We start from the raw sequence: 62,228 nt of genomic DNA on the forward strand, positions 1-62,228 counted from the left end.
AAGGAGGATCTCTTTTCCTAAGGAGATTTCCTAAGGAGAGTAGACAACCAGAGCCTTTCCTTTCGAGAGCTGACTAACCAGCCTCAGGACATGGCGAATGAAAGGCTGACAATAAACACAGAACCAAAGATACTTCTCATCTCCTGGGCCTTAATTTTACCTGTACCAGGCTGTTTAAGAAGATATCACAGCCTCTGGAAGGCAGCAATAGGAAACTTTAAACTCCAACAAGGAGCTCTTTCTTTTCTGTCAGAGAAAAGGGCAACTTAATTACCCTGTTCTGCTTTGCTCAGCCATCATGGTGTTCCTGCAGAATACAAAGTGCTGAGCAGGAGTGAGGGCTTAATAGAAGAAGCAGCACTGAGCTGATTCACTCTGAGAAATGGCTTATTATTTATTTGCTGGTATCAGTTTTGCCATTGCCTCTCCCTAAGGAGAGGAGTAAACAATATTTTTGTAATGCACCCATCAGTCCTTCCTCAAAATGCACAATTCCTCTGTTCTTAACTGGAGGTGTTTTTATTGCTGGGTTGCAGGCATTTTAGCTGCCCTGCTGCCCCTTTGCCTATGGCCAGTCTCTGATACTGTTGAGACTTTACTGGGCTTAAAAGTTTGTATTTTTAATGAACAAAGGTTTGCTGGTTATATCATTAATCTTTTATGTACCTTTCACCCTATTTTCTTCTCTGTCAAAAGACTCTGTAATCTCTGGCAATGATTTTAAAAATGCAAAAATAGCAATTTTCTAATAGCTGTTTCTGTGGCTAATTTGCCGAAATGTGTTTTTCAAAGCTTTGTAATTTTTTTTGCTTTTTTCTTGGTTTTTTTTTTTTTTTTTTTTTGTGTTTTTGAGGGGGGAGGGCTTGTTGTTGTTTTGGTTTGGTTTTGGGTTTTGGTTCGTGGTTTTTATGTGGTTTCTTTTTTGGATGATGTTTTAGGTAGAATTCTCTATGGTCATTAAGTCCACTGCTTTATGCAGCAAATATAAACCAGATTCTTGTTGCAGCACACCCCAAGTAAACTGAATGACTGCCAGAGAGGTTCAGCCTTTTAAAGGGAAATTGTACAATTTTATCAATGAACATGTTGGCTGAAAAGCTAACTTCTAAATATTTAATTTTTTTAAAAAATTGAAGGATCTTAGTCTGCTATCATTGTTTTTCACCTATTCATAAATAATGTCAATCTTCATAAGTTTATCTAATTCTGCTGTGGACATTTTCTTATCAAAGGGAAAAGAAAACAGAAGTCCTTTATGCATGCCAAAGAGCCATTTACAGAGAACCATTTTCTTTATCTCACTGAAACTTCAGACAAGGGAGTTGAGTCACTCACAAAAGGAATTCTGATGTCACTATTGTAAAAATATACATTTTTCTACTGGTGAAAGTTCATAAACTGGGAAGTTCTTAAAGCTTTTCTACCATCAGAGAAAAACCTGTGAAGAACTCCTGGACCGAGGTGCTTATTTATTATTCTTCACTTTTGACATTTTATGATCCCACACAGACTAAATGAGTAATTTTATCAGTGCTAATTCTGACCAGATAATCAAACAAAGTGTGAGTAAAAACATTGCCACTGTGGGACAACATCCCCTCAGAGACCTCACTTACATTTTCCTTCCTCTGAACCCTTCTTCTGGCTGTCATCTCTGTCCTCCACATCCTGTTACCACTGTAAACATATAGCATGACAAGGCTGGGGAATAATCTTTTATGAGAACAATTTCTGTATTTGAAAGAAGCAGATAAGCTTTCAGGAGCACAAGTCCTTCTTCGGATATAAAACTGAAGCACTGAACTCCAGCTAAATCCAAGCTACTTTGTGTTTAATTAGATGTGTAAATCATTTAAGACAACTGAGAGTGGCTGGGCAGCTTGAGCCTCAGGAATAGCATGGGGGATGCTAGATAAGATAAGAAGGTGATTATCACTTTGATGCCATGAAGATTTTTGCCTTTTCTTTTATACCCCTGTTATACCCCTGTTATACCTTTTTACAGCTTCTGTATTCCTGGTGCTTTTTGCCTGCATTCTTGGACTTGTTTGTTAGGCTAAGAGACTAAACATTTTAGAGGCTTCGTAGCCAGGGATCAGTGTGCCCCAGACCCCAAGGTCCTCTCCAGAACATATTCTGTAAACCAAGATAGAACCATCCAGGGGAAGGTTCCTTGGGGAGGGGGGGCTCACTTGAACCTCTCATTGGGGAATCTTTGATAGATATGCTAATTGATAAAGCCTATAATGTTATACCCAAGGTTGGGGGGGGGAACACGGGAACACACGGAAGAAGAGAGACACAGAGACACAGGGAAAGACTCGGCGGGGTGCATCTCGATGCATATGACCTAGACCTGTACACCTAAGGATCCTTAAGAATAAATACCAAGGTAAAATCCCTTTTCCCCTTCTAACCGTGTATGCCTCTTGATTTTAAGACCAGGAAAAGGCATCAACTTACTGGAGAAAAAAACAGAAAAGAACCGGTAATGTATTGCCCAAGGAGGAGGAGAAGGTTGATGGTGGGAGGGAGAAGAGATACCATAGCGTTCCATTAAAAATGTTCCATTAAAAAGTCTGATGACTCCCAGTTTTATGGATTTGAATTCCTACCATCATTTTTTGAAAGTGGTTTGTTTACTCAGTAAGGAACACAACAAAAGAGGAAGCAGTGAAGCAGGGTAAGAAAGCACTTCTGCTCTGCGGCCTCAGGGTTGGAAAGCCATGCTCCCCTAGGGCAGGACTCAAAAAGGATATGCAGTGCCTAAAGCGTAGAGACAGAACAATAATGCAGAAGAAAAAGGAAAATAAATTTTGGCTGTGGAATGAGCCATTGTTTGAGGTGGAACCAGCTCCACAGCTGGGAAGCTGCAGGACGAGGTGCAATACAATGATTTTCAGTTACAAAAACTTCTCACAGAGCTCTTTTATATGACATTGTATGCATGTACCTAAAGGAGAATTGCCAAGAACAGCTAAACGGGAAAGAGGAAAATTCTTTATAAGAAAACAGATATAATAAAGATTATGAAGATGTGTCTTACCCAGAAACCATCATTGTAGGGAGGCTCTAAGTGAGATAAACAGTAAGACAGCTTTTTCATTATAGCACACTGTGCATTGTATATCATAATAACTGCACCGTACCGATATTCCAGTGCTTCCAAAAAGCTTTACATTGTTGTTTCTCTTTTTTCTCTGTTGGCTTCTGATTCAGGGATGAGATCTTCCTGTGCTAATAGAGATTTGAGCATGCGATCCTTGAAATTATTTGGATGGTTACAATGCTGTGGAATGCCTTGTCACAATAATGCCTATTCTATAGTTTATCTTCTGGCTGTAAATAAAAGCCATTAAAAAGCCTTACGAGTCAACACTTTGGTACAGCTCTATTTTAACACACCTCTCTATATGGAGATTGTCTGATTATGCTTTATATTCTGACATTTAAAAAAGCAGAGGCTCCTTAAGAGCTTAGAGCACAATAGCACAAAATAATTTACTGTTGTTTGAAGAAGACTTTCAAATGCCCCTCCAGATGCCTCTGAAGTGACTGTTGACTGTTTGCCTGCTGGTGTGAAAGCTGGAGAATGGTGATACCCAGTGTCATGAGAGCTCCTCAGCATGTGGGGATCAGCCTACTTCCATCAGACCACATGAGCCATGGGCTTGGCTTTTTCCACGCTATGTGAGTTATTTGTAACTACAAAGAGTGTCATGTTCAATGACCAGCGGCAGAGACAATAGATAAAATTTGTAGAAATTTCATCTGGATCTCACTCTTGCGCAAAAAATGCCCTAAAACAAACTTAACTTTGGAAAAACAGAGCTGTCCTGTGATAGCTCATATCTGAGGATATTTCTCCAGATTATATTCAAAGACTTCTGGAGTTTTCATGTCCTTTATTGTCTCAGGGGTATTTCTTGGTGGAATCTTCCAGCAAGAGTTTGAGTACTGCCAGAAATTCAACGGAAGAGTGGACTGAAGTGGACTGAATACCAGATCCTGGACTGTGTAGTTTCACTGCAGTTTTCTCCAGTATCCAAAAATTCTAATTCTACAGAGAAAACTTACTTTTCCATGCCAGCAGGCCTAGGACTGAGTTTCGTTACTCCTGCAGCCGGTATTGCCACATCCCCTCCAAAGCTTTGCCCTGTGCTTTAGCATCTCTGTCCATCAGAACAAGTAAGACCCACTGCTCAGTTAAAATCCTTCCTTGCTCCACCCATTCCAGGCTGAAGGCTCTTCTCCAGAGAACAGACTGCACTGCATCAACACAGACCCACTGGGAGCAGTGGTCTTCACACAGTTTGCCATCACTGAGCCACCCACTGGGAATTGGTTGATGGACATGAATCTCACAGCCACCATGGGTCATTCTGGCCCAGGCAGTCTTGCTTTGGGAATTTAACCTGGCCCTGAGCAACACCCAAATGGGATCTGTGCATCTCAGCAACTCCTTAACTGTGAGAATTGTGCACCAAAGGGTCATCAAGAGGGTGACAGTTTTACAGCAAAAAGTAAAAACAGAAAAGCAGAGTTACTTCAGCAGTGTCAGTCTACACAAAGTCTTCTAGTGGTGTTTGAGCTGATCCAAGACTGTCTTTTATTCACAGGGTATTTGACAGGAGCTACAGCTCTTGAGCAAGTCCCAGCTGGAGTCACTTGGCACTCTGCTCTCAGCTGTGGCAGGTGTATGTGCCACCTCTGGCTGGCATTGTTCCCAAAAATACCCTGGGAGTACAAGTGATACTGAAGAGAAACAGTATTTGTGTTAGGTGCTTTTTCCCAAATTGTTTGGTTCTTAAGCTGTATTTACTAGAGCCCTCCAAAGCTGTCATGGACCTTAAAGTTATTTCTCTGTCACAGAAAACTTCCTACTGGTTGTAAACTACTTCTGAGTTTTACTGGGGTCATCAGTCACTATCTGCAAGAACACAGTTCAGCAAAGTGCAGCAGGACACAAAAATTATTCCTGGCAGAAGACACCAGCATGAAGGGTGATTCACCCATAGGAAGATTACAGTAAATTACAAAGGAACCTGGAAAGCTGACAGCAGGGATGAACGCAGGAAAGCAAATATGATTTTATGCAGTAGGAACTTGATATATGAAGGAAAATGAAGATCAAGTTTAGAAAATGATGAGTGAGCATAATCAAACTACATCCATCTCATTTAAGCAAGTTTATTTTCAGCTTGTTACTTTGATATAACTTTCTTATGTATTCATGCTATATCTTTAGTCTTTGATGAAGGAACCTGAATAAAACTGTCCATCAAAGAAGGTTTATTTTACTCATCTTTTGAGACGTGTGAGCCATATGTACACTCAGGCAGCAGGGGATCTTTCCCAGAATACCATGACCTAGAGGATTTTCTAGCCAGCAGTAGCTGCAGATGCATGCCTGTGGCTGCTGCAGGGGCAGATCAGGGCATCCTGGCAGCTCCTCCAGATGCAGAATCACAAAACGCACCATGATTGAAAAGAAGGGCAGGAGCAAAGGCTGTGCCTGTGCGCATCAGGAACACATCAAGGAGAGTGGTTTGGATAAGAAAGTCTGTCTTCTCCTTCATGTGGTTATCTACAGATACATTCACACTGTGGGTCGCTCCATGAATCTTACCTACTTTCCCAGAAAACTGCTATCAAAAAGGCTTTGCTCTTTGAAAGCTAAAGAAAAGAACAGGGTACATAGACTGAAAAGTCTTTGTTACAAAAGGTGTAAGAAGTAGGCTCAAGTCTCACCAGGGAGTTTGCTTACAGAGGAAACACTAAAAACTCTCTTCAGCTGAGTGACAATACAGTAAGATGAGAGAACACTGAAAAACCCACATTTTGTGGCTACAAAGCAGGTATATGTTTCCTTCAGTTGTGGGAAGTAGGTTTATACCTTTTACTAGGTGCTGATGATGCTCTAAAAGAGGATTTTAATAGAGATTTACACATGGCTGAAAATCTGGTCTATTTGGCCAAATATTTTTTTAATAGAACTCCTCCTGCTATTATTGAGAATGCCATTACCAAGAATAAGCAAACTTGCTTTAGCTTAAGAGCTAGCCCAGGATCACCTATCACTCGACTGCTTTTATGACATCAGGTGAATGGAGGGGAATTGGATGTCCACCAATGGCTCTTCTGAATTTGAAAATCTGTTTGGCTATTAGTGCATGGGTATAGAAACATCAATCACAGTATATACCTATACAAAAGTGCTTGGAAAAAACACAGTCAGGATGTTTCTTTGTTCCTATGTATATTTAATAGTAATACATTCCCTCCCTCCTGAGTTGCCTCATTTAAATAGGAGTATCTGCCTGCAGAGCAATGTGCTGTTGGATTAAAGCTACAAAACATGCAGATGTCAGCAATATATTTCTTCCTGGCAGCAAGGGTTTGTTGCACCTTGTTAGTTAAGAATTTCATTTTCAGCCGAGCATATTGTGTGCAGGATGGGCTGGCCCCTCGGGCTTTAAATTAATGTTTTAAATGAGACAGAAGCATTCCAGGGAAGAGAAATTACCTGAGAATCACACATCTTCTGGCATATAATTCTACTCCATAATTTTGACACCTGAATTAAATCAGATTTGTATCTCTATTCCTATTTCAGGAGGAAATTTTTCTAGGTTTCTGATGTAGGAATGAGGGACCAAAGGAAGGAGAGATGCAAAAGGAGCCAGAGAGGACTTCCATTTGCACATAACAAACATGTTATAAATACCCAAACAAAACCAAGGTTCAGTAATTATGCTAGAATAATCACCAGAACTTAGAGGCAAAACCAGAGCCTAGAACACTGATCCAAATACTTAACAAGATGAAAATTTCAAAATCTGGGTGTTTTTGCATTTCAGAAACTGTGTACTGAGAAATTTTAAATGAAAGTAGCTGATTTCTTAAACCTGCAAATTTACTGAAGGAAAGGTGGAAAGTAATTGTTTAATAATCATTACTTCCCAGGTTTTCTTGTTATTTTTTCCTTTAACCAAGGAGAAACAGATGATTCAGTGCAACCGTAGGAACTTTATCATTTTTGTGTGCTTTATTCCTTGAGAGGACCCATGACACAATGAGTAAATTTTCCATTGTCAAGGTTTCCCACAGACTATGTCCGTCCACATTAAAATAGCATGTCTGAAGATTACCATGCAACAAAAAAATTCAGTTACAGACAAGACTTTAATTACATTGTGCATAGGCCTCTAACATCTTCTTTATCAACTCTGATTTTGGGCCCACCAGAGCTTGGCATCTCCGTTTTAGAAACACACAAATGACAGTGCACTTTGAAGGAAGACAGTCTCTTTTGTTAAACTACAGGATCATTTAATTTTACTGGAATAAAGGGGGCATTAAAAGAAGTAGGATCTACAGTCATCTAGGCCTCATGAAGAGCAAAACCCAAATGTAACCCAAACATAACCCAAACAGCTTCATACTGCTGAAATTTTGATGAAAACAATCATTTTAAAGATTTTATATTTCCGGACCATTTGAAAATGCAGAAGGCCTGTGTCAGTTCTGTATTCCACATTCACCCTTTGCTTTTATCTCATGTCTTTTTGTAGCATGAATTCTGATGTGGTTGGATTGACCAAATGCAGCTGATGAAACAGATGAATTCTGTCCCTGACTTCAGCCTTCCTAACACTGGGTGCTGGAGTGACTGATCAAAAGAAAAAGTAATTTATTTAAATAATGGATTTTGGGGTGAACAGCGGTCACACTGCTTGTTATGGTTTTCAGTCCCACTTCATATCTCTTTGGGAAATGAACAGTGACACAGTACAGGGTGGGAGAGGATGTTGATTCTAGTATACGTTCACACAAAATAATTTGGCTCTGCAAAAATAATCAATCCAAGTTCCAACTTTATAACATGACATTACAGTATAAATATACTTTTTAATCTTACTTTGATAGGAGCTTGCTAGTGGATTGCCTGGGACAGGTCCACAGTTAGTGTGAATGAATGGAACTGAGGGGGACTCAGAGCTCCTGTTGTAGCTGATGTTTACATATTTTTCACTTTCCACCCAGAAACATCTTTATTTTGCTATTTCTGAAATGTCTGAATGAGGTACTTTCCAGTACCAAGCTGGGAGAGGGGAAAAAGGAGTTGGAGGCCAGTGGTGGTCCAGGAGGCAGCGGACAGATGAGGAGGATAGGGGTGTGAGGATGGATTAATCTGTTTAGGAGAGGATTTATAAAGTAAAACACTTGGGAAAAATCCAGTTTTCTGTATTATGTACAGTCACATTTTCTTCTTGTGGGTTTGCTACATATATTTCAGTCCATTAGACTGGAATTTTGTGAACATGGAAGGCTTATGTTTGATTGTACAGTAAGAAAGTAATCCAGATAAGTTACTTCTGCCTTTAACTCAGTCTGGACCACCATCTTGTTGTTTACAGTCAGAGTACAGCAGTTCATTATCAACTTGTACACACAGACATGTTAACTTAATTCATATTTCTGACTACTGACCACTAGCCTTGATTTTTACCAAGACTGCCAATAGCTGCATTTTCATCTGACTGAAAATTATTTATACATATGGTGTTTTTTATCTTTACTTCTTGCAGTTCTTCAAAAAAATTGCAGAAATAGGTAACATTTTTTTCTCCATGAGAAATTGTATTACTTTCAAAGAAATTTTAGTCCTTATAATGAGAAATACAGGGAAAAGTCAACCATTTTAAAATGCTACTGCACTATCAAGGTTCCTTGTTCTACATATTCTGAATACACAGGAATTCAGACTAAGGAGGTGTTAAAATCACTTGTTCTCACTTGGGAATCACTTGGGAGAAATGAGGGTTCACTGGGGAAAGACAGCAGCACAGGGCAGGAGGGTGAGGCCAGGACCCCAATCCAGAAAATTTGCTTTTCAGAGATTTTAGCTGCAACTGCAGGTGAGCTTAGTTGAAACGGTGATTGTTCATTACTTCTTGTGAGTCTTCCCACAACTTCAGGAATGCTTTTTGAAGGTTAATTCAACATAAGTAAAACTTGTGGGACAATGTATTGGTGTGTCCACTAGAAAATATGAGAAGCACTGCAAAGCCCAGTTTGATTTTATGCAGTGTAAGCATACATTTCTGTGACTGTTCCTCAAATCCTGCTGTAGTAATTCTTCACATGAGTTATAATTAATTTTCTTCTTGTTTCATGTGATTAATCTTTTAGTGAAAGAAGAAAAAAAAGATTTCTGTCCACATTGATTGTCATCCAAAATCTTAGCACTGTGATGCAGATGAATTACCATGAGCTTTATTTGTAGATGCATGGTCTTGGCAAACACAGCAGCACGTGAGAAGCTCAAGGTCAAACAGTGAGGCAGTACTGAAGGAGAAAACATGCCCTGCTCATCCTGATTTCTGTTCCAGTGCCTCTCTGCTGGTTCATCATCCAAATTAGTGTGGGCATGAAGAGAAGGCTTAAGAAAGATGCCAAAAATCAGTGTACCTAGGCAGATGATAGAAAGCAGAGGAGAATGTACCATGTCTTTGAATGCCTGCCCCTGCCCAAAGGCAGGTTTATTTGTCTCTGGCTCTGCCAGTTCTGTTGCTTTTTTGTCCAACTTGTTCTTAAAAAACAACACTGGCAATCCCCTCCCTTCATTAGGCAATCTCTCCTGGGAACTGGGCTGCATATCCCGGGTGTCCAGATTTGCCTTTCATTGCAACAGTTCTGGGGAATTGGCATTCACATGCTGACTTGTTGTGGCTAGTCCTCATAGAACTCCACGAGATAAGACACTGTGTGGGCTGCTGCCATCCAGGGCATTTTGTTGGTGGGTGAGGGTTGGAGCAATGAGGGAGCTTTCGCATCGGCTGGTGAAGGGTGGGTGTAAACTGTGAGTGTGCATGAAGAGGTTTACAGATAGACATAAATTCTGGCAGCCATAGCCCTTTAGCAAAAATTGTAAGGTGCTCTGACCCAGCTAGAGAGCTGGGCTAATGTTACTGTGGGTAGGCACAAGTCAGCAAAGAGTTTCAGGACTTTCTAAGAGAGCGAGAGCCCCAGGAGCTTTGGAAGCAGGGGAAGGGCAGCCTGAGGAGTGAGCAGGGAATGGAAGAGAAACAAAATATTTGAAAGTTTGTAAATTTTTAAGATGCTACTGTATAGATATGATAGGGCTTTTTGATAAAACCTAAGGGATGGTTTTCAACCTTGCAGCTCTAATGGCAGAGAATAAAATATTAATACATAACATTTCTTTTTCTTTTTTTTATTGAGTCTAAGTGGGTGCTTTTCTAATTCCACTCCTTATATACCCAGTACTTATTCTGTCTAAATATCAGTACATCAGTTAATATCTGTCAATCAAGACCAACATGTGTCTCTGAGCACATTAGCCATTCCTAGTGTCTACATCCATTGTAATGAATATTATATTTTAATAATTGATGTTTCATATGCCCTATTTTTCTCTTCTTTGCACTGGGACTTTCTCCAAATGCATCTGAAGCACTCCTGGTAAATGGAAGGTAATGATAAAGGGAAACTACAATGTAATCTTTTCCTTTTTGCGGACAGACAGAATTTACATGTTAAATTCAAGTCAAATTTCAGCTCAGTCACTCAATCCCTGTTAAAATGCTAAGGAATTGAGGTTTTGTGATACCTTCCCCAAATTCACTGGAAAAGAAGTCATGAAACATTCATGTAAGTAAATTACAGCTCCACACCCTATTAGTCATAGAACTTGAAAGTAATTTGAAATCTTGAGTATATATGAATTATTGAACAACAAGTGAAAATGAAAGAAAATGGGGACTATAACTTGTGCTTCCACCATTTGTGTAAATTGCTACTGTGGTACTTCTGTTCAGTAATTTCAGGGCAGTGTTGAAAGAGCAGCAGAAACCTGTAATATTTAAAAACAGTAGGATACTTATTACATAGCAAAGCCAGAAGGCAGCAACAGATCAAAGATGAGAAAGGACTTAAAAGGGAATGTGGATGGTTCCAGTTAGTCCCACCTGAGCTCATGGCTGGGTTGGGTTCTACACCTTTTCTGGTTGCCCTCCTTCCATTTGCCTGGTGGAGGAGGACACATTAACACATTTTGTTAAAGACAGCTGGGGCAAGCTGAGAACAAAGTTATGCCTCAGCATCATCTCTGGAAGTGGATGTGAACTCTGTCCAAGAGTTGCCGGCTATGGCATGAAAGGGTGAAAGTTTTTTATAATACAGGGTTAAGCACTGCAGAAGAGCTGTGTAGAGGTACAGATTCAGTTTTTAGAATTGGCGTATGAGTAAACTTGAATTTTGTAAAAGGTCTTTTTTCCTGGTATTTACGGTTTTTACACGTTCCCTGTTTTTATCTGACTATTTACCTAAATAATTTTAAGACCCTTCTTTAAAATTTTCTCCTTTTCTTGGTACGAACGTTTGAGTAGAACTTTTTTCATATCCAACACCCAAATCTCATTCAATTTTCTGAACTCCTCAACAACTATGCCTTTACTCATTAGCTCTTCCTGTATCCTACAGATTTCTCTTCTGGAATAATTTTTAATATGGGTGCTTTTTGTTGGTCCTTCTAGTTAATTTAACCCCACATGAGGCAAGACTACCTTCTCTGGCCAGCACTTTCATGATAGCCATATGTTTTAACAAGACCAGATACAAAACTTTTCTTTGTTCAGGAATATGTTTCTCAATTGCAAAAAAGTTTCATGGCTATCAAATTATAAATCTGATTTTAATACCTAATTGATATCAGCGAACTAAAAACCTTCCATTGTCTTTTGTAGTATTTATTTTCCTTTTTGTTAATATCTTCTCTAGTGATCTTAAGGAATCTTTTTCTATGCCATCACCACTACCGAAGAGATTACAGCAGTCTGCTGTTTATTCTCTTTTCTCATTATCATTTCAATCTCAGAGATCAAATCTTGATTGCTATTTGATTGTGTTTTGGTTTTCTCTACAGTATTTATTTTTGCATTCTGCATAGTAGTCCCAGTTTCCAGATTTTCTTTTCTGGACTTCTTGAGCTTCTTGTACATCAATTTCTCAGTTGTTTCTCACTGGTACCTCTTAGTCTCCTACATGGAAACTCATTAACAATACCTGCTATCTGATGACTTTTACAAGAATCATTCTTTCTCCCAGTTCTGCTTCTTCTTTGCTCTCCCTTCCTTCTCTTTTTTTCTTCTTTCTGATCAATAGCTGAGGTCTCCAAGATCCTCTACCAATCTTCTCCCTTTAGTCCACAAATTAAAATTCATAGTCATGCACAGACCTCACACACAGACTTTGATAGAGTTCAAGAGGAGTCCTTTGTCTACAGGAGCTTTCTGATGCTTTCTAATGAAAAACTTTCTTCTACTATCAATCTTTTTGCTCGTTGAATATTTATTGTTTTGACATGTCACTTCATTAAATCCAGCCAAGCTACAAATGTCTGTTAGTAAATGAGTTTTCTAACCCTGTCTATATCAGAAGAGTTTCTTTGGTGTTTTCTCTGAGAGTATATGATCCTTCAGTTTAAAAAAAATTTAGGCTGGCAAAAGGCAAAGTTGGAAAGGGCAGACAAATTGTGCATTTGTAGTCAATTTTAGAATGAGCTGAAGAACCTTCTGGCAAGTACAAGCTGTACTTTCACGATGGCCACACTGGCACAGCCTATGTAGCACTGGAAGGGCCAAGTGGCGAGTTCTCTCTGCAGTGGTGAAATGAGATACTGGCCCTTGTCTGCGAGAGTGCACATGAACCTCGGTGTGCTGTTTGCTCACTGTCACAGGAGCCCTGTGTGAGAGGGTTCCAAGCAGCACTTTGGAGACAGGCCCGGCAGCTCAGTTTGCCAGTCGAAATCAACCGTTCACAAACAGGTTAGTTCGTGTAAGTTATCTGGCACCTAGACAATAGTCAGTCTGACAGGAAACAGGAGTCCTTTGTGAATGTCTCACAAACAAGAAAAGAAACTAATTTAATCAAGAACTCTAGAAAACAGATAGTATGATCAGTTTCAGTTTTAAGCCAGAGCAGTCTTACTGAACCAGCTGTAAGAATATGAATACATTTACATAGTGACAACTTGCTAGCTGTCTTTTGCAAAACCATTGTGGCATTTTTAGATAGTTAATTAAGTCCTTTAGGTATCAAGGCTCCAAGAAGTGATAAGAGAGCTTGTGAAAAGGCAGCTTGGGCAGTTCGAGGGCTTTTTGCTTGGTAAAGTATTTATAAGATACCTATGGTTATTCTAGGTGAGATGGACAGCACATTGCCATGCACACTATGGCTAAGGTAGGCCAGGACTGGCAATTCCTTGAAGAAAGGTGAGAGCTCTAAGAGTCCAGGAGAAAAGGGGGAATCTTACTTCTCCTTTTACCTGTGTGAATATAATGCATGACTCCTTCTTGATTTGTAACATGAAATTTCTATGCATGCACTTCTGGTGTGACTGAAAACACAGATATAAAAGCTGCTGATTAAAAGTATAACCTCAAAAATAAAACTGTACCAGTGGTTTTACCCCCCACCTCACCAAAGACATTGATCAATACTCAGCAAAGCCTCTTCATCTCACCTCTCACCTCAAGTCTCACTGTCACCCCTGGAGAAGTCATGGAATAACAGAGTAAGTATCTGGCTTCCTCCTTGTTTAGGCTTTTAACCTCATTGTGCAAGACCAGGGAAGAAGCAGCAATGATGTAAGTAGGTAAATTAAAGACTGAGAACACTTCTGGTCTCTGTCCCTCCTCCTTTTTTGTCCACTCCCAAATTATGAAAACAAATACCAGGATTTTTAATGAGAATCAAGTGGTTAAACCAGAACATGACTTTTAGATGTGACAGGAAAGGGACTTGCTGTTTTCTGTTCACCAGACTTTTAGGACCTCAAATGGGGCTGCAGGAATTCAGTTTGCTTGCATGGTAAGTGACATCTACAGCATGAACTTCCTGTTATTTAATTTAGCACTGCGAAGGACCCACCAATTCTATTTGAGGTTCCATCAATGCTTTTAACGTTACCACTTTAGATAGACTGTTTATTTTAACAGCTAGTCCTCAGAACCTGATAAATTTAAAATGCTGCTGCTAGTGTTTGATGTTACACCAGCAGTGCCAAGCCAAAATAAGATCGAGATAAGTGCCTATTCAAGTATATGAAAGAAAATGGGCAAAGTGAAGATAATATGAAGAAAAGGAAACACTATGCAACCATCAATTCTATGGGCCCTTGCTGTGACATACACAGTGCATAGTTTGGTGCTGTAGGTCCACCCTTATTTTAGCTGTGATACACCAGGAAACTTTCCCAACTTCGTTCTGCAACCCCCCACTGCACGTTCTTGGCAGCAGCTTGCTTTTATTGTGGTTACATATCACTTTACACAAAGTGCCCAGGGGCACAATGGAACATTAGTCTCTACCAGGAGACAAGTATTAAATACCACGCATGAAATAGTAGTCGACAGTACCCAAATGGATTCCCGTGGGAGAGGGAAGCGTTTCCCTGCTTCTCCAGTGCAGGTGTAGGCACAGCAGTACCACCTTTCTGATTCTTCCTCCATAAAAATCCCCAAAAGCCAACCAGTTCCGTTTTCTCTGGGAGAAGAAAAGCCCTTTCCTCCTCTAAAAAGGCATCTGATGCTTGCTGATGGAGAAATATCCAACTCAGTCAGTGACCGAACCTTTGAAAGCAGCCCTTTTTGCCCTGGAAGTTAATTTAAAATGAGCTGCATTTTTGATGCTGTCAGAAAGCTTGGCTGGTTAGTCCTCAAAGGTTACAAACAACAGGAGAGAAGGGAGGGTTCCTGTTGTGCTATGGCAACTGTCAAATACTCGTGTACACATTAACAAGATCAAACGTTTGCTCAGCCTGGGAAAGAGCAGGTAAACACCACACTAATCCCTCTGGAGCTGTGAGACACACGGGCTGCCAGGATACAATGCTTTCGTCAGGAGATGCAAGAAGTCAGTCAGGATTCGTTTCTCTCCTTGCAGTTTATTTATTCAAGGTTCATGCTTTGCAAGGCTGCCCCACTTGTTCCTTGTCATGCAGCTGTGCTGATTGAAGGACAAGGGAGTGTAGCACAAAGGGAGAGGGAAGCTTCAAGAGGTCAGCTTTGCAACAGAAAAGCAGAGAGCAAGCTGATTGCAAGGTACCCCTAAGTCCTGGCTGCAAGGTCAGTGCTTCCTTAACCACCAGACCTATCTGGCTCCGGCAGTATGTTCCCAACGAGCTAAACTAGGTGTTGAGGATGCATTTATAGCACACGATAAAATGCCTTTGAGCTGATGTAGAAAGTACACAGTCATCATAAGTGATTTGGTGCCTGAATCAGGGTTTTCCCATGGACACCTTCTATCCTTTGGGATCCAGGCTCCAAATGCTGGGTTTTGGTTTGATCTTCTTTAAGAGAAGCTTAAAATGATACTGGTTAACCTTAGTGAGAAATTACCAAGGCTAGGTTTATTTTTACAGCCTCTTAATAGTACTGAAAAAAGACTGTGAATCTGTACTAAAATGTGAGGCAGTACTACAGGCTGTGCAGAACACAAGCACAAAATTTTTATTAGCCTTGGATGCATAATTATTTTCAGGCCATGTGAATTAAAGGAAAAGACTCTGATTCTGAAATGTTATTAAGTATTGAGGTGGACATCTCAGAGGTTCCTTCACTTTGAATCAAGCCAAGTGTGGACTACGGAGGAAAAAAGTTCTGAAGAGCTAAAAGGCAATGAGAGGTCCTGGTGGCACTGGAAAGCTGTTTCCTTGTTTATCCAGATCTATCAGCATCTTAGGAGCAGTGTTTTGGCTTAGCTACCTTGGAATATGCTAAGAGAGACTTGACTCTGTGTAAATTGTTTAGGTTTTCTTTTAAGTGTCTTTCCAAACTTGTTTTCCTAAAGCCTTAATCAAAACTTATAATAAGGTAAGGAAAGATACATTTAGCAGAGTTTTCTGGGTGTTCGTGGTTGGTGAGGCCTTCTATACCTGGAGGAAATGCTGCTTCCAGAAAATGAAGATGAAACATGAAACAGTGTGTGCAGGGGGAGGGCTGCCCCCTCCACCCATCCATCTGAGCCTGACAGACACACAGCCAGGGATGCAGGACAGGCAGTGGCAGTGGAGCTGTTGTCAAAGCTTAGTGGCCAGGACATCTCGACAAGGTACAGAAGAATGCCAGGCTGCATTCCTGTGTCCTGCAATGTTTACAAGTGCTTCCTGAGACCACAGAGATAAAAAATAATTTGGGTTTCTTAATCTGAAGGAGAAGATACAGACACTGCTTCACCCACACAACCCAGGTGAAGATGCAAAATGGCACATTCCCAGAGCTATGGGGAGTTGGGCCTCTCTGTGCCTTCTGCATTGAAAATGTGTCCTCAGCTGAGGGGCAGCCTGGAGACGATAATGAGGAATACTCTTCCCTGTCTGTAACTAAGGGAGTTTTGGATTGGAAGTGCAGGGATGTGTCTCAATCTGTGAAATTTCTTAAACTGCATCAAAGGCATTGATCAAAGTCCAAAATTTACTTTTCTTCCCTTGAATTCCATGGTCTGTTGCTTGTGTGGAAAAAATTATGGTTTTTGTGCTCTTTAGGGGAGGAGATAATGAAAAATTCAGAGGGCTCACAGCCTGTGATAAGGTTGATAAACTGGCTGCTAATGAACTGCCCGTTCTGAGAGAAGGGAGTGAGTCTTCATGCTGCAACCTGTGACTGCAGTGAGTCTTACTCTGTGGTGCTACAGCCACCTCACATGGTAAGAAGATGGTAGATGACTCAAAACAAAGCAAAAAAGCTTCAAATTTTTTTTTGTTTATTTTTTACTTTAAAATGTGAAAGTCTCAACTGCAACTGTCAAATTTTTAACTTTGTAAGAGCTGGCCTTTTTCTAAATTTTTCTAGCATATAGCAAGTAATAGGGACCTTAGGCTACATCACTTTTCCATTACTTCTACTACAGCTTGAATCCAGTGAAATTGGTGAAGGTTTTCTGGAATAAAACGTCTGAACACCCTGAAAAAACAGACATATTCCTGATATGACAGGTAATCCAGTTTATATTTCGCTGTTTACTTTGTGAGCAGGGAAAGCTTTGCTCTTACAAAATTTTTTCCTTACAGTTCTTAAGAGCAAGATGAATGTATGGCACTTTGTGAATGTGACAGCTGAGTTCTGTTTCACTGCTCTTTAAAATATTCTCTGCTTTCTCTCTGTTTAAGAAAAATCAAGGAATTATCAGGGATTTGCTTTTTCACTACAAATGCAAATGCACAGGATGACAGCTGAGCCTCACTGATTTAAGGCTTCACAGACCCATCTTGTAAACATTAATGGCATTTGAGTCATCTTGTCTGCCTCCTCACAGTCATACAGAAAGTACTGAATGTTGGGGCAGTGGGGGAGGCAGGGAAACCCTTTGGTTTAAGATGCTGTCCACAGTATTACAGCTGTCATGAAAGTTCAGTCTAACTTAGAACATTTATAGAGTTTGGAGACCTTTATTATCTGTTTCCTGCCTATATAAAGTGAATAAAAAAACAGACAAGGAAGCTTCCTAATAAGGCAGCCTAGATCTGAAGAGCAAATTAAGGTCAATTCCTGAACAAAATTGAAGCGTGAGCTACTTTTCTTTTTCAAGTAGTTTTACTTTCGTTAATAGCCATGGTTCCTTAGTTTATGAATAATTCATGTGCATGAGTCTCCAGAAGACCTGAGCCTGCAGGTTACAAACTTGTTTTAAGCACTGAGTGGCTTAAAAATACATTGGTAAAGAAGTACAGAAGAACTTTTATTTGGTGCTAAAGACAATTGCAATGCAACAATTAATTATTGTGAGTAAAGATGGTTAAACCAACACCATCTACATAAGCAGAAGGTAGTAAATACCTTCTATATCTTTTCAACCTGCTGTATTGTATATTATGCCTTCATTTTATGCAGGAAAATTTTAAGAAGGGTATGGCTACGTTCATCCAAAGGAAAATACACACACATTAAGCAAATCAGACAAAGGTTTTGGCAGAAGCATGATGACTCCAATTTAAAATCTTATTTATTTTCTCTTTATATCCACTAGTGTGTTCTCTACACTTCTGAGCAAGGTGAGCCACAGTTTTGGGGGCTTTGTTCTTGTGATGTTTTTTCAGTGGTAGCAATTCCTGGTGATCCCCAGCACCTCAGTGACAAATGGAGAGCAGTGTCAGCCTTCAGGACCCTGGTCCCTACTCCCAACAACTGAAGTCTGTTGGCATCACTCAGGATATGATACAGCTTGACAAAACAGTACCTTCAGCAAGCATGAGGAGTCTCACCTGGAAATAGCCTCCTAGGAGGTCCTGTCTTTATTCAATCCAAAGTTCTCCTTAAAGTGAAAGAGGCAGCTTGCAAGACCACAGATGACCTCTTCCATTTTCCTTAGCAGTCAGTCCACAGTCATTCCCCTCTGCTTGTAGGGTTTTCCCACCCGTTGTTCTTCCATCTGCTGCACATAGCAGGGATCATGGAAGCAGGGGCCCAGCAGGAGAGCACAGCATGGAGGCAGAGGTCAGGCAGGGAAGGGAGAAAAATAATGACAAAGTGAAGAATAATGAGGAGGGTTACATGTCAGGGAAGAAGAAGCAGAGACTGTAGGAAGGTGGGAAGGGAAAGTCCCTGTGCTTGCGGGAAGCCTATGTAGTTCCATCTGGACATGGACATGCTGAAAAGGAGGCTGAAATGGCATCTCCTCCACACTGTTACTGCTACAGATTTCAGTCATGAATTGGTGAGGCCTCTCCATCAAGTAATTTTTGTACCACCTTGGCCCTTGTTTGTTGGGTTTGTTTTGAATAACTGACATGTGACAGACTCATCACATGCCAAACCTCTCCAGGAAGAGCTGAATGAGTGTTTGTCTGGGGGTTTTTTAATCTATATACCCTATCTGTTACACACTATGTGCCAAAAAAAATATTTAGTACTCCACAACAGGATGCATGTTTTGGAATTAGAGTGAGTGAAGGAGGTCAACTGCACTTAGCAATGACAGGTTGCAGTGGATATAATCCAGTCCTTTGCACTCAAGAGTTCGTGCTTTTGAAAGGCAGCCGCACTCAGAACAGCACTGGGAAATTTCCAAAAAAGAAAAAAACCCTCTGCCAAAAGACAGGTTGTTTCTGTCAGCTTACTGAACTTGGGAATATGAATACACATTCAAACAGCATTGCAGGAAGCAATGCAGCTCCTTGGGTGAGAAGGCCGTAGCATGGTGGAGGAGAAAGCAGGACGGAAATTGTTTGTAGTCTCACCTCAGTAAGCTTTTTTTAACCCTGGGTCCTTGCCATGAGTCAGGGGTTGGGGAACACTGTACCCATCAGCTGCAAAACCTCTGCCCTGGTGGCCCCAACCAAGGGACCTCTGGTCTTTTGCTCCATAATTTCTGCTGAAACCATTTGTGTCTGTCCTCTTTGTCTCGGTAGCTATATCCCATTCTGTGCATCTTATTCCACAAGTTGAAATTTGTCTCCTGCCAGTTGCTGCTGTTTCAGGTGTTCACCCTGAATGTCTAAAAGCTCCCTCTGCCCTTGTGACCTGCTCCATTAAACAGGTGTCCCTGGACAGTAGGGGCAGGCTTTAATGACATTTGGATGCTTTCTGCTCTGAGTAGTGGATAAGACATCAATATATCTGACGAATGATCAGGAGGGGTAGGAGGGATCTGTATGTGCTGGATCTCACTAACAACCATGAAGTAAAGAGCTGAGCTCTCCTGCCTGTTTACCATCAGGTTTAAAAGGTCAGGCTAGGGATGATGTCTATGAAGGGGTTCAGAGACTTGAGGAAGTTGTCACCAAATTGTAAGCATTGTTTTCCAGTACCCATAGTTTAATTTTAAGAGCAGCTATCAGTGTATTCTCCCCATTTGCTGGGTGCTTTGCTGACCTCTCTCCTCCCTCTGCATGTTCCATAGACACACAGGGGAGATAGGGTATGTGAGTGCATGGCTCATCAGGGCGGTACTGGGAGACTGTCTCCACCACAGGTATTTTTCTGACCTCAAGTAAGTTGCATAGCTTTCTTCATCCAATCCTTCCCCTTTTAAACAGTAGTTTATGGCTGCCCAGCATATTGCAGCAATGTGCTGAGATACCTGAACTGCCTTCTAACCCCTGTGAGACAGAGGTTGTATTAATCCAAGTGAAGTATGGCACTTATATGGCTTAGGACTTCTTGGCAAATCTTTGATACATGACACAACACTAAGCCATATAAATGCTTCTTGTTACCAGTGTTTTAACCTTTTTCACTTTGGAAGCCCTGAAATATTTCAGAAAAGGTACAAACAGCTTCAAATGTCCCAGATGTAGGTTTTGTGTATGTATTCCTTAGCCGTCACCCCCTTCAGTTCATGCACAGGTCAAACCCTCCTGCAGTAAGTACATTAGAACAGGCAATCTCTTTCTTTTTTGCTTTTGTTTTTTTTCAGTGAGCAAACCATACATGATATTGAGGCTCTAAACAGCTTAGCACAGGCAGAGAGAGGGAAAAAACCACAGCAGTGGCGGGGTCTAGGTAATGTTAGTTGTCCTGAGCCTGCCCAGCCACCTGCCTGGGGCTGTGTGCCCACACTAAGCAGGGGAAGGCTGGCTCAGGGCTGTGCACTCACAGTGCTGCCATACAGGCACAGACATGGGCACAGTGCTTGTGTGCTTCTCCCCATACAATTTACTGTCCCTGCGACACTAAACTGGATCACTGTGTGAATCTTGGATTATACTATCCATCTTTCCTTTCTGGAAGCATGCTTTCACTCAAATACCATGTAAAGACTTTTTCTTCTTTTTATCTTCTGCTTGATCTTTGTGTTGATGGGTCTGTTGCTTCTAACTCCAGTGACACTCAGAGTTGTGCAAGTGCTTTGCAAACATGGGAGAAGATGAGTCTCTGCTTGAATGAGATTATAATCTTTGAAGCCAACAGCAAACAGTGAGCATGTGGATAACTCCTGAACGCACGTCTGAGAAAAACTGGCTGAAAAACAACATTGTTGTTAGGAGCAAAGTCTTAAAATTCCAAACATTTAAAAACAAATTAAATTTTCTGATTTCTCTTAAATTAGCATTTATTGTGTTTATTATTCTTTGTGCTTTCTTGTGAAGATGTCACAGTGTCTCAATGTCTTTTCCATTGATTTATCACAGACTGACATTTTAGCAAGTAAACATTTTAGTAGCTATTTTGGTAACACTATGTCAAAATATTGGATGAAAAACAATTAAGCAGCTCAACACGTTCACAAAATAAGAAAAATATTATTATTGTTGTTGTTATTATTATTATTATTATTATTATTATTGTGTTGCAAGAAATTTTGTTTTGTGAAAAAGTACCTCTTGCCAAAGTCATTTATTGAAAAAAAGGCAGCTGTCTTTTGTGGGTCATGTGTCTCAGAGAGCCTTCAGCCTGCGCAATGCAGAACCTGGCCCTGAGGTATGAGGGCTGATTTCCACACTGTGATTTGAGCTGCCGCCAGGCAGCTGCTTGTACATTGCTCAGTGTTGGTGGGGCAAGTCCACCCCAACCCAAGGCAGAGAGACATTTCCTATAATACCCAAATCCTGGCTTTTTTCCCCTGCTGTGTAGTCTGTGACATAGAGCACAGTTTATTCATGTGTGTCACTTTATTTCCAGCAGGGAATTTACAGAGCAACCATATACTTCCTCATTGGGATTTAAGGCTCTGCCCAGCAAATTAAAACAGGTTTGGAAACTGGTCGTAGGCCTGGAGGTTGGGAAGCAGCTCAGGCACTTTACACAGTGCTTGACGTGCATCTCCTCCGCACTTCATCTTGGGTCCCTGTGCCATCATTATTATACTCTGGAAAGCTGGGGTATTTTCAGCTCAAACTGCCTGAAAAAAATTGTGATGGTTTTGTGAGCTACATTTTTTCCTGTGGTAGGAGGGTGCTGGTTAGTTTGCAACACCTGCAGTGCAGGGTGCTGGCATGTGGAGGCATTTGTGGGTGCAAATCCCAGGTTAAGTTGGAGGACAGAGCAGAGGGAGCCAGTCTGATGCAATCACACCCATCCTGTCTGCTGGGAACTGGGCCTCACATGTGGCCTCTCCCAAACCTTGCTCAAGCAGGATTTGGGAAAATTTTATCTGGCATGTACCAAAACCGCACCTGGAAGCATGTTAACCATTCAGCATTCATATCCAAACACTGGATAGTTGGAGGGCCACTGCTCAAACCTGCCTCCTGGCCTTGTGAGCTGTTGGTGTGGATCCTGTGATGCCTGTGTTGAGGAACAGGATGGGACTGCCCTTGGCACCAGGTGTTGGCATGGGTAAGGAAACTCAAAATGTCTTTCAATTGTTATTCATCTAATTATTTTTAAATTTCATTTTGTTTAGTTCATCTGTTGTTATCCATTGAATCTGATGTTTTTCTTTGAAAATTACCAATTTTCTTCACTCTGAGCCTTCCCGAGTGCTCAATTCTTTGCAAGCACCATTAGCCCACAGGCAGCCTTTACTCTTTGCTACTCTCTTACCTTTAAGAAGATTATCAGCTGGCTAATGATTTTATTTTTTTGTTCCTCTCTAGACATTTTTTCTGCTACTCTTCAACACTAGGAAAGTGCTGCAGGGTAAACTTGCTACCCTAACTTTGTACCACATTGGAAAATGGATGGAGAATATGAACAGTGAGTACCTTTCTGATAGGGAGAAAGTGAACCTGTCTCTAACAAGCCCTTGGCAAGAGCCTTTCATTCCTTTTACCTGTCCCACTGGAAGCAGGGTGCTCTTTCTAGGGGGCATTTTCCTTGACCACACCAGCCCCATGCATGGTCTATCACTGCTATACCTTTCTGTAGCTGTGGTGGATTTACATTAGCTGATGCTCTGCCCCATTGCCCAGGACAGAGGATAACCAGGCAGTGTTTCTCATACACCATTTAGATGATTTAAACATTTAGAAGTTTAAATTAGCCTTCTTTTGATGAATTCCTCATCTGCATTCCAAAAAGAGCCTCATTACCTTAGGACAGAAGCATTATTTACCTATCATTTGTTTCTCAATATTTTGCTCTCCTCCAAGAGCACACTAATACTTCCCACAGCATGAGCTTCCACCAGCGCTGCCCTGGTGAGCTGACAAATCTCAGTGACCCTGCAGCAAATGGGACGGGGGCTTTGGAGGGTAAATGAGGGCAGTCTTGGAGAATAATGTGGCATTTGGTGGCACTTAGCCATAATGCAACAGAGCAAAGGAGGCTTTTTAAAAAAAACAGATTGAATAAATAAGACATTATTAAAAAATCCTTAGCCAAGACACTTGTTGTTATTATGAAACTGAAGATCAGTGTAATCCTTAAAAGGTTTTTAATTTCTGTTTAGAAGCACCTGCCCCCTCTCATGGCACTGAAAGGTAATTTTCCTTTGAAGACAGATTCTAGTTTTTCTGCATCAGTGACAGTCTAACGCTGTATCTACATCTAGTGGATTTCCCACAACATTGCCACTGGCTTCAGTGTGGGTGCTGGGAGTGTGCAGCTTTGCCTAGGAGAGTGAGGTGCCCTGGCTATTCCTGCCTGGGAATGCCCTGGCCACACCAGCCTTTTTCCAGCCCATCAGTCAGCAACCAAGTCTGATAAATCTACAGGTATTCACATGTACAAATTCTAACTCAAATAAATAGGTGTGGGCATCTCTGTGCAGAATAGCACCACAGGAGTTCACCTGAGCCTATGCAGTTATGCTGGTGGCTTACATCTGGTTTTCTTACACATTATCAGTATTGGTACAGTTATTAGCTCAGTATCACCTCCATGGTGCAATTAATATTCTCAGTGCCTTTATATGTGCACAGCAGAAAAGAGAAGACAGGAGGAGACAGAGACAGTGCAGCTCAGCTTAATTCTTATATTTTCTTTTTCAGAGAACATTACTATTAAACACCATTAGAAGATCTGTGTCCCACTCCTCCCGTCTACCCTACCTTTAGATACACCACTCTGGACATTTCTTGTTCCCCTTCCCACTCCTGTTTTCCACCCTACCCCAGCGCAGCTTAACTACTTATGCCATGGCTCTTTGGGGCTGGTGCATCACAATGGATAGCTGGAGGGCTTCAAACATGGACAGATAATTGTTCCTAGAGGTGAATTTTTGTTTGGATAATTGTTCCTCGAGGTGAATGCACTACACAGCCACTGCATGGAGTAGGTGCCACTCTGGCTGTGCCACAGACCTGTGGGAGGGGGCACAAACCCCTTGTGCCAGCAAATGCTGGCTCCATCACTGCAGTGCAATGACTTTCTTCTCCTGTATCACCCTCCTCGCTGTCTGTGCTCCCTGCTTGACCCTCCTGCTTTCCATGTCAACCAGATGCATGCGACTGGCTTCACTCCATCTCTCAGGTTCAGGAGAGGACCCTCATCCTTGCCCCCCACCACTGCTGGGTAGGTATGGTGCTGCAGCCCTGGAGCAGCGTCTCTCCCAAACACCAGCACTGCCATTCAAGAGCCAGGGATGAGCTGCAGGTCCTCCAGCACTCTAACTGCCCTATCCAAGACGTTCATCAGCATGGCCCAACAGCTTGCCAGAGCTGCAGTGGATGTCTTTGCCTGTTTGGATGGTGGCACAGGCCCTGCAGGGTGTGAAGAAGCCACTCTTTCTTGAGGGTCCTTCAGCAATCAGGGCAGGCTTTGCTAGAAGTGAAGCTGAAGGAAGAGATCCCAGGCAGACAGCAAGACACAATCAGCTGGCTGGGCAATTTTTGTATCACTGTCAGATCCACACGTTCAAACAGCAGGAGGCAGACCCTCAAAATCATGAGGCTGCACAACCCTGGGATTTTTTTTTAAAGCCCTTAGTGCCTTTCTTTTTAGTTCCTGTGCATGTTCAGAAAAGGTTTTCAAGGTTTTTACTGCAGCCACCAGCCAAGACTTGGCTGTTTAATTCAGATTGCATTTAAACTGTACTTGCTTAATGAGGTAATTCTCCTCCAAAGTTAAAAGCCAAGCTCCCCGTATAGGTGATCAAAAAAGGGGCTGGGGCTTCTGAATGCCGCTGCAGTTCACTGCAGTCCCATAAAAAATATTACCCCTCTCCAAAATCTTGCTTTTCTTCGTGTTAGGCACAAAAGAAAGACATACAAGAACTCTCACTGGAGGTCTAAGTACCTCCTTCTCTACACTGACTATATGGAAAAATCCAGGTGCTGCCTTTAGAGGAAATAGGATTCTTTTTAATGTTCATCTGCTGGAATTAGGCTAATAAGGAAGTACATGAAGATTCAGCATAAACCTGCAGAGTAAAAGAAACCAGTAGGTTCAGCAGCTGCAGATAAATGTTAAAGAATCTAATATTAAAGATATCCAGAAAATTTAAATTGCATTCTATGTTTATTTATAATTTAAGTGTCAAAATTATGTGATAGGAAGTACAGTGTACAAGACACCTAAATATGTTATAAAATTAAAAACTAAATCTGAATAAAGTTAAAAAAATGTAAAAATCTTGTATTTGAAATGAGAGAAGAAATGTGTTTCTGTTCTGGTTTGGTCAAATATAGAAATACATCCTCTGAGAGAAGGCAGGTTACAATCATCCCTCTTCCACCAGGTTCAGGAAAAAATAAATTTTCCTCGAAGGAAAGTGAAAGAGATAAAAACTATTCATTTAACAAACACACAGGAAAAACATAATGATGCTGAATAATAAAACCCCTCACCCTGCTGAAAGAAACCTGGGAAAATTTCAGAGTCCTTCTGTAGATCTCTCTCTCCCCCTCCTTGGAGCTGGGACGGGGTGGTGGGCCCACCTCCAGGGCCAAGGCCTCGGTAGAAATTCCTCCCAATGTATTCTGATGTTGAAACCATCCAGCAGAGAGAAAAGGGAAAAAAACAAAGTCCCAGGAAAACAAAAGTTCAACTCTCCAAAGGAAAAGGCAAAATAAAACTGCCGAAAGCTGGCTGGAAAGAAAAGCAAGCCTGGGTGTTTCCCTTCCCTCCCGCTCTCCTGCCGCAGCTGAAAAAAAAGTCTCTATCTCTGTGTGACCTTGAACAAGCTGCAAACTGCTTTGAAAAAGTTTTGCTCAGTTTTTCCTCCCCCCTCTCAGGCTTAGTTTAAAGGCATAGAAAGGTACAAAATTAATTCCTGAGCATAGAGCAGCGATATGGGATACACATCATAAAGTCACCCCAAGACAGTTTCTTAGGCCTTCTTTACCTGAGAATAAATTCTCTAAATTAACTGGGACCTACAAAACTTTCTCCTTGGACACAAGGTCATTTTACAATAGAAAGTCGTGTTACTAAAAAAGAAGACTAAGTGTAATTGGTACCAATAAATAAAAAATCCTACAGCTATTATAAGGCACAAACAGAAGAGACTCATTAAATACAAAATAGCTTCAATAAAAGGAACACTGAAAGAACTGCACTTATCTCCACCAAGGTCTCCTTTTACCCCCCTCCCCCCCCCCAATTTCTGCAAGATAGATGTGGAGCAGATGCATTCAGACAACAGGGAAAATTATTAAGGTGGTCCTTAACCAAATCCAAGGAGAACTAACATCTAGCTCATTCACTATGGACAAAATAATGTGTTTATCATAAGCCCATTTGAGTGTAAAGAATTGTGGAAGTTCTCCAAAACAGGAGTCCCTTTCCAGTTCATCCTCATCAAGAGATCAAAAGAACCCTCAGCAACCAATGAAACAAGTAAGCAACTATTCGAAACAAACATGAGCCAGCCTCAAATAGTGGTCATAGGGGAAAAAAAAGATCAGGTGGTGTTTTTCATGTGCTCCTCCCCCTTTCCCTTCCCACCCCTGCTCCAAACTCACGTGTTCAGCTGTAAATCTCTAACTGTATGCTTTTGTTCATAGATTGTGTTTGTCGGGAGTTGAAAGAGTTTTGAGGAAGTTCTTTGTCAATCAGTGTTATTAATGACATAATTGTAAATCTCACTGTCATAGTATTGACTGAGGAAATACGTACTTTGTGACCCAAAGGAATATTCTCCCAGTGAGGAAAGTGGTGGTTTGAAAAAAAAAGTGAGTGGTTTGAAAAAAATTGCCTAATCTTTGTTCCGTTATACCTCAAAGTCATGCGTGCAACTGGGCACTGATTCGAAGATGAACTCAGACTGCCTGAATCTCACAGCATCAGTAGTGTGCAGATTTTCTAGATACATCACTTAGCCGGAAGTCCAACAAATTGTTCAAAATTCATATGTTTGTTAATTGCAGTGGAAATAAAAGAAAGTTTTGTATTTTTCCTAGAATCCCTCTCTTTATAATTTTTATTTTGCATATCTGTGCTTCCAGGTAACTAGGGCTTGCCCGGAAACAGACCAGGTTCAGCCATTAATTTCCCCTTTTCAAATCAGTATTATCAGTAACCTGCCTCAGTTTCCTTTTCTGTAGAGTCACCCTCCACAGTATTGCTGGTGTGACAATTTGCTCATTTAAAGCCAGCTACAAACCATACTTATGTGAGTGGTATCCCTGCCCGTGTCTAGACAGTAGCTGTGGAGGGACGGGCAGAGGCAGCAGGAGGAATTTTTATTGGCAGCCAGGTCCAGAGTACAACAGCTTCTCCCCTTGAGTCTCAGAGCCAGGCAGAGTCAGGTCAAGATCCAGCAGATAGAAGCCTTTGCTCTCCGTCCCTGGTGAGATCATTCCACTTTCCCTGCTGCTGTGGTCCTTCAACAGTTGTCTCTCTCACCCCATTGAAGCCCAGGCTGCTGCTCTGTGCTCAGTGTGGTGCCTGCACCTCGGAACAGCCACACACCTGTACTGTCACCAAAGGCTGGGGCTGCGTGTGGAGCTAGGCTGATGGCACAGACACACTGCTGTGCTGACACTGGCTGGGCCCTCTGATAAGCTTTTTCGTGGAATGCAGAGCATTAGCTTAAAGCTGTGGAGCCTTAAACAGTTCCTGATGTAGTCCTTGACTGAGCTGAGAGCAGTGGAGCTGTTCAGTCTGTGCCTCATCAGCACAGAGCAGAGGAAAGCGGTCCCTGGGGTGATGCCTGCAAGGAGTCCTCAGATGAGTGGCTCTTCCCTGCTCTCATGCATCACCTCTTCCTCACCAACAAGCCCCACCAGCTGGAATGCTCCTGGCATCTTTGCACCCCTGTGCCATCATGGCTGCTCAAGGGGGTGAGCAGAGTGCACCCACCTTTGCTGCTGGAGGCACCAGGCCTCCACCAGGTCATGGAGGTGTCCAGGGCACTGAACAGGTGCCTGGTGACCTTGTGTTGAGATCAGCTGAATAAATAAATGAATTATTTTTTACAGAATCACGCAATTTAAGATGCAAAGGTATCACTTCAGATCATCTGGTCCTATCCTTACAGTACTCAAATTCAGATCCATCTTTGATATTAGACCATGTCACTCAGGGCCACATGTAGTCAAGTAGTGAGTATTTCCAAGGATGGAGATCCTACTAGAGATTTCAACAGGTTTTATGGATTTTATGCCGGATGAGACATCATCCACAAGTTAATTTGTGACCTTGGATCTCACATAAGGAACTCTGAGCTCTTGGGTATGCAATGGGCGTGGGAGCATGCTTTTCCTTCCTGGAAGCCAGCTGAACCCACAAGATACATGTTTGCTCAACTCTGTTTCTCAGCTAGGCTGTCTCTCTTCCCTCTCCTCCCCTTAGCTTTGTCCTATTTTAGTGAACTTCAGCAGGAAGCTGTCCAGCAACAGAAGTTATTTCTTTCTGGTTTTGGAAAGTACCTGGTACATTTGAAGTGCCACCAGAAGCATGATGAATACTAGCTGTACCTCTGAGAAGAGATTGTTTTACCCATGGATCTTACACAAGCAACACCATGACCCTGCTATTGCCTTAACAATGACAGATATATTACTGAGGGCCAGATTCAATACAAATCCATCTGAGTTATCCTGAAATCAATTTTTTAGGTCTTTTGTGGCCTTTCATGGGACCATAATGATTTTTTTTATTGAATTGAAATGTACCATGTCCTCTGAAAAGTAATTAAGGTATTATGCAATGTTAGTTAGTGTTCCAAAACTTGCACAGGATGTTTTATAATGCAGTGTTTTATGTAAAGAAATGATACAATAGAGTAAATGATTTTGCTACTTTTTAAAATCCTACATATGAATAAGTGCCAGATACTAACAAATTGATTGCATTTATTACAAGAAAAGCCTAATCTCTTTTGTATACATGTACTATCTGTGTAATTTATTTATTTTTTCTTTAATTCCAGGGATATATGTTAGAGAAATCTTCATATTAAAGATAGACTGTATCCTGGGTAAGCTTTCCATGTGTTCATGATGGCCTGTCATCACTTCAGAGAGAATCAAGCACATCTTTAAAACAGACTGTGGAATAAGTTTTAATACAGAAAAACATTTTATAAAATATTCTATTTTGACAAAGGGTGAAAAAGTGTATTCTACTACTTCTTTTTAAATGTAAAAATATTATTTACAATAAAGAATTATCTGGTTTTCTTAAACTAGAACAATATAAATATCAAATTTCAGTTTTCTAGCAAATTGTAAGACTGGATTGTGATGTTGACATTGACAGAAGGCAAGATCTCAAAGCATCATGGTATACAAAGTCCCAGAATGGGGGGAGGAGAGAGGTATGGCCTCAGAAAGACAACTTACCAACAGATAAATGACATTTTGATTTTAAAAACATGTGCAGCCTTTGCCAGACAAAATCTCTGTTTTTAAATTCTTTCAGTGGAACTTTATTCAATCAGAAAAAAAAATCACCATCTCCATAGGCATAGAGCTCAGGACTTGTTTCCTAGTTACGTGGGCCATCCATAGTTTTGAGATAATTAACCACAGATTTCTTCCGGAAGAAGAAATAAGAGGAAGTTTATTACCTATCAACAACCTAGTATCCTCTGTCTGTCTCCCACATGTTAGGCTGGCAGACACTTCCTAACCTCAAATGCCTAAAGTGTGTTGGGAGCTGCTCTGTGATATGCTGTTTATGAAATAAATCCAGATTTTTGGTTTTTACCAAAACATATATGACTTTTTTTTTGTCAAAAGAGAGACATTGCCAGAGTAATTGTGGTGTCAGAAGACCACCTGATCCTAAAAATCTGCCTTAAGGACCAAGTTCACAATTCCTCATCTAACAGAGATGCAACTGAGATCAAAAAGGGATTTTGTGGTTTAGGGGTACACGATGGGTAGCAGCATGGAACAAAGCAGTAAATGTTTGTATTAATTACATTGATAGTGTGAAAAAGAAAATATTTTTTGTAAAAAGAAAATAAGCTCACAAAGTCTAGCAGTTAATCAAGACTATTTTGGAGGTGTTGTATACTGTTAAAGCAGTTTCTCGACAAAGTAAACAGCAGTAACCTCAGGCATTTGTTTTTATTTCACAGCTCCCTAACTCGGTAAATCTCCTAAAAATTATAAGGCAACAAAACTCTCGAAAGAGTATATTTGTATTTCAATGGACAAAAGCATCAATATTACTTTACACTGCCAAATGCTATAAAAATTCAAATTATACTTTCCAAAAATCCAGTAGATTGATTATTGCACTGTTTAAGATTTTCTATGGACATCATCACTTGATTTAAACATTTTAAATTTAAACTATGAACTGTCAAAGGCAAAGCTAAAAATAAATGTTGGGTATGTTTTGTCTCACAAGGGTGAACAACTAAAAGAAGAACAAAAGGTTATTGAGTAAATATAGATTTTTGGATGGTGGCAGTGGGTATAAAGGTTCAAGATTTTTTTAGTGCTTTTATGACAGACTGACAAAAACATTAAGAAAATTTGACCTATTGTGTATCCAAACTGCAATAAAAAGTGATTTATGGCTTATTTAAACTTGTGATACTGAGGTGGAAGACATTCATCTCATTCTATGGATGCTTAGAATAAATCAAAACTGATTTGTGGATAGGACATTAAACTCGTTTTGTATAAAATCGAAGTTAAAAAAATATACCTGTGTTTTCTCAGACTACTCTCCCTAGTAAAAAAATAACCACTAGACTGGTCAAAGAAAGTGAAGGTCTTCCTTTTCCTACATAGCAAATGTGAACAGCTGCCTGGCTTGAAATGTTTCCCTAAATATGAGTAATGGCTCTGGATGAAGGGGTCAAAGTATGAAATAATCATCAGCATAGCACAGCCAAACTTTTGGCAGTGAATTATCCAAATCCCATTTAAACACATTTTCAGAAGATCTGATATTCTTTTTGTAGCAACAGTGAGCAGGGTGAAGCCAAGGAGAAAAAGAGCAGAATTTAATAGAAAAATCATGAAACTGTGGTTACAAGAACTCAGCTCAGACTATAATTTACTAAAATATACTTTTCTTAGATGCTACTGAACTATCTTATCAAAACCAAGGGAAATAGCTGAAGGCACTTTATGCATATCACAAATAACAATTTGTAACAATCAAATTAGTAAAAAAAAAGAATTTTTGTATAAAAAAATGAATTTTTGTATTGAAATTTGATCTACTTTTCTCAAGGTTTCTGAAGTAATCAGGAATTTACTGATATCAGAACTTCTCCTGCAGTAACTCTTATCTTCATGTATTGCTGTCATATAGTTTGGGGGTTTCACATAGTAAGAACTTGAAGAAGACCCTGAAGTTATTTGTTACCAGAGACATGTGTGAAAAAACACAGGCTTTTACATTTATGAAAGTTCAAGCACTTCCTCAAATCAGGTCATTAGGTCACAAATTTTGTGGAATTCACTAATCTTTGCCATTTTGCCTATCCAACAGCATTCAAGATTTCATTTATTTTATATATATATATTTTTTTTTTTTTTTTTCTTTAGGACACAGTAAGATTTAAAATAGCCAAACCCAGTGTTTCTATTTGGACATCCACAATTAGCACACGCTTGAAGGCACAGGATTTGGTCTTCAATTGGACTGGTTTGAAAGCAATGCAAAATTAAATGTCAGCATTGGCTTTAGTTCACCAAGACTGTACTCTGAAAGTTTCCATTCTGCTTCTTTCAGACTTTCTTTCACCTTGGTAATAGATAATGCTCAAGCAAAAAGTATTTGCTAGGAAAAAGGAGAGATTTTTCTTTTAATTTTATTCTCTTTGGGGACATAAAAATTACACTGCAGTCAATTCAGAAAAGAAATCCTAAGGCTTCTAATCTCTCTCTGTAAATGCAATCCTGCTAAATCGCAACCTCCCATATAGCTTCTGCGTTTGCTAGCAGGCATAGATTTACAGGTGTTGTCCTCCGCCCAATTTCAATGTTCAGTAAAGCAGAGAAGGGATCTTGGTTTCAATCCAGCATAAATCCCTGGTTAGTTTTATGGCCCTATCTCAGGCAGTACACAAGGGGCAAATATAACTCCAGCATGTATCAGGACTCTGGAATGAACAAAGTCTCAGAGGGGCTCAGAGCTGTTTTGAAGACTTCGGGATTGCTTTTTCTATCATTGTAGTATTGGCAAACTCTCGCTTTTGCTTTGACTCCTGGACTGAAACACTTGATTTGTACTTGGCTTTGGGTTAATAAATATTTGGGATCTGACTCTTGAAGTAAAAGAAAAGTTAAAACTTTCTACCCTATAGGGACAAAAAGGATGAATCCTTGTCAGGAAGATAAATGGGTGCTGTTTCAGCTGAATTACTATCAACTCTCTCTATCAGACTTCACCTCTCTTTGCTTTGCTACAGCACCAGGGCTTTGCCTTTCTGCAGGGAGGCCACTGGGTGCAAGAGGGCCCTGCCTTAGTGCCAGGGTCTTCCAAAGCACAGGAAGTGATTTGAGAGGAATGGGAGAGAAGGAGGGGTTATGAGGACTACCATGATTACAGCATCCTGGTTGTCTCTTATGGAAAAGCTGGAGGCAGAAAGGACAGAGGGAGACACTTTGGTCTTTAGCAAGCACAGGCTGCCTTTGATGGCTGGATACATTGTTAGTTGTTGTTGTTCTTTTTTAAAAAAAAAAGCTTTTTCCACAATGTCAAATGTGTATCCCATTTGGCAGTGGAGTGTGAGGAATGAGCCACTGCTCTGTGACAGTAGAAGCTGTCAAATTCTGCTATAGTCAGAGCAGTCTTTGCACTGATGCACACAAGGGCAATACTCTGTGGAGGGCCGAAAAATTGTGCAGAATCCAAAACCATAATATTGAGGAAACGTCCCATCTTCCTGCAGGGATAGGGAAGTAATGTGTGTAAGGTGACACAACATTTTAGCTTTTATTTTCATGCAGCTTAAACCCAGAACAGGCTATTCAATGTGAGTGTTTATTTATTATGACTCATTGAATTTCATGCAAATATATATAAAGAGAGAGAAAGAGAGGGAGAGAGCTCTACGAATAAGAAAGTATATTTCCATTCTCATAGCCTCTGAGGAACAGGAAATGAAATAAGAAACAAATAAGAAAAGGAAAAGTAGCCCCCACAGATATCTGCAGTCCCTGCACTGTCAAGGAGCTGATCACAATGCTCAGGTGCTGAGAGGCTTTACTGTGAGTGAGGTAAGATTGTGTCTTGCCTTGATCGTCTCATGTCTGGGATGACAATCCAAACATTCTCGGAAACAATACTTTCTGCAACAGTCTTCCAAACTATACATATTCTTAATATTAGCTTGCACCTAACTGAATTGAAATGCATTTTGTGGAACTAGAAATACCTGACTCTATAGTTTCAACTCCTGTACACCAGAAATTTATTCATACTATTTACTACCTTGTCAATTTTTTTTGTAATTTGCAAATACACCAGCAGTGATTTTATGTCATCTCAGTCATATGAACAGCTTTAAATAAAAAACTGATGACTTGGTAGCAACTGTCTGGCTATTGCACACCTCTTCATCAACAATTAATTTTCTGAGATCTGCTGCTGCAGACAAAATGCTTTTTGTTTTCATGATGTATGTTCTGCAATGCAAACATTTTGGTTAAAGTATTATGCCGCAGTAAAAAATGTGTAAAAATACTATTCTGTAGGAGAAAATTATATTTCAAAAATTAGTTGTTTTCTCTTTAACAACCTGCTGTACCAAAAAAAAAAAGATAAGGTCCTTTCACTGGATTTGCCTTTTGTGAATCCATGTTAGTTGTCCTGAGTTATATTTTCAGTTTTAATTGTTTGTTGATAGAATCCAAAGTGACAAATTTCATTATTTGACCTGCAGTGGCAATACTCCATTCTTTTTTAATACCTTCAGTTTTCCAAATTTTCTCAATTCAGGCTTCAGGGCTTCAAAGATTCCCCTGAAAATGCTGGGAAAAGAAAAGGGGTAGAATGATTTCCATAAGCTTCCAAAACTCAACTGGACAAGACCCTGAGCAACCTGATTTAACTTTGAAGTTAGACTTGCTTGAGCAGAGGATGGGTCCAGATGACCTCCAGAGGTCCACTCCAACCTAGATTTTCCTATAAATCTATTTTCTGTTTTATACCCCAATTGTGGGTAAATAAACATCTTCCCAAGAGGGGGGATAAAAGAAATAATCATATAGCAGTGTCATATTGCAAGAAGTTACTCAGACAATCTTAAATCCGTCATCCATTAATTTTTGAGTGATTAACATGGCATCTTGAGAATCTTCATTTATTTTTTTGTACAAGGTGTTTCTTGACTGTTCTAAGTGCGTAATTAGAATTAATTAATGCTGGTATGGAAGATTTCAGAGGGAGAAGAAAATCACACAATGCTAACATCAATAAGACCTTTCATTGTTTCATCAGTTGGTGGAGCTAAAAAGGTTTCTAAGAATCTTTTGCTCAAAATTAGTGTGTAATTGAATGTCACAACACTTGCAGGGTTGCAATGGACTCAACACCTCTCCTTTGACAGAAAGGGAAAGGGTAATAAACTGAGGGCAGCTTTAATAGATTAGTTCCTCTCAGTTAGAGGAACACATATGTATGCAAAATCCATCAAGAAAACACAGCTTGTTGCAGAATGTCAGTGCTACAGGAATACCATTGCCTCAGAGTACTGACGTAGAGAGGTGGTGATCCTGCCTTAGCTCCTTAGCTGCATTTTCCCTCAAGAATTAATTCAGAATTTCAATTTTATATTAAGTGCAATGAATCAGTTTATCTGCAGCTGTATCTGAAAGAAGTACTGTGCCTTTTATTTTTAGATGCATTAAAATCAATTTATTGTGATTAGTGCTTCTCATTTTCTGAACTTCCTGGTTTCTGAGCAAACGACAATTAGTTTGCTAAGAATACCAAAATCTTAAAGGGAACTTCATAAAGCTCTGATACAGAGTCAAGTTCTGCTTCCATTCCTCTCACTCTACAGCCATTTTTTTATTCTGATTTCAAGACTGACTCCAGTCATGCACCTGTTTGACTCAAGCTGGAGGATCTGACACAGCATTAACCTCTGAAGCACTGTTTTTTAAACAAAAAGTGACTGAGTGGGATTTTGCGTGCTCGGTAGGAGCCTTCCAGCCACCAGTCACTCCTGCAGCAGAAACCCCCTCTATCCCACTGAAATCTTCCTCAAGGAGCTATGGGGAGCAATTTAATTTGGTGCATATTGAAATGCCTGGTTTACTTTTCTAAGCTGACCCATGCATGAATTTTTAGCACAACTCTATTTAAATGAATCACAGAATCCTATGTACTGAGTTGGAAGGAACCTAAAGGAATCATCAAAGGCCTACTCTTGGTTATTGACTGATCAGTTTAATCTTTCCGGCACTTTCATCTGACCCATAAAACGATGTACCAGAGGCACCTCAAGTCACCACTGATGGAACTGAATGGACCCCTTGGGCTCCAGAAGCTGATGTTGCACTGGTGGACATGTGGATCCCAGCCCAAGCAATGAGCTGTAAGATGAAAGTGAACTCATTGCAAGGTTGCCAATCATGCAATGAGTTGTCAAAATAGGGCTTCTGTGCTTAAAAATACGTTGAGGGCAGAAGGTTATCCTAACAGGTCTGAGTCTATCCTAATCACAGGGCCTCTCACTGCTCCCTTGACCACTTTGTCTCATTAGCCAGGGAATTATCCGAGTCATCCTGTTGTTTTCAAGGTAAGATCAGCTTGCAAGAATGAACCTTTCCCATTCACCCAAGAAGATGTCTGCATGCATATTCATTTTAACATTAGTCATCACCTTACTTTTTTAATCTAATCAAATTCATTTTTCATTGTTTTACCTGACCAGGTTTTTAATGGATCTTAAAAAATGATGTCTGGGTTTGCTGTCTGTGTTCTCTCCAAATATCTGTGTTAACAGTGGACAGATTGTATTAGCTAACAAGAATGTTACTACTGGTACAAGCTGTTTCTGTCTCTCTTCCCTACCAGAGCAAAGACTTTACAAAATATTGTTCCTGTTTTCCCAATCTCAGCTTGCAAAATGTGGTTCTTCCCAGTTATCTTTGCTGCCAAAATGAATTCTCAGCTTGAACACTGCAACCTCAACAGGGCAGCCTCTTCCATATTCTTCATGCCTGCTCATCTGAGTACCATCAAAGCCTTCATTCGCTGCATCTCCAACACTCTTCTGCTCTGATATGTTGGTCTGGCTTCCAGACCCCACAGGCTTCATTTCGTGCTCTACAGGTCATCTCAGGTCTTGCTCTACAGTGTTAAGCTTTCAGACATGATTGCTATTCAGAGCAGAGCTTGGGTTGGGAGCCAAACTAGCACTTAGGCAGCTTTCAGATACCTAAATTGCAAGATGTGAGTCACAAATCTCCCTTCCTCTCCCATCCTTCCCCTCTACTCAAAAGCCCCTATTCCTGACGACACCCAAGATGACCCTGCAGCCTGCAGAGGACTCATTACTCTTCTCCAGTTCTGCAAGTGCCCTGAACCGTCCCAACTCTGCAGCTGCACGTCTGTCTTTGGACCATCTCCCAGTGCAGATATTCTCCTATATAATTCCTTTGGCAGGCCCCACACTGAGCAGGTTAGGCACCTAGGCGAATATTTGGATGAAGGGGAGAGGTGCTGTGTCCTCTTACTCATATCATTTGGTGGCTCACAAATTTTTCTGTCATAACCTCACTTTCAGTCACAGTTTATGACCTGGCTGCTTCCCTCAAAGAGGGGACCATTAATATTTTCCAACACCTGAAATGGCTCACATCAGCACCCACCACTTCCCAAGCTGTGTCCTAACCACAGCCCTAGGTTAGGGAAACTTCTGCTAGCTGTCTTGTCTCTCCAGTGGAATTTGTGCTCCTCACTGGAAAGAGAAGAAAGCATCTTCAACCCTGTTTTTTACACCATAGCCAGACACTTAGGGAACTCCCTTTGGAGGTCAGAGATGTGGGTTTGACCCTGATTATTTGCTCTCCACTCCTAGCAAAAAAAGGAGGGCAGAGATTGAATATTTTATTCACTGGTTGTGGTTAAAACCATTAAACTACTACATAAATATGGGGACCAATACTTTCCAGACTGCTGAACAGTCCCCAAACTCTACATCAGTGAGAGAATCAATTCATATTGTCTTCAGGGATAAGGTATCACACCCCCCAACTTGCTGTCACCTACCTACTTCCCCAAATCTACGCCTTCACCCCAATTTCAGCATTGACAATTTCTGCTTTGTTTCAACTGATGTGATTTAGGGAGTGGAAAGGATGAATGGCTTTTATTTCACATTAAACTGCCATTTCACAAAGGGATATGGCTGGATTCCATTTCCATTATCTAGTTTGACCATTATCTGACATTTCAGATGGAACTGATTCATTGAAATTATATTACCTCAGCACTCAGTGGTTACTCACTGCCTTCAATAGGAAATTGTTCAGATAATCCATTGGGGCATAATTTAAAAGGGATATGTAGAGTACTCCTGCAAGTAAGGCAAGCAGCACTGGATGAGCATGGCTAATGGCACAAAATGGGAGGCAAAGTCTGGTTGAAAAGGGTTGAAAAAGTAACCATTTATTTGAGAGGATTATCAGAAACACACTGCAGTGTTCTTGAAACTAATCCTATTGATTCCCCTTTCTTTTGATCTGTAGTATTTTCCCTATATCAGGCAAGTTGGAGGAACAAAAATGTGCTTCAGGTTCAGTCCATTCTTATTACTTCATTTGTATTCCACAGATAAAGAGAAGTTAATCTTTTATTTATCTGAAGAGTATTTTATACATATTATCCCATAACAGCCTTTTCTATCACTGTAATAGTGAAAATTCTATCAGCAGTACCATTATGCACAGATGAGTCGCATTTTTAAAAAGGTAGCTGCAAAAATATGGTATCAGTTCAGACTTTATACTGAACTTAGCCATCAGAGGGCAATTGTTTTTTCTTAACACTATTTTTATGATGGTGTTTGAGAAAGGACAAAATGAAACTCAGAGGAATTACAGAAGTTTTGTTGCAAAAGAGGCTCTTCTACAGTAAGATAAAAACTGAGCAGAGGCATCTATAAATACCTAAAATGGGAACCAGCAGAAATGGGTCAGAGCATCTTCATGCCTAGCCAGTGCAGAATGCTATTGAGCTAATTGAGAGCATCTAAATGCAACTTTGCACTTAAGACATCCTTAAAATCCCATTTTAGTCCTTTTCTATTTTCAAGCTCTGTAATGAAGGTGAAATCTGTACATCCTAAAAGCTTAATATTAATGGGCATATCTTGCACAGGGAGTATCTAAGCTTTGAAAGCCTTGCTAAAACACATGGGGTTTCCATAAACATTTCTTGATCTTTTCAGGTTAAGCGTTAAGAGTGTTTTTGCAGGTTTTGTTGTTTGTCTATTCAGATTTAAAATAGGCCTAATCTTATGTTCATTATAGAAATTAAAAATTTGATCACTGATGCTAATCACAAGACTATAAAATCAACATGTAGTCTGGGTGAGATTTTTGTCAATATCATCTCTTTGGTATTAGTAATATTAGGTTGATAACACAATTTGAAATGCTTTGTGCAACCCCTCACTTATCTTCTGTGGGCCATTTTGAATCAGATCTCACAAAGTGAGAAATGTTGCCATAGGCTGACCAAAATGGTATGTAGGGGCATCATAATGGTTCCTTTTTTGGCCTCAGAATCTAAAGAAAAGTACAGTTAGAAAGTGTTTAGGGAAACTTATGTACTAAAACTTTGTATTGATCTGCAGTGAGAAAAGAGGAGAAGACTAAACCTTTAATTTTTCAAAATTGCAAATTGGTGAATTATGCCAATTACTGTTAATAACACTTCATCTGAAAGTGGATATCAGAAGAAAAATCATGGTTTTATAAGGAATAATTATAGACCTTTTGATTACAACCACTAAACCTGCATATTTATGAAGCAGAACAGTTTACATGTTATACATTAGTAAAAATAAAGCACTAAAAGTACTAAAATAAAGGCTCTCATTGTAAATGGAAAAGTTTCTCCTGATTCAAATGGTTTTCCCAGCTTCTCATTGAAACTGCTGTGAGATAACACATCTCAAGGCATGTGCACTGTAACTGCTGCAGCTACAACAGCTACAACTGAAGAGTAAATGTTCTCCAAAGCAATGTTTAGCTACCAGGGGAGGCACTGAAAAGAACTCAGACCTCGCTGAAGGTCAGCTGCACTGAAGAGGAGGGTGCCAGTGGCGAGGGCTGCAGTTCACTGGTGCTGACTGCACCTGAAGGGGCTGCTGGTGGCCAAGGGCTGTGGGGCTTTCATTTTCAGCACAAAGTGATCTTAACTATCTTTCAAGCAGTTACCTGTCTCACTTTAAGTGGGAGGGAAAGGTTCTGCAGTGGGACAGTCTTCGGGGAGCAAAAGGTGGAGAAACTCTGCCAGAGAGGACAACTAGGGCAGGTGGGAGGAGGGCCCTGGGAAGGAGAGGTGTGAGCAGGACCTGGGAAGCTGTGGTTTAAGGGAATTTGAGTGTTGGGTGTTGTTGGACTAGGAGCTTGAGATTTGACATGAAGCTAGAGGTTTCTTGCACAGTAGTGGAGGGAGCAAAGATAAAAGATTTTATGGGGTCACTATGAGACAATGTACTCCTAACAAGGAATACCAGTGTTAAGCAAAGGTATAAACCCCCAAAGCATTTCTCTCCCTTGCCTCTAGCCCCCATCCTCTTTTTTTGGTATCCGGCATATAGAAGTCACATTTTTGAAGGCTTAAATACACTTGGTATAAGGGATGAATTTATCCTCAGCTTTCAAAATATTTTGATGATATTCCTCTCAATTGACTTTTGGACATACTAGGTTCTTACTGGCCTAGAAGAAAGATCAGGTTTTGTACTAAGAATAAGAAGAAATGCTTTTTGCTTCTGTTAGGAGTAGTCTCTGAAAATTAGTGGGTTTTGTGCTGTTCAACATGCTCAGAATCAGCCCAGGATAACAGCCGTGTTAGTAAGGTGAAGCTTTGCAGTGGATAAGAAATTATTCAGTGGGTTCAAAATTAAAACTGAATGCAGAATGCTATTGAAGGAGTTCACAATATTAAATGGCAAAATCACAGATGAAATTCAATGTCATTAAATGCAAAGGAGTTCACATGGGAAAAAGTATTCACAACGGTACATGCATGGTGATGGATTGTAAATGAGCTGCTCCTGCTCAGAAAATGAAGTTTGGGAGCTGTTGTGGCTTGTTCTCCTGAGACATCAGCCCAGTCCTTAGCTTTGGTTGCAAAGACACAATGTTTATTTGGCGCTATTAGAAAGGAATGAAGCAGAGAATATAATCATGTCACTCCTCAACTTGGAATTCTTTACGCATTCCTTGTCACACCTTCTCAGGAAGAATATGGCAGAACTAGGCTCATCTACCTCCCAGATGACCTTCACCATTCATTTGTTCTGAACACAATAAATGTTCAAATACTTGGGAGGCTGTTTCTTCCCTTGTGCAGAAGGAAATTTTCTCCTCCATCATTGTCTCTGCTGGAAAAGAGGAAGCCGCCCCACTTTGCCTCTTAGCTGCAAGGCTTAGGCATGTTCATGCTAAGGCAAACTCATAGTCTGAAGCAGGTAAAGCTACAGGTGAAAAGTACAGTTCCTTTAGATGTGCTGGTTAGGTAAAGCTGCAACGACTTTGAGCTTAGTTCTTCCACAACCTGTGTTTTGCTCTGGTTAAAGGTGGTACATGTTACACTCCCTTTTTCTACCTTTGGGGTCACCATAGGTTTAGCAATGAGATAGTTCAATTATCATGCAAGTATGAATCTCTTTTTCTGAGGCTGGCAGATGACTTGAAGCTGGCCACTATGATAAGAGCGTCTGAATTCCTTTTAAGGCTCTGAGGTCTTGGTAGCCACAGTGCTATCAGGGAAGAAGGATCTCTTTCTTTTCACACCACCCCAGACCCAGCACAGAATGTGAGATAGGCACCACCTCCCCATAAAACCCATCAAAACCAAGGAGCAGGACAATTTCTGAGGGATCCAGGAGCTGTCGTAAGAAAATAATTGACATTAGAACATCTGCAATGGAAGCAATTCAAATGAAAGGGACAGTATATATTTATATCCTTCAGCCTTTATTTTAGTTTTAGTAGTCACCTATCAAATGTGATTCCTATTCAAGTAAATTCCTGCCTATGTGGAAAAGTATCAATAAAACCCACAAAATATTTTTTAAGAACTTTAAAAAGTAAAACCAGAAAGTGTGAAGTATATTTAAAGTTCAGAATTTTAATGTCAGCATGAACTGTGCAGGCAGAACCGGATGGTCTAGAATGAAAAATTTAGACTGACATGTTCATAGTTGGCTAACTCAAGCCCAGAAGCCCACAGGAAAATGTGAGAATCTGTTCTGTGAGTGAAATAACATACGAGTAAAGAAAAATTTCTGAATTACTCTTTCTTCTGTTCACTCTCAGGAAAACAAGAGTGGGCTACAAATTACCCGCATAATAAATATGGCTTTTACAGGTGATTGACCATACTAAATAATTAATATGGAAATAAGGTATGGTGACAAGTTGGAATATGGTTTTAGAAGGACAGTATTAATGGCAAGTCCTTCTCCCTATTTGTACATACAGTTAAAGATGTAACAGCTCTTGTAATTTTTTCTTAGGCTTCTTGATATATGATAGCTTTTTTAAACCTCAGCTATGGAAGTCACAGGCTTATGAAAAAAAACCCAAACCAACCCAACATTTATTAAAACTCAGAAATTTTTAAGACTCATGCTTTAAGAGAAAAAACAGGAAGTATGACTAAAACACACTCTAAAAATAGCAGAAAGCAAAAAAGCAAACTGCCACAACCTCCTGATTAATAAAAGCCCACTAGTTAAATTGAGCATGGTATTTTTGATGGATGGCTTGACTTTTGAAACTTTAGGGCTGGCAAAAGTCCAAAAAGAAAACTTTTGGACAAAAACCAAGCTTACCTGACTGACTGAGTAGTAGAAACTTACACCAGACCAGAAGTAACTCCTATAAAACTAATTTCTTACCTTTGTACTGGGTACATGAATTGCATGGCAGAAAATGTATTGCACATGCCAGAACATTGGTTAGGAAAAGCTACTGACTGAACATCAGATTTGCTAACTACAGTTAGGCCAAAAGTAATCTAAGTATCACCAGATCATGTCTGGATTAGCAGAGATCCCTCCACAGTATTAGAATGCGTAACCCACTGCCTGAAGTATATAAAATCAGATGAATGAACACAGTTCATCCTTGGTCAAAATTCTTGGAGTACTATATAATTACAGTACAGGTGATTTGGCTCACCAGGAACACTAAATGATATAAAATGTAATTACTATGCTCAGGGTATATTGTATGCAGCATGTGCTTCCTATTTGATATGGGTTAAAGAAAATTTGCCTCCAAAGTGTTAGCTTTAAGTGTAAGTAAGACATGATGATGTCACTGTGGAAAGCTCTTGCACAGGCCAGTGCAGGATGAAAAATATCTCAAGAATTTCTGCAACAGTATGTGTCTCTAACTCCTTTCTTAGCTCTAAGTTTCTACCTCTTCTCTTGTATCTACTGACCAGATATACTACAGACCCTTTCTGGGTGACAGGAAAGCTCCCTTCGACAATTTTTGGTGTTGGGACTTCTGAATAATAAAACCAGACATGTCTTGAATAGTATATATTCAGGATGGGGAAGCTAGTCCTTGCTGACTAGGCTTACAAAAATGTTTTTGGACCTAAGAGTAAGCACAAGTGTTTATCCAATAATAACATGAAAAAAAAAAAGCATGTACTCACATGTGTTGTAAAATGAAATCATGGGCTGGAATTGGGCCCCAGGGCCACAGGGTTTTCCACCTTTGTTACACTTCAAATTTAGGGGATTTTGTATCACATGTATATTTTAGCAGATGGAAGATTAGAAGTCTAAATGCCGCTTTTGGTGTAATTTCAATAGTTACGAACCTTGGATGGGCACTCTCTGAATTTGCTATACATGCAGGCAATAAAATTCTAATGTGTGAGTGTAAAAAACCCCCTTGTTTCCATGTTTATATATATATATGTCTTATTTGAAACTGTAGAAATATGAAACAGTAAAATGGAAGATAATTTTTTCCTAGAAGCCAGTTCTGATGAGAAAGACAGTATTTAGGTTACTGTGTGGTCCTATATTTACTAGCTAGTACTCATTTTAAGAGGATACTCTGGAAAAATATTGCCTTTATTTTATTTTCTTCTAACCTTGTTTTTTGTCTTAGTTTGGTTTTTTTCCTTTCCTTCCATTGTCTGCAAGGCAGACTCTTTGTTGTTCGACAGGCATGAAGTGGTGTGGAACAAAGACACCAGCAGTTATGGGGAAGAACAAACCAATCCATTTGCTTGCAAAGCAAAAAAATACACCCCTTAATAAAAATAGAAAGGCAAAGTTTGTAAGCTGGCATTTATGTTACATGTTACTGATCAAGAGTTAGTCAGTGGGAATTGTCTGGCTGGCACATGTGAAAAAAACCAAAAAAGTAAAAGCCAAAATAAAATCTCTAGGGCACAGTGTATATCATATAGCCATTTTAGCTGAAGCACAATATGAAAGGAAAAGGGTTTCAGGTCCTGAACAAGTTTTAAATTTTTTTTCATCTAATTATTTGCTGCAATCAGTCTTCTGTTACATGAATTCAGGGGATTGCACATAATCGGTGTGAGTGTTCTACCTATAAGGTCATAAAGACTTGAGCTGTTTTCCTCTGGAGATTTTGATAGGAACTGAGCAATTCTTAGGATGCCTCACCCCATGAAATGTGCTAATGGGAAGCTAAAATGTGTTAGCAGCTCCCCAAAGCCAAACAGAAAAATTCAATCATTCTTGGCAATGCTCCAAGGTGGTCTCCTTTCAAATTAATCTGTGACATCTTCAATCTCATTAGGAATTAGGGACTCACAGATTCTTGTCAACATTAATATCACAAAGGGAGAAGTAGCCTCTCCACAAAAAGCAGAAGATATTACTGCAACAGAAATATTTAAGGCCAAACTATGCACTTAGTTACTCTTTCGTAAGTTTATTACAGATTTGTGCTGATAAATGATATGTGAAAAATGGCTCATTTTGGTTAAATAGCACTGGCCTGATTTTCAGAGGTGATTTTCAGCTGTGGGCATTTAATACTTCTGCAAAGAAATGTCCAATTTCTCCATAGTATCCTTTCATTTGGAGTTGTATTTTTTTTTCTTATACATTTTTTCCCCCAAATTCTCTTTTCCTTTGAAGCTTGTTACATGGAAAAAACAAAGCTGCTTTATGACATTTTTATTATGATGTTGCCCTTTGCATGGTGAATTTGGGACTGAAAGACAAATCTAATCTGTCAGTGCAGCAATCAGGTGTAAAGGAACTACATTGTTGTGTCTTTGATCCCAGATCATCTGCAGTCTCAAAGTGGCATGGATGATTTTACCTATAAAATGACAGTTTAGATCTGAGGATTTGCAGTCCAGCATTAAGTGCAGTGCCTCATGTGCAATGAAGCTGCAGCACTGGCAGAGCCAGGTGGTGAAGAGTAAGAAAGACAACAGTTGTAAGGGATACAGTGTGGGCGCTTGTTGGGTTTTGATTGTTTTTTTAAAATGATGGAATATATATAACACTCTAGTTTTTGCACAGTGCTTTTAAGGTGATGATTTAGTAAGGTTTTAGTAAAATGCATGTCAAATTGAGAAGAAAAGCAGCCACTACAGATAGAAGCAAACTGCAGTTAAGATCAGTTTCCTTCAGATTGAAATATTTTCTCTTTAAATATAGAGGTGGTATCAAGTTATTATGAGATTTGAAGTGAAATGTGAAAACTATTTAAATTTACAATTATTTGACATCATTAAATCACAGAATCATAATTACTAGACTTGAAAGGGACTGGAGGAGGTCATCTAGTCTATCCACCTCTCCTCATGGATATTTCCATCAAGCCACCTCTAATCATGCAGGCTTCACAAACATCTACATAATCATTGCTTCACTACTGTGATGATTAGAAAAAGAAATTCCTAATGGTAAATGTAATTTTTTCTTGCTGCCTCTTCAGCACATTATAGAAGCATAAACTCATAGAATGGTTTGGGTTGGAAGGACCTTAAAGACCATCTAACTCCAACCCTTCTGCCATGGGCAGGGACACCTTCCACTAGACCAGGTTGCTCAAAGCCCCATCCAACCTGGCCTTGAACATGTCCAGGTATGGGGCATCCATAACTACTCTGGGCAACCTCAGTGCCTCACCACCCTCACTGTAAAAAAATTCTGTCCAATATCTAATCTAAACCTGTCCTCTTTCAGCTTGAAGCCATCCATTACCTGCCCTTGTGAAAAGTCCCTCTCCATCTCTCTTGTACACCCTCTCCAGTACCCTTTTGGTGCTGGAAGGTGCTCTAAGGTCTTCCCAGAGTCTTCTCTTCTCCAGGCTGAACAGCCCCAACCATCTCAGCCTGTCTACATAAGAGAGGTGCTCTAGCCCTGTGGTCGTCTTTGAGAACCTCCTCTGGTCTTTCTCCAACAGGTCCACATTGTTCTTACATCTTCTATGTTTGGGATCCCAGAGATGGATGCAGTGCTCCAGGTGGGGTCTCATGAGAGCAGAGTAGAGGGGCAGAATCCCCTCCTTTGACCTAACGATTACACTTCTTCTTTACAACAATTTTTTGCATCTTCTTATCTCAAGTATTCCATTTTTTTTTTTCCACAGGGCATAAGTTTCCAGACTTTTCATCATTCTCACTGCTTTTCTCTCAGCCATCTTCATGGAAGGCACAGCTCCAAGTGCAACAGTCAAAATTCTAGATGGGGCCTTAATGTACATTGGATTCTTTGGAGGCCAAACTCTTGTTCAAACAGGAGTTTGCCTCTCCTGCAATGGCAAGACACCACTGTTTCAGCCTGTGAGCTGCTAAAGACCCTGTTCTGCTTTTTCTGGACTGCTACACATTGCCCCATTTGTAGGGCTGGTTATTTCTGCCTCAGTTAAGGACCTGAAATTTGTCATCAGAATTTACACAAACACTTTTCAGATGGTACAGGTCCTCAGGGCTGGATGCTTAGTTCACAGGCAGCATTATTCCCAGAGCCACAAAAATTTGGAAATTGCTTTTTGAAAAATGCTCATTACATCTGTTGGTGAAGGGCAGAAAGGAGGCAATGCCAATATGTGTAACAACACAAACTTGTGCTTCTTCCTTTATTCAGCTGAAATGTCAAGATTCCTCCCTGAAATACTACTCAGGTCTAACAGTACCTCCTCGTCCTTGGTGGGTTTTCACACATACCACAGCACAAGGTATGTGGTATTTCACCTCACTCTGAGCATGCTTAAGTGAAGTGTTTACTGTAAGGTAATGTAGGAAACAACGTTTGTGCTAAAATAAGGCAACCTGAGCAGTACTTTGGCTTGTATGGGCAACCACTGCAAGCATCCTCTGCCACCACAGCTTTTGTTAGGGTAATGGGAAATGAGATGCCACAGGAACTCCATAAGTCAGAGGCAGAAATGACACAGGGCTTTCTGTGAGCAAACAGCTGGAAAACCAGTCTGTTTGCTGTATAGTCAAGAGGTATGATTTTCCCCATTTTTTACTCTTTTACCTTACCATTTTCACTTACATTGTATAGACCAAGATAATTTTATATTGGTGTCCAAGACAACGAAAAGTATGTCTACTGCTGACTTGGTAGCTGTTCTCATGTGATTATTCTTATCTATAGATACTAAAAAACCATAAAGTTGCCTAAGTGAAACAAGGTTTTCTGTTCTAATAACACCGTATTAAAATAACCCTTAATTTTGTAGAATTTTTTCTTCCTTTTACGCCTTCTTTCATTAAATAACTATACAATAATTGACTGCATACATTTTTTATCAGTGTACTATGTGTGCTTTATATGCCACAACTCTGCTGCATTGCTCTCTATTTTTTCATTGTACTGCCTATTTAAAATATCAAATACACTTTTTTAAATGTATGACCAGAAAACTTTTGGGACAAAATACTTGAATCATTGCATCCTGGATTCTGTGCAAGAGATCAACAAAATAAGACAGAACGAAAGAACAAGGTCTGAACCTGTTCATTGATTCAAAATAAATACAATTTTCTTCAGTAAGTAGAAGACTGAGGAGTTCTGGGGAGGAGCAGAAATCCTACACCTGTGTTCAAGTGTCTGTGACTAGCTGTTGTCAGAGAACTGGATGTAACCATGACAGAGTGACAACTGCAAATACCTGGTGATCTTTTCAAACCACTCTCCAGGAGCCGGCAACAATCGCCAGTTGATGAGTGCATCTCAGGCTTCTCATATAGTCCCATTTTTAAAGTGTGTACACAAAAATAATTTCCAGTAATCTCCCTCATTAACATAAATGTGTGTTGGAGACTTGAGAATTTTACTTCTCTGCTCTCGAGCCTTTCATGCCTGCCCAAACTCAAAACACAGGTCTTTTCATACCTCCTGGGAATATATAGATGTTGAAATCAGTACAGCCCAACCCACACACTCCCTGCATATGCATTCCTCCATCTTCTCTCTTCATGATTGGGAACTCATCTTCCCTATCATTCAGGCCCATAACACTTAATTTCTTTTACTACTTTGGATCCATATATTCATACTGAGCTTGTCCCTGAATTCTTGTGACTGTCTGCATCTGTTGAAGTAGACATTTTCTGTCCATCCAGCCAGACAAGTTTTCATTCAGGTTTCCACTATCTCTCAGTAATGGCAACATTGTCATCTCTAATGCATTAGTGACATATTTCCATAGCCTTCCTTACTCAGCCAAAAATTATAGTCTCAATTATCTGATCTTTGTATTTTAAACACTTTCTTTCTCCTGTGATGCCAGGAGATCCCACAATACCAGGACTCCCTAGAAACACCCTCAAACTTTCCCTGTTGCTCATTAGACACCTCCTGAGAGTTGCCACAGGGACAATGGGTGACCTGCCAGTGTAACCCGCAGCAGAATATGCAGCTGTGGTGCTGAGACCTTGAAGGCTTCAAAGGTTATTGGGTGAAACTGGCATTCTGTCATCTGTTTGTAGAGCACTTAGAGCAGCTAGGTCCACTTTTGTGGTTGAGTTCTTAGTTCTATTACAGCACCAAAAATTCACTATTTTTAATAATTACAGTGTCCAAAGGTAGTGATGGCACAAGAGCTGTAGAAGAGAGTCATGCTTTGTGTATACTCTTGCACTGCTGATGTTTACAATGAATCCACACCTATGGAAGGGAGTAGCTTTGATTTCCTATGGTTCACCCCATGCCTGCTTCCTCCCAGACATCTACTGTATTGTTTTATTTCCATTTGATACATAAATAATACAACTATATTAAATTGCTCTAATTTTGTCTACCTAGACTCAAACTTGTCAGAGAAAAACTAAAAGCTTTGCTCCAGGAGTGCTAAATACATACAAGCAGAGGTAGCAGAATTACCAGTGAGGGGTAAGGGAGACAAGTTAAAAGGGAGCCAAACTTGTGCCATTCCAGTAGACTGAACAGACCACTGAAGTAGTCAAGACTGTATTGGTTCAGGTATGATTTAATGTACTCTGCAGAAAGTTCCCAGATTTCCTAACCTTGTGTCTTAGAGTGACTTTATGATGTGTATCCCCTATCGCTGCCCTATGCCCAGAAATTAATTTTGTGCCTTTTTGTGCCTTTAAACAGAGCCTGAGAGGGGGAAGAGAAAAAACTGAGCAAAACTTTTCAAAGCAGTTTGTTTCAAGGACACAGAGAGAGAGACGGCTCTCTGCGTTCAGCTGTGGCAGCGGAGCGAAAGTGGAGGAAGCACCCTGCTTGCTCTTCAGCCAGCTTTCCGCCCTTTTTCTCTGGAGGGAGACAGAGAGTTGAACTTTGTTTTCCTGGGACTTCGAGTTTTCCCTTCTTCTTTTCTGGACTGTTTCAACATCAGAACTCATCGGGAGGATTTTTTTTATCAAGACCCCGGAGGAGGGCTCACCCTGTCCCAGCTCTGAGGAGGAGGAGAGAGGCTACCTACGGAAGGACTCTGAAATTTTCCCAGGTTTCCTCTCCACAGCGAGAGGTTTTATTATTCAGAATTATTATCCTTTTCCTGTGTGTTTGTTGAAGAAATAGTTTTTACCTCTTTCACTTTCCTCCGAGGAAAAAAATTATTCTTTTCCCGAACCTGGTGGGGGAAGAATGGTTGTAACCTGCCTTCTATCCGAGGATATTTTTCCTCCAAATTTGTTCAAACCGGCACACCTTGTAAAATAAATCTTGTGACTCAGCTGTTTTTCTGGCAGAGAAGGCAGTGCTGTTTGACTAAGAGGCAGCCTGCAGTAGCAACCGCAAGACCTACCTGGATTTACTGGTGGAGCATGTTTCTGGTTTGCAACCTCTCTTCTGTAAGCACAAACATTATGAGACCTTTTTTGTTGTTGTTGCTTTTCTTTCTTACTTTAAATGTAGTCTGTTCTCACTTTCCATTTTAAATTGAACCTCTTTTCCACTTGGGAGGGTTTTAAATGTTTGCAAGTATTTTTCATTTTTATAAGGACAAAGCCACTTGACTAACACAGTCCATGCCAAAAAAAGATTCCTCCTTTTAGGGCTGCTTTGGGAGTCCAAGGAAATACTAGACATCAATGTGTAGATGACACCAGTTTTTATATAGCACAGTTTACAGTATTGCAATATAAAGGCAAATGATCAAAAATATTACCTGTCACATTTACCTTTGACAATCTTCCCCACAGGCCTTCTGTTCGGCAAAGGCAGCATCTTAGCTGAAGTTCTTGCTATGAGGGGCAGTACTCTGCTTTCTTGTAAGACCTCTTTAAGTACTGGAAGGTGCTCTAAGGTTGGCCTGGAACCTTCCCTTCTCCAGGCTGAAGAAGCCCAGTTCTCCCAGCCAATGTTCATAGGGAATGTTGTACTATAATGGTGATACTCATTAGGCAGCCATGACACAGAAGAGGCTGTGTTGATCTCACCTGAACTGGTTTCAGAAGGTAAGAACAGACCAGCTCCCACAGTCACCACCCCAAGAAACTAAGACAAAACTCAGACTAGATTTAAAACTGAACACAGCTGCTGGGCAGGGCCACGGCTGGTGGCCCTGGCTGCTGCTCCACACTGTGCTCAGCCCTAGGGACTCTTATGGGACCAAGTGCCTTTGATGAGTAAAGGAGAGCAAGAGGTATAGGCAAGTTTCTGTGGAAAAGTAATTTCATACAAGAAAGACAAACGGAGGGATTTTCAGCAGGACTAAAGGAACAGGAGTTTTCCCTCCTAAGGCCAATCCCTGCTGGATGGGCCCTAAGTCACCTCCAAAAGGGACACAAACCACCTGGCAGGTCTGATGTAGCTCAGGAGCAAACCTAGCACTGGTGCCTGAGCAGCTCATTATGCTCCAAGTTTCCTAAATTTTAATGTGGAATTATTTCACCACTGAAATTGAAGGACTGAATGTATAAAGATTTTTTTTTGAAAGCCATAATTTTCTAGCTAGCAGAAATACACCGTGTCTCTAGCATGAGAAGGATGTGCCCGGTGTAAATTGTCTTGGTTTGTATTTAAACCAGCCATGGTGTTCAGTGACATCTAGGGACTGCCTTCAAGAATTGCATTGCCTGGAAACGACATCCTCTCCAGAGTCTCCTTCAAACAGCAACCAGGAGTTTGAACCCTAAACCATTGCTTCCAGCTGCAGTGGGCATTGCTGTATGAAGACATTTCCATCTTCACAGTGACTGAGGAATGCAATGTCATGACCTGTGGAAACAGATAAATTATGAAGCATGACTTTATATTTTCAATGAAACATTCTGAGCTACTTAAATATTGCATGTTTTTTTAATCTGAATATAAAGTTTGTGCTCACCCCTCCACAAGGCCCCATGGCCAGGGGGAGATTTGTTTACTCAATACATAGCAAATATAGAGGGGTGCAAGCAGTGTGTTTTTGGTCACATTTTAGAGTATCTAAGTTATGAACTAAGTTACAGTATTATTAGTTAAGAAACAAGATTCTTGTTGATTAATTTATCCCTTCCCCCCCCCCCCCCCCATTCAACAGCTGTAAGTGAATAAACATCACTTCCTTCTTAAGCAGCATTTCTCCTCTTTCAATCCCAATTTCGAGAGCCAGGAAAGCTATTTTTAATTCAATTTACTTTTCAAATCCTTGCTGTTGGTATTTCTAGGCATCAACTGACTTGGAGGAACAGGGTGCCAGCTGTGCTTGGCATAGGAGTGCAGGAGCAGCAGGGCATGGGTACCACAGGTGCTGGGGGCTGTCAGTGCCTTCCTGAAACAGGCTGCTGAGGGAGACAACAGGAATAGGGCAAAGTATGTTCAAACTAAAGCAACTCTACTAAAAATTCTTCCCTTTCTTCCACCAAACCTGCTTGGGATTACAGAAATGAATGGGAAAAACCCAGATACCAAAGGGGTCATACTGTTCTGCACAAAAAATGCTCTGGGATTTAGTTCTCATGACAGGATTCGCTCAAACTCAGGATTTCTTGCGAAGAAGCCAGCTGGGCTATAAAGGCAAACAAGTCCATGCTTGGTGGACTGAACCGCAGCATGAGCCGTGGTGGAGTTATGGGATTTTACGCCGTCACTGTCATTGTGTTGCCAGCACCTGCAAACCCTGTTAACTGCACCCAAGGCTGTTCCAGCTAGGAAGTCCACTAGTTAAATAGAGAGAAGGGCACTAAAGGGCCTTGTAATCTCAGGTCCCAGAGCAGGCTCTATGTAAGAGCACTAGACCTCTTCTATCTATTCCCCTTCTCAATTTATTGAGGAATGTCACAGCATTCCAGTGGTTTCCCGCTATCTCAGCTGTGGAAGAGTCTCGTCCAGAACATGGCTTGGGTATGCTGTGGACAGCCTTTCCTCTGGGTGTCAAAGGAACTCAGATGAGATGATGTGTAAACAGGTACCTTGATCTCCAAAAAAATGGTGGTGAACTTTGACCTACATTTCTGTCCTGGCAACCTCAACCAGCTCTGTTGACAGCTCATTTCTCAGTAAGAGATTACGTTCTGAGGAGTGGTGGAGTGTGACATGCTTACTTGTTTATTTGCCTTATTTTTCAACTCAGATACATTTTTTGAATATTGCCTGTAACAGTACGCTGCTGGGAGGGATCCCAGTGCCCTTCATTCCTTGAGGTTTTTGGATCTGTGGTTACTCTGCTGGTTGCTGGAAAGCATTTACTGCATGTCCTTATGACAAGGAAGCCATTTGTGCTGTTACAAACATATTGCTAATTAAATAACCCTGTTCTGTTTTGACTTCCATGTTGCACGTCTTCACAGGGATACCCCTGGTTTCAGCACACTCCAGGCAGCCCTGGCAATGCTGCCCACCCCTGGAGCACCCAGCTGAGCAGTGCTTACACCACAGGTCCATGCATTGTCACTCCCTTTGCTGTCCTGCTGCTCCTCTGACAGGCTCACCAAGAGAGTGGCTGTGTCACAACAGCCCATGCTCCACACAGACGTGGCTCCTGCGCCTTCCTGAGTGAAGCAGCTTTTTCCTGATTGACCTTGGGTGGGGGTGGAAAGGGCATGAGGCTGCAGACACCAGTCCATGTGCCCTTGTCCTTCTGTGTGGTGGTCACTTGAGGTTCCAGCTCTTCACCTTTCTGCCATCTGTTTCATATAGGCCTTTCTCATGTTAATTACTAACCTACTTATTTGCTTATGAATAGGATAAATCATGTTTCTCCCTGGAGAAATCAAATGCTCCCAATCTACAGCTCCTTCAGAGAGAAACCTGTGCCTAGGCTCAACAGAAATAATTGCCTTTGCCCCAGCGTAATGACAAAGAGATAAGCAGTCTCTGTGGCCCAGCAGTTTAGTGAATCCATCTAACAGCTGGATTAGAGGCTTTGTGCTCCCAGGCTCTGCAATAGTTTCCATCTCTCAGAGAATACAAATAATTGCTAAGAACAAACCATGCTATCACAGTTGTCATATATTTCTTGGTTGAGTTATCAGCAATAACTTATCTATTATCCAGGGTTTATTGTTTTGGCACCTTTGGGAGACATACATGAAGCACAATGAATATAAATCACATTGCATTTTGACAGTATCTTAAGATTTATGGAGAAACTAAAGAGAAAACAGAACTATTTTGTATGTGGAAAAGATGGGAAAATTATTGATTCAAGATGTGGTTAGAATGGTCTCAGTCTAGTAAGACAATGGGAGATAAGTTTACCTTCAGATCTATGGAATAGTGACAGTGACCTGAAAATAGTAAAGGATTTTTAAGCAGCTTCACTGAAGTCAATGGGGGGCAGGGACAGAAGCATTTTTTATTTCCAAAGTCATGAGTAGACTGACAGAGAATGCTTTTGAAAATCCTGCCAATAATTTGTACTGTTTATAGCAACTTAACAGTGACAAGAATGTCTTTTCTATTTGATTTTAGAGGAAAAATGTTTGCCACCATAACAGCAGGAACGGATAAAATACAGGGAAGCCCTATTACAACCACAGATCTCTGTTTGACCCAGAGAACCTGCAGATGTAACACCACTAACATTTTCCATGAAAAACACTTGATTTCTAGTCTCTCTTGTACAGATTCTTTATTTCCTCCTGGGTTCTGTAATATGCTTCTAACCATTAAGGTGATTCTCAGAGCATGGAAGTGAGTGAGCTAACTTGTTATCAACTTTATTCAGCCCACCTGGGTCCTAGGCAAATCTTTCCATTTCAAATCAGATGGAAAATGCCTTGTGGCAGAAGGTTCTACTTCTGTTGTCCCAAGAGAAAAAGGACAAGTTGGCTGTCAGTCCTGCCCCTGGCTGCTCTCACAGCTCCAGACATTGGTCTCAGGAAACCATCTCTGATGGCAGCACAAATCTGCACCCTCAGGAAGACACAATTTATTCTTCCATTGTTGCCCCAGTAAGGTGTCACCTAGAATACCAGGATGATGTATTTTGATGAATTAAAATTTGATTCCCACTGAAAAAATGCCATTGTGATAAGACCTAGTTTGAAGCAAATTAAATTGCTTTGAGTTGGATTAATGCCTGGCTTGATCAAAAGTGGTCTTTAAAAAAAGAAAATATTTCCATCTCAAAATTGGTAATTTTATTAGGCCAACCGTAAACTTTCATTAACCTATATTTTAGAGGTCAGCAAGTTATTAATTATGCACATAGACATAATTCCTAATTTCTAAAATAGTGGCAAAATAGAGTTTAATGTAAAAAGCAAAATGAAGAGAGATTGATTAGGAAATTACTAGCAAAACAAAATCAGTAGAAAAAAATGTCTTAAAGAGGTGATTATCACAGAAAAACATAGTCCCAAAGAAAGAATACTGATGAAGTTTTAAGCATATACACTTCTACTTTCTGTCCTCTTCAATAATACTGATGATCAACAACAGAAAAAGTAGCATTAGGGATTTCTGACTGAACTCATGTGGAAGCAGAGGCAATACCAAGTACAGGACATCAAGCCCCAGGATAACAACTTGCCCAAAGGTTTTTGTGCTGCATGAAGCAAGTAGTTTAGAAACACAAGACTTTAAAAAGTGATGGTGACTGATGGTTCTTTTAGAGCACTATGCAACCAGACCTTTGATCATCATTAGCAGAAGACTTCTAAAGGGCAGATTTAAGCATCAAATATCACTTTGCCTACTCAATGGCAGTTCTATTTACGAGATTATTCCCATTATTTTCACTGTTTTATAATCTTCAGGTGTTATAGGAACTAAGATCTAGGCTCCCCTTGTCATGAAAGATAGGATCAGATGAGCTTTCAAGGTCTTTTCCAGCCTGGGGTCTTCTGTGATTCTGTTATTCTATATTTCTTTTTTTTTTATTCTTATATTTTAAGAGGTTCAGTTTATATGTACTATTAAAATAGTGAAATTCTTCCAAAAAGATTTAAAGATCCTGGCTGTGTGTCTGCACAGGTGAAACAAACATAGCATATGGAATAAATAACTCTTCTTTGTGTCTGAGGTAGATGAAGCAAATGTGAAGTTAAGGAAGGTCAAGAACAGACTAAGAAAGGCTGAGAACAGAACAACTGCTCTGAGTTCAATGTAATTGTTTTAATAAATGAGACAATTTGAAAAAAGGAGTAAAGTGGTAAAGGATTTAGAAGAGGACAGAGATCATTAGTCCTAGTGGAATAAAAAGAAAGACATTTGTGGAAGAGAAAGCTTAAAATGAAGGTTTTCTATTGTCTATAAAGCAAGTGGAATTATGAATTTTAAAGTTCAACTTTTAAAGGGGAACACGGCTCAGAGCTCAAATTTTATGAAAATGATTTTCCCAGTGCTAACCTGATCTTTATGTATTTTAGTGAGGGTGTGTTCACCTTGCTGTCTGCAGCTTGGTTAGTTTTGTCCTGATAGCACTATTCTCTACTTGATGTCATGATGAGGCACAGGACATTCAGAAGAGGACCTAGAAGAGGACAGTCTATACTTTCCTTTAGCTCTGTTGGCAAGTGACACTTACTGTGATGGCTGCAGAATGGTGTTGACTGATTCTAGCACTTAACAGGCATCACTGTGCATCTCAAAATACAGTATATTTTCCTACAGGCTTTGTCTTTCCCATGTCTCCAGTTTGCTAGGGATGTAACAATACACAAAAAAACTTAAGCCAAAAAAACCCTCTACTCAACCAACCAAAAAACCCAAATGAGAATAAGATATTTGGTGTTTTATCCTAAAGAGAGCAAATGCACGTATTTTCAGATACAGCCACCAACTTATGGTCCTTCTCTCTCACACAGGCACAGTGAAATGTTATTTCTCCTATATATTGGACTTCTTTAGCTTTTGGCACAGTTACATGAAACTGTGAGAGTTTTCTGGCTTGCTTTACAGCTTGAAATGTGGGCACACGACCTCCTTCTCATATATAACTGACACTCTTAGCAGCAGCAGAAGCCCTACTGAGAAACTTGCTCTCAGAGGCTGCCACACTGTGCTGGTGGTGACTAAAGCTCTGAAATATGTTTCAGGTGTGGTTCAGCGGGGTAAAAACTGCTTCTTGTCTTGTGCTGACCTTCTGAAAAAATTTTTCGCTGTTTAAATCCATCTGACAGTCTTGTCTAGTGGAATCAATTGTGCATCATCTCTACTAAAGCCAAAAATAGGCATCAATGTCTGCAGAGTGCCTGTGTTAAATACCTCTTATAGTCAGCCCTTATATCTTAAACTGAGGTCATCAAATATTTCACCCTGCACAGATGTAGCTCCAGCTTTATGTGCTCCCTTTATCTCTGCCCCTCAGTGTAAAAAGAGCTCAGGCACTGGGTAGCAGCCACTGATGTTACACTGTGTTGTCTCTGCAGCCCCAGTCCTGGAGGGTTTGCTGCAGGTGAGTGCCATCTCCAGCCATTCAGTCCCTCCTTTTCTTCACCCAGGTCACTGTAGCCTTAGGCACCTTGGAGAAAAAGAAATGGATGGCAGCCTTTGGCAGGTGTTGTCAGGCTCATCAGCATCTCACTACATCATTGAGGTGTTGCAAAGAGGACACAGAAGGAACTTGGATCTATCCTTACACATTTGGCTTGTTGCTAGAGAATAAAATAGCTAAAGTAATTAAAAACAAACCTTGATCTAAGACAACCCCATAAATTATCTTTTTTTTTTTTTTTAGAGGAAAAGCATATTTGTAACCCTTTTGATCAACAGTTTTAGCTACAATGACTTCATGGCCATTTGCTAAACTCAACATAATCTGTGCATCCCATAGAGACTGGGCACCTGTTTGAATAACCAAATCTTTCCTTTTTTTCCCACTAAACAGTACTAGGGATCTATGCAAAATTTGAGAGAAATGGAAACCAAGACCTATAAGAAAATTACAAACTTTTCTTAGATTTTAAAAAGAAGAGTTTCTCAGAGGGTAAAAATCCCAACCAAGCTTAAGCAGCATTTTTCAGGGTCAGCTATGAACTTCTGACACAAACACTGCCCACTTGCTTGTTCATCACATCAGAAAATCTTCTTTGTGGTGCAAACACTATATTTTTTAAGAAGTTGATGCTTTTTATTTACCCATGCCTGCACTAAAGAGATTTTTCAGTCTTTTTCAAGCATTTACTTACATTACATTCAAGCATTACTTACATGGTCTCGATTAATTCTCCTTAATTTTAGGGTATCAACTGAATTAAGAACCTAATGGCTTGAGATGCTGTGAGACTGCTAAAACTGTCCTCCAGATATTTTAATTTTCTTGTGAGGCCATGGAGGGGTCTTGGATGCCTCAGACACAAGCCCAAGCAAATCTGGAGGACCCCGGTTCAGTGTTGAAGGTACAGGGAGGAAGGAATGGGGGTTGAATGTTTTTGCTCTTCTTCAATAACCTTTTCCTTTGAGACTCCTGATTAACTCGGTCATTGATAGCAGACAGTGTTTTGCTTCTGTCACTGATTAAAGCAACCAATGTCATGTGGCCCTGGAGGAACAACCAACACATAAACATTTGTTCTCCTTTGTTACCTCTCTAAAAACGGGACTTTTCATGTCTGCTGGAAAGGAACATGGAATAGGGAGAAAGGGGGCAAAATTCAAGTGGATGCAGTATTCTAGAGACTTGTTATGTTCCTTGTAACTTGACTCTCTTCAGATTAAATAAAAGAGCTGCTAAGGCTACAATCTCATGTTGAATGTCGTGCATACCAGCCTGAAAACTTGTAACCTTTATTCAGGCTATGAATCAGATTGCGAAAGCGATGTTCGCATAACTAAACATTTTCCAAGATGAATGCCATCCGTGGCTGCTGCCTGCCTCAGCTTGCTGTGCTGGAGGCGATATTCATAGCATTGACCCCAGGAGGGGCTTGGAGGAAAGATACTCCCTAGCAGCTGAGGAATAGCAATAAGAGAATTTCATGGCATGCAATGTAATGTTGGAGCCTCAGGCCTCTGAAAGGAGGAAACTGTGGGGAATTTCTGTAATATTGGGTCCACTATCATTCTTTGTTGCCTGCATTTCCTTCCAATTATAAAAATTACCCAAGAATGGAATATCAGTAGAGCATTTCTGTAGCTTTCCTTCTGGTATGGGAAGGTTTGGGTCTCGTTGCCCATAATCTCATGTTCTGGGGGCAGTGCTCTTGTGCCTCAGGAGCTGTTAGCAAAGCCTTACCAGAAATATGCATGATTCAAGCATGTGATACAAGATTGCAAATGCAGTCCTGATGCTTTGGTGCTTCTTTGTGTCTGTTGTTCCTGCATACTCCCAAATGTTAGGATGCTCTTTGTTCACATTCCCTGTTCTTGTTGAGAGGGCAGGATGCAAGTACTTGGGGTGCAGTTGACTGCCTGAACTATGCTTTAAACAGAGGTCATTTGAGTTAGAGCTAGGTAAACAAACTGGCTGAGGCTGCTAAAATGTCCTTAAAATATTTGTTTACTTACTGCATTCCGATGGTGTGGCTTACACACTATCACATCTACTTTTGTCAGTACAGGAAGAAAAGAAAACCATTCTTCTCTGCGCTGAGAGTCTGGAAGCCAAGTATCTGTCTGGAACAGTCTTGAGTGGCCGATTTATAGACATCCAGAAATACACATTTATTAAGAAGAGGCAGAGGGTCCCATACATAAAAGTGGGGATTGCCACAGTGCCTTAAAAAGCAGAAACACAACACAAAACAAAATCATCTAGAAGACATTAATAGTAAGGTTTTAATCTGTTCTCTTAGAATTAATTGTTTTCCTTAAATAAAAAAAGGGTAAGGAAGATTCAATGTCTTACTAGGTATCAAGTTTACCTGTCTGAACACTATTTTCCTAATATTTGTGTTAGGATTTACATATCCTTCCAAGTACAACTATTTTTCTCCCAAAAGTGCAGTCTTTTGGCAGCAATCTCACACAATTTCATGAGACAGTGTATGTGAACATAAATTCTTCTCTTAAAATGAAGTGGCTCATCATCTTTCAATGGGAAGTTATGGTAGAAAACAATAAGAACTGATCTATGCATATGAACATTACTGACTACAAGATGGCAGACAGTCTTAAATAGTTCACCACTGTTCAGCCAGAGGGAACAGATGATCCCAGAACACTGAGAGAACTGGCACACAGAGGTAGAAGTCTAGTAGAAACCATAATAAATACACCCATCACGTTGACTGTGGTAGCTTTTGACTAGAGAATAACAAACTTCCGAGCTATGTTTAATGAAAGAAAAATATATGGCAGGCATCTACTGAGCCATTTGTCAGTATTCATGATTTCTGAACAATTTTGAAGAAAAACATACGTAGAGATGTGGAAGAAATGCAACAATACTTACCAAATATGGATTGTGAGAGGCTTATCTGGCAATATTTGTGCTAAGCTATTCCTGGGTAAGGGGAACGAACCAGAGCCAAACCATCCGGACTTGTCTAAAACATGCCTTTGGTCATGTCCTACATGGTAACTGAACTGAGATGGAGAAGATGGGGAAACTGGAAAGCAATCATCAGGAAATACTTCATCAGGAAAAAATGGGGTGTTGCTTCGAGTGGCTATCTATGGGGCTGAAAAGTGCTTTTTTATTTTACAGATATTGGTCATAAGATGGGGCTGATTTACCATTTTAGTTGATGGTCTTCCCATACAAAATGGGTGCTCACAAACTTTGCTAAAAACAGCAGGGAGTAGAGGTAGAATTACCTTCAGAAATAACATGTTTTAAAGATTAGGCACTGGGAGGTCCCCAGTGTTCTGATGGCAAAGTTTATGACTTTGAAAGGTCCAAATGCATGTTTTCTTTCTTGCCAAACTGTTCTCAAAAATGTAGTTTTGCTGAATAAGCTTGAGTTCCATGATACATTTACCTGCTCTTCTGCTTTCCTTCTTCAGCACTGAATTTTTCTTTTTCTCAGCTTCTGAGCGTTTTGAAGTGATTTTCATTACAATCATTGGAAAGGAAGACAAAAAAACCCATAAAAAAGTAAGAGGAAAAGCTCTTGTGTTTCAAGATAGTGACAAAAATGGTAACTGGCTCACTGAATTTTCCTTCACTTTTTGGCAGGATTATGGAAACTTTTTAAGAGTTAAGGCAGATTCCTGCAGGAAAAGGGAGCTCCTACACAGGGTTTCAGTTAGCTTGAGAGGATAATGTGTTCTCACTGATGCTATGCAAAAAACCCTCAACGTGTATCAGTAGCAGATACATGCCCTTGTTTGAAGGGAAAGGGTGCCAGTGAGCTCTGCTGCAAACATTCAGCTTGCACAGGGCCTTAGCAGCAGCTTGTGCTTGAGGAGAGCTTGGGGCGGGGAGGGGGGGTATCTTGCCACATCATCCAGCTCTCATGTAACACAGTTCCTGGACCTCAGCTGTGGGAAAACTAGTCTTTGGGGGTACCCACAGGCAGTCAGGAGGATTACACTAATCAGTGCCGGTGCAGGGGACAGGATCTGAGTCTCTTATTGAAGAACATGCTCAGGAAGAATCAAGGGGGTGTGTTTTCTGACTGGGATTTTTTAAGGGCAATTCGCCAAGCATTTCAGCAGCTAATTATATTGGGAGTTTATTTTTTGAAGTGTTTATAAGTGATCCAAAAAGAGGGAGGTTTGATTCTTCCACTTGACATGTGCCAAATATAATTGGAATGATCACACACTGGTCAGTCTGTGAACAAATTGGATTTGCAATTTTGGCAATCACTCGGCTTTTGAAATGCACTCTGGAAATCAGGATGGTTTGTTTCATGCAATGCTGACAGTTCGTGCACAAAAAAAGAATAGAAAAACAAGCACTTTCTCGCTAAACAAATAAGATCGAGGATGAAATTTGAATCTTCTGAAGTTGATGGCAAAATTCCCGTTGGCCACAATTTACCCCAAGTCTTTCAGCAGTGAACCTAGTAGTTCCTAGATTTGCAGAAAAAATGCTATGAAAAGTAATCTGGTAAGTTACCTTCTCTCCTTGCAAAAATTACCGTGTATGATCAAATTGACATTGTTCTTCTATAAACCCCCCCCTTACAGAAATTAGGAATCGAGGGAAGTCAGTATTTTCTTTAGGTCAATAACATAATGGCAAAGGAAATGTCTAAAAGTGCTTAAAACAAAGGCTGAGGACTTCTTCTGTTGTATCTTAAACATTCTTGAATCTGGTCCCTTAATTTTATCAGCCTGTCATTCTGAAAATCTGTCTCAAGGTCAGTTTTTTCTAGTAAATTCCTTACTTTTACTCCTTATGCACTCTCCCAAATTGTCCTTGTCCTTCCGTTTTAAAGTCTGTGGGGATTGCTATTTAAAAAGCTAAAAGGAGAAATGAGGAAATAAGCAATAATTTCTTGGTTTTAATATTGACATTTCATCTGTTGCACTTATTTATAATTTTAATTGATATATTTTCATTAATTATTTTTAATTTGATGATTCTTAAAATATATTAATTAGCGATTAAAAAACTGCAAGACTAAAATCTTGGGGGGAGGGGTGGTTAAATGATTTACTTTGGCCCCTAGTTCCACAAAGAAACCCAATTCCCCATTAAGTGTAAACTTTTATTGAAGTCCAGTGTGACTTCAACATCTTATATGTATTTCTCAATAAAAATGGAGTATATAACTAGATCTTTCACCTATAGAGCATCAGACTGTGAATTTTAGATTGCCACTGCCCTTATCAAGTAACATTTACTCTAGATTTTTCTATTATCAGCACTTTTGACTTTACTGGCAGCAAAATACATTGCTTTAGATACTTCTCTCTGTGTCAGATTCTTTCTAATTCAGACTTTCAGTTTCAACGATTATAAGTTTTTTTCAATGTAAAAGTGGATAAAAATTGCTTTCAAAACAGTTTATTAATCCAAATGGCTAAGAAAAACCTCCATCTTTCAAAAGCCAAGTTAGCTATTGCTTGGT

General features: G+C 40.3%; 1 long non-coding RNA gene across 1 annotated transcript; it reads left to right on the forward strand.

Annotated features, from left to right (window-relative positions):
• Positions 1-22,135: 22,135 nt before the first annotated feature.
• LOC109144654 lies at positions 22,136-31,740 on the forward strand. Its single transcript, XR_002045533.3, has 3 exons — positions 22,136-22,304; positions 22,565-22,664; positions 29,224-31,740. It is a non-coding gene; the product is annotated as an uncharacterized LOC109144654 (long non-coding RNA).
• The last annotated feature ends 30,488 nt before the right edge of the window (positions 31,741-62,228 follow it).

The sequence above is a fragment of the Corvus cornix genome, chromosome 3 (assembly GCF_000738735.6).
Source record: "Corvus cornix cornix isolate S_Up_H32 chromosome 3, ASM73873v5, whole genome shotgun sequence".
NCBI classification, from domain to species: domain Eukaryota; kingdom Metazoa; phylum Chordata; class Aves; order Passeriformes; family Corvidae; genus Corvus; species Corvus cornix.